The 72089-nt window shown below is 39.6% G+C and overlaps 1 protein-coding gene across 1 annotated transcript; it reads right to left on the reverse strand.

Moving 5' to 3' along the window:
* Positions 1-5916: 5916 nt before the first annotated feature.
* Positions 5917-11882, reverse strand: CCDC190 (coiled-coil domain containing 190). The gene is made up of 3 exons (XM_060077714.1): positions 11687-11882; positions 6777-6903; positions 5917-6496 (listed from the first exon to the last, which is right to left on the reverse strand). The coding sequence occupies exons 1-3, from the start codon at positions 11880-11882 to the stop codon at positions 5917-5919; spliced, it is 903 nt and encodes a 300-aa protein (XP_059933697.1).
* Positions 11883-72089: the final 60207 nt, after the last annotated feature.

A 72089-nucleotide genomic window follows, 5' to 3' on the forward strand; every position in this document is an offset into this window, starting at 1 on the left:
AAGTTGGGAATATTGAGGTATAGTTCATATTACAACTAATTAGGTAAAATCTTTCCTCCTATAAATCTCAAGGGGGCCATGTCTCAAGCCATATTTGAGGTGAGGACTGTATGATAAATACTTGCATTCCTTGTACAGATATACCTCATTTTATTGTTTCATTTTATTGTGCTTTGCAGATATTGCATCTTTACAAATTGAAAGTTTGTGGCAACTCTGCGTTGAGCAAGTCTATGGGTTCATTTGTTTACTTCCTATCTCTGTGTCACATTTTGGCAATTCTCGTAATATTTCAGACTTTTTCATTACTATTATATTTGTTATGGTGATCTGTTATCAATGATCTTTGATGTTACTATTACAATAGCCTTGACATTTTTTCTAGCAATAAAGTATTTTTAAATTAAGTTATGTGCATTGTTTTTTTTGAAGGTTAATAATATTTCTTTTATTTGCTTCAAGTATATATATATGTATATATTTAATGTCTTTATTGGAGTATAGTTGCTTTACAATGTTGTGTTAGTTTCTGCTGTATAACAAGATGAATCAGCTATATGTATACATATATCCCCATATCCCCTCCCTCTTATGTCTCCCTACTACCCTCCCTATCCCACCCCTCTAGGTGGTGACAAAGCACCGAGCTGATCTCCCTGTGATATGCAGCTGCTTCCCACTAGCTATCTATTTTACATTCGGTAGTGTATAAATGTCAATGCTACTCTCTCACTTTGTCCCAGCTACCCTTCCCCCACCCATGTCCTCAAGTCCTTTCTCTATGTCTGCGTCTTTATTCCTGTCCTGCTCCTAGGTTCATCAGAACCTTTTTTTTTTTTTTTTTTTTTTTTTTAGATTCCATGTGTATGTGTTAGCATACGGTATTTGTTTCTCTCTTTCTGACTTACTTCACGCTGTATGACAGACTCTAAGTCCATCCACCTCACTACAAATAACTCAATTTTGTTTCTTTTTATGGCAGAGTAATATTCCATTGTATATATGTGCCACATCTTTATCCATTCATCTGTCGATGGACACTTAGGTTGCTTCCATGTCCTGGCTATTGTAAATAGAGCTGCAATGAACATTGTGGTACATGTCTCTTTTTGATATATGGTTTTCTCAGGGTATATGCCCAGTAGTGGGATTGCTGGGTCATATGGTAGTTCTATTTTTAGTATTTTAAGGAACCTCCATACTGTTCTCCATAATGGCTGTATTAATTTACATTCCCACCAACAGTGTAAGAGGGTTCCCTTTTCTCCATGCCCTCTCCAGCATTCATTGCTTGTAGACCTTTTGATGATGGCCATTCTGACTGGTGTGAGGTGATATCTCACTGTAGTTTTTTTTTTTTTTTTTTACGGTACGCGGGCCTCTCTCTGTTGTGGCCTCTCCCGTTGTGGAGCACAGCTCTGGATGCGCAGGCTCAGTGGCCATGGCTCAAGGGCCCAGACGCTCCGCCGTATGCGGGATCTTCCCAGACCAGGGCACGAACCTGTGTCCCCTGCATCGGCAGGCAGATTCTCTACCACTGTGTCACCAGGGAAGCCCCTCACTGTAGTTTTGATTTGCATTTCTATAATGATTAGTAATGTTGAGCATCCTTGCATGTGTTCGTTGGCAATCTGTATATCTTCTCTGGAGAAAGGTCTATTTAGGTCTTCTGCCCATTTTTGGATTGGGTTGTTTGTTTTTTTGATATTGAGCTTCATGAGCTGCATGTATATTTTGGAGGTTAATCCTTTGTCAGTTCTTTCAGTTGCAAATATTTTCTCTCATTCCGAGGGCTGTCTTTTCGTCTTGTTCATGCTTTCCTTTGCTGTGCAAAAGGTTTTAAGTTTCATTAGGTCCCATTTGTTTATTTTTGTTTTTATTTCTATTCCTCTAGGAGGTGGGTCAAAAAGGATCTTGCTGTGGTTTACATCATAGAGTGTTCTGTCTATGTAACAGATCTGTATGCAGAAAACTATAAGACACTGATGAAAGAAATTAAAGATGATACAAACAGATGGAGAGATATGCCATGTTCTTGGATTAGAAGAATCAACATTGTGAAAATGACTGTACTACCCAAAGCAATGTACAGGTTCAATGCAATCCCTATCAAACTACCAATGGCATTTTTCACAGAACTAGAACAAAACAATTTCACAATTTGTATGGAAACACAAAAAAACTCAAATAGCCAAAGCAATCTTGAGAAAGAAAAATGGAGCTGGAGGAATCAGGCTCCCTGACTTCAGACTACACTACAAAGTTACAGTAATCAAGACAGTATGGTACTGGCACAAAAACAGAAAGATAGATCAATGGAACAGGATAGAAAGCCCAGAGGTAAATCCATGCAAATATGGTCACCTATCTTTGATAAAGGAGGCAAAAATATACAGTGGAGAAAAGACAACCTCTTCAATAAGTGGTGCTGGGAAAACTGGACAGCTACATGTAAAAGAATGAAATTAGAACATTGTTTTTTTAGACATAATGCTGTTGTACACTTAATAGACTACAGTATAGTGTAAATGAAACTTTTATATGCACTGGGAAACCAAAATATTCACGCGACTCACTTTATTTTGTTCTTTTATTTTAAACCTTTTTTTTTTAAATTTTTGGCCATGCCATGCAGCAGGTGGGATCTTCATTCCCAGACCAGGGATCGAGCTCACACCCCTTGCATTGGAAGCACATTAGCCTTAATCACTGGACTGCCAGGGAAGACCCGACTCACTTAATTTTGATATTTGATTTATTGTGGTTGCCTGGAACCAAACTGAAATATCTCCGAGGTGTGATTCTAGTTAATGTTTCCTAGCACAGTGCCTCTCCACATATATTAGATTGAGAAATCTCAGCTTGGTGAGGTATAAACCTGGGGTGGGTTTCATTTTTCTCCCAGTAACTGCTACTAACTTTGTTTAACACTATCTCAATCTGATCCAATAACTTCCAGTCATTTCCATTTTAAAAGTTTTATTTCTGGTTGATATTTTTTCAGCCACATTTAGGTATTATTATTTATGACCCTTGTCTGGTATAAAGTCCATCTTCCCCACCCCAGGGAGCTCCTGTTCTATTGTAGCTTGCCTCAGGCTCCTCTGTCTCACTCCTTCTGCCCTCAATGCCCCAGGGATGCAGATGGGGTGAGGGAAGGCAGTGGCTCAGGCAACATTTCACACCTCTTGGGCTTTCCTCTTTTGGGCAGTGGTTCCTTGCTATGCTGGCTGTTGTTGGTGATATGGTGCTCTTGACTTCTGTTTGAACTGGATCTAGGCTTCAACTGCCCTAGTGCTTTTGGTGTGGAGGCAAAATTCTCCCCCCAAGTACGATGCCTTGGGCTTTGCCTTCAGGGCTGTTTCACCCTCAGAAGGGCTGTTGCCTCCAGTGTTACTGGTAGCAACTTACCCAGTCTTACCCCAGACTGAGGACTGTGGGAACCTTCAGGGTCCCCCTCAGTTGTCTTCAGAATTTTGGGACTCTGGGTGAGAGGCTCTCACCACCTCAGAGTTCCCAGGTGCCTCTGCCTCCAGGTGAAAAGTGAATTCCCTCCCCATTGGATAGGTTCAGGTAACGAGGTGAAAACCTGCTTTTCCTCATGTAGGAGTAAATGGAGAAGACATTGTCTCTCCTCAATACATCTCTGAATAAATGAATGAGTGTAAAAAAAAAGTCACGTTCCCTCAAATTCAAAGTATGAAGTTTTCCTTTTTACCATTTCTTTCTAATTTTTATTGTTAAAGATTTTTATTTATAGGGTTGAAAAGTATTTCAAAGCTGAAAAGGAGGACATAAGCCATTGGACATTATGTTGTCCCCCCTTCTCACTGAGAGTAAAGGATAGTACAGGAAAGCAGAATTCTGGCCTTTGTTCCTCATTCACATTCTGGTATAGAGAGAGTCATTTTACTTATTGTGAGCCTCATGTTTTTTTTCCTATAAAATGGGAGAAATTATCTCACTGATTTTCCTACCTTAGAGGGTTTTGCAAAGTTTAATGCAATGGTCTATAGGTCAGGGTCTTTTTTATTTTATCTCTCTCTCTCTCTCTCTCTCTTTTATGTCTTTATTGGAAGATAATTGCTTTACAATGTTGTGTTAGTTTCTGCTGCATAACAACTTGAATCAGCTATATGTATACATATATCTCCATATCCCCTCCCTCTTGCATCTCCCTCCCACCCTCTTTATCCCACCCTTCTAGGTGGTCACACAGAACCAAGCCGATCTCCCTGTGCCATGCAGCTGTTTCCCAGTAGCTATCTATTTTACATTTGGTAGTGTATATATGTCAGTGTTACTGTCTCTAGGTCAGAGTCTTTTACCCCCCTCACCTGGGTTGTGACAACCAAACACATTATCAAATGTCTTTTGGGGAGCACATCTATCCCCAGGTGAGTCCTCTGGTATGAATGAATGACTTTAAGCTGATTGGGTGAGAGCTATCCTGGAGCTCAGTGTGGCGTGTGAAGATTAAGGATTTAAACTGTTCTATAGAATTTAATGGGTTAGAACAAGCAAGGACCCATGCAACAACTTCCCCGCTGGTTGTGTTGAGTTGTATCAATAAAAGTATTGTATCCATCATATTGAAGAAGGAAATGTATTAGACTAAATGATAAGAATAAAATCTATGGCGTTAGAAGATTTGTAAATGCACAATTTTGTTGCAGTTCATGAAATGTCATTTGAAATAGAATGTATAAAATTTTGGAGTTAGAGATACAGTCAGATCTGGGTCCATCAGATATATGAAGATACAAGCAGGATAACAAGAAGGAACATGCAGAATGCTTATTTCTCAACTTCATGAGACCGAGATGTACTTGGAACAGGGGCGATTAATCAAGTGGAGGAGAGGACTAGGATGCGGCCAGGTCCTTGCTGCCTTGGCAATGTCCCTGTCCTGAAGTTATGGCCAGCACAGAGAAAAGACCCATTTAGAAGTGGCATTTTGAGAACTCATCCTTGAGGAGTGATTGTAATGGAGATAGACAAGGAGAAAGAACACACAATAAAGGATTGGGAAGTTTGCAAAGGAGTTTCTCCACCCTGGGTGCTCATATTCCTGTCAGCACAGTCGTAGATGGTGTAAATAAATTAGGTATTCTTCAGTCAATTTTATTGCCCGTGGCCTGCTTTCCCCCACTGTTTTGCTTCTTGAAAGAAAATGTTAGAGGGGACACATTTCTTATAAACTGTTCATTATTCATTTTTTAGGATCCAAAAAGTTTGATAAAAGCAGGTTGAAAGTGGGAATGAGGGAGGGTGGGAGGGAGACACAAGAGGGAGGAGATATGGGGATACATGTATATGTATAGCTGATTCACTTTGTTATAAAGCAGAAACTAACACACCATTGTAAAGCAATTATACTCCAATAAAGATGTTAAAAAAAAAGAAAGTGGGAATGAGAAAACCAAAATGTAGCTATCTGGAAATAAAAGAAGAAAGGAAAGGGCTTCAAAAAAGAGCACAGAGCTGTGGTGGGAGAGGAGTTTTTATTTATAGACCATATTAGGTACATATTTTCAATTGAGTTTCTATTCTTACCTTTATATGTGAAACTAAAACAAACAGAAGAGCCATGACATTTTGCCAGCAGGTGGCACCATAAGAATCTCCTATAAGAAAAGGGTGGCAAATATAAGCAGGATCCTTAATATTTTACCTTTCAGGAAAACTCTAGACATCAATGTAGAGTCTTAATTTTGATGATATTAGCAACATGTGTACATTGCTTAAAATGGTTTTGGAAGAGTCATCTCTCCCTTCATTTTTCATGCTAACATTGCTCATTCAGTGAAAGGTTATATTCCCATATCCCATAAAAGGACAAAAAACTAGGTTTTATTTAGTGATTATAGCATATGTTATTGTAAGGATATGTTAGATGGTTAGAGAGGAAGTAACTTAGATGGTCACCCTGTTTTTACACCCCTTTCCTGCTCTGGACTGTGAGGATTCCTTGTGACCAAAGATTTCTCCAATGCTAAGCAATCTCTCAGACTCAGGGGGGACCTGGTGCCGGAGGTAGTGAGTGTTTCTGGCCTTTACATACAATTCTGAATAGGTTGATGTTTTGGGCTCGCCTTTGAAGTTCCCTCCACATTCTATGGGATTCAGGGGAATTTGTTTCCCAGTGGTGTGGTCTGGCCTTTTGTTGGCATCATTTGATCTGGTCTCATTGCCGTGTGCCATTCTGCTACCACCAGCTGGGCTGGAACTTGGGTCTTGGTCTAGGGTGTGAGTGGAGGCGTCTTGATCTTGACATAGAAGAGAGATGCTCTTGTTGGAGTCTTTGCCCTTCAGTGGGTTTATGGAATATTTCTTTTGGGCTTGTGGCTTCTCTTCTATAAAGTGGGAAGTTCTATTATTTTGACATAGTGACTGCCTTTTGCTTTTCATGGGGTCCTTGGGACCAGTGTGATGGAAATGAGGCATCTGGGACTTGGTTTTGTATATTTCTTGGATCGTATTTGTTGTCAGTGCTCTGGAAAAGGAGGTAAAAAGAAGAAAGATCTCTGAAAACAGATGAAGAGGCTCATATTTAGCATTTTCAAGTTATTAGACTATGACCCCTTTCTGTGTGGTATTAGGTGAGGTAATAAAGTGGGTGAGAAGAGCATGAAGGGTGAGAATGGGTGGTAACAATGTGGAGAAATGGCTCTTTCCTTAAGAAGAGAAAGGCAGCACTTTCTCAGGGAGAGGACGATTTAAAGAGGTCAGTTGGGAAGAAGCCATATCCATGAGTTTAGTAAGCATTTTCTTACCTAAATTTATTAGCTTGTAGAAGAACCCTGTGCTTCTGTCCTCCCTGTGATGAGAACATAAGAACATCTTCTGGTCTCTTCTGACTTCCATTCTCAAAGTAAGAGGAGAACTTTTTCTTGATGATATCTGTTTTGAGTTAATTAATAGTTGTTATGGGTTGAATTGTATCCTCCCCAAATGTCATATGTAGATGTCCTAATCCCCAGTACTTCAGAATGTGACCTTATTTGGAGACAGGGCCTTTACGGAGATAATCAAGTTAAGATGAGGTCATTAAGGTGAGCCCTAGTCCAATATGACTGGTGTCCTTATAATAAAGAGAAATTTGGACACAGAGACTCAGATAGAGGGAGGGTGATGGGAAGAGACACAGGAAGAAGATGGCCATCTAAAAGCCAAAGAGGGTGGCCTGGAACAGATCCTTCTTTCCCAGCCTTTAGAAGGAACCGACTCTTGATTTTGGACTTCAAGCCTCCAGAACTGTGAGAATACACTTCTGTTGCTTAAGCCACCCAGTTTGTGGTGCTTTGTTAGGGTATCCCTAAAAAACTAATACAGTAACAGAAGAAGGAAAAGAATGTTTGAAACTAGTTCTCTGGGCAGAGAAAGAGTATATGAATACCATTGGATCACATTACACAATAGGTTGATCTGGCATGATGAATGGAAACAGAAAAACCTAAAAGCAGTTCCCCAATGTTTACCTCAAATATGTGAAAGAGGATTTAGAAACACCAAGGTCAGAGGTTTAAACTGACTTGGCCCATGGAGGTTTTGTCTGAATGTTTTATTTGGCAAGCATGGTGTTTTCAAAAGAAAATGACTGGGTGTGAGTGATACACAGAGCTGGTGCCCTATTGTTTCATTCACCTCAATTATGTGACCTCCTACCCACCTGAGCCAAGAGTTGCAACTGCTGGCCATGAGTAAGTGGGTCTTTTACTCTTTGAGTTAACCTTTCAGCATCTTGTAGTCATAGCTGCTGTAGAAGACCCGGTTTGTTTTTAAGACATCTCATGAGTTGGTCACTTAGAGTTGAAAGTCTTGCACTAGTTTGCTCTAATGGGAGTGAGTTCCCTAAATCTACATGGGTTGGTAGGCACCAGGCAGAGGACTTATGACCAGATAAAGGGCCTAGAATTTACATTAAACTCCTAATATTCTTTCATCAAATAACTTCTTGGTGAGGTAGTCAAAGCAAGAGATAGTCCTTTTGGGGTCGCTCTTCTTCTGTTGTCTTCTTGAGTGTGTGTGTGTGTGTGTGTGTGTGTGTGTGTGTCCATCTAGTTATCCAATTTAACAAGGATGTTTGAGTGCCTACTTTGTGCCAGGCAGTATATTCTTGACTCTGGCTTTCTTTACCTTGAACATATAATTAATCATAAAGCTCTGACAATTCCCCATTTAAATATCTCGAAATGCTGGTCCACTTAAGATGCAATTTCGTGGGAAGTAGCCGCACAGCACAGGGAGATCAGCTCCATGCTTTGTGTCCACCTAGAGGGGTGGGATAGGGAGGGTGGGAGGGAGGAAGACGCAAGAGGGAGGAGATATGGGGATGTATATATATGTATAGCTGATTCACTTTGTTATAAACAGAAACTAACACATCATTGTAAAGCAATTATACTCCAATAAAGATGTTAAAAAAAAAGATGTAATTTCACTTTCTAAATATCTTAAGATACTCATTTTTTTTTTTTTCACCTGGCCAATGCCCTAGTTTAGGCCTTTAAACCCTGGCCTACACTCTGGAATTCTCCTATCTGGTCTACCTTAAACATTACAGCTGAGTAATCCTTCTCACACGTAGACATGTAATCTCCCTACTCCCAAACCCTGTAGGGTGAGATTTAAACTCTTTTTTGCAAGACCTATGAAGCTATACATGATTGGAGACACTGCCTACACTGCTTTGTCTGTAAACATTTCACCTACACCTTCTTGTCACCCCTTACACCTCTGCAGGTTGAACAACCTGTAGCAAATCATTCTCATGCATGCGCTTTTGTACATACTGTTCCTACTGCCAAGAGTGGCCTTGCCACGTGTCCTTGTGACAAACTGCCAACCCCCCTACTCCACCCATCTTCTTTCTCTTCCTCTTCTAAGATTCTGCTCATACACTGCCTCTTTTGGGACATCTCACCTGAGCCCCTTTGATAGACATAGGAAACTTTCCATGCTCTTGTTCTACTTTGAAAACAACTCTAATTTAGCAATTAGTATTTTCTGCGATAATTTTTTGCAAGCATGGATAACTTCCAATTTAAATGTGAGCATCTCGAGGACACAGACCATGTTTTTTCATATTTGCATTCCTGTGTCTATCTGAGATGCTGTAATGGGTTTTTTTTAAAGTCTGGCCCACACAACACCTGTCCCAGAACAATCTGCCTTAGTGTCAGCTCATTTAAAAATGTGGATTTTGAGCCTAATTCCTAAACTACTGATCCAAATCTCTACAGATGAAGACTGGGAATATGCATTTTAAACAATCCACCTGGTGACACAGTGGTTAAGAATCCACCTGCCAATGCAGGGGACATGGGTTCAAGCCCTGGTCCAGGAAGATCCCACATGCCACAGAGCAACTAAGCCCGTGCGCCACAACTACCGAGCCTGTGCTCTAGAACCTGCGAGCCACAACTACTGAAACCTGTGCACCTAGATCCTGTGCTCTGCAATGAAGAGTAGCCCCCACTCGCCGCAACTAGAGAAAACCCACTCACAGCAACGAAGACCCAACGCAGCCAAAAGTAAAATAAATAAAATAAATAACTTTATATAAAAAAATCCACCAATAGGCATATACCCTGTAGATGAATCTCAATAACAATTTCATTAAGTGAATCATGGGAATATATTGCCTAGTACAGTGACTGATAAATACTGACCCTTAATTCATATTGTTTCCTTCCTTCTTTCCTAGTTTTACTGTCAAGAAGTCTGAGGCTCAGAGAGGATGTGACTTTCTAAAGGAAATAGAGACAGAGGTCCCTGAATCAAAGTTTGCTGCCTCCTTGTCCAGACTCTTTTTATACCACCTGTCCCTGATGCAAACTCTCTAGTCATCAAGGACAGCCACCTCCCTTGGACCTGGTCTTTTGAACACCCCATAGAGAGCAGGTATCTGGTCTTCAGCATCCTTTTTGAGAACTGATGCGGGATTCAACCAAATGGCTTCTAAGATTCTTTTCCATTCTGTGAGCTCTCATTCTAGTTTGGTTTAACCATTTATTACAGACAAGGAAGTTCAGTTATTTGCTCAGTTTCTCCTTTTTAAAACCTAAAGCTGGAGGCTAGAAATAATTCTTAGGCCAGACACCTGGACATTAGGGTCTTGTGTCCACCTATTAGCTGTGGAGACCTAAATGATTTTATATTCAATTGTGATACTTGGCTTTCCTCTTGAACATGCTACATCATTTTCAGGGCTCCTGCACCTGCCTTAAGTAAGAAGGGACTGTAGTTTTGAAGAGCTGAGATAGATCCATTCTATGTTGAATATTAACATATGCTTATTTTATTATGGGAAAAATAGAACTAGTTTCTACAAACTGTATAACTATGGCAACTTTCAACAAAACAGTAGAAGAGTTTTAATCCTGTAACAATCTTTTACAGGATTGATTGACTGATAAGAGCAAACACTTATATAGCACTTCTTTTGCATTTAGGTACTGTTTCAAGTTCTCACTGCATCCTTATGACTTTATGAGGCAGGAAACATCATTTACATTTTACTTTGGAGAAAACTGAGGCAGAGACAGGTCCAGTAAGCTGCTCAAGGCCTCACAGCTGGTAAGTGATAGAGTCAGGATTTCAACCCTGGCAATCTGGGTCCAGAGTCTGTATCCTTAGCTACCATGGTTTAATGGACAAAGATGGAATCACTGAGCAGGAAGTTTTATTTCCTTCTTTTTTTACTGAATGGTGTAGACAGCTTTGGAAGGTCTGAGATTCTGGATAGCATTGTGTAACCCTTCCTTCTGTGATAATCAGTAGCTACTAACTAGAAATGAGTGTATGAAGTTAGTAGCATTATTCTTGTTATAACTACTTAACTATATAGTCTATGTTCATTGGATAGTCTTCTAAGTGATGTGCACATTTGGAAAGGATTATTCTTTGGCAACAGAAGGTTTTATGGGAGGGAATTATTACAAAGAATATGAGCTCACAGCTTCTGAGTAAAGAGGGCTCTTTGGGTAAATGACAGAAATATTTGCCTTTGGCTTAAGAAGACAAAGAAATCACAGTACCAATACACAATAATCGCTTGTGCAAAATTTTCTAATCTAAGCAAAATCTGTAAGCTCTCATGTGAATACAATTTGGAGTACAAGGAGGGTAGTTGACAAATTCACTTTCTGCAGAAGAAAGGAAGGGCCTGACTCTCATATTGGTGAGTGTTGAAAACAGCCACGTGTTCCTTGCTCAGTCCTATCAGAGATCAGCCATCATTACACAATTCTCTCTGGTTGCCAATCCCAGGGAAATTTTTTTTTACTTCCTTTTCATGAGATGACTTGCACATTAATAGTTACTCAATGAATGCTTGTTGACCAGGCATAGAAAAGAAATGAAACCAAATCAACCCAGAAATAAGAAAGTAGAATGTTAAGGCTTTAAGCCAGAGAGAGCTCATTTGAAAGACTGGGAGCCTGAGAAGTGTTAGCTCAAGAAGATTTGTTTGTGGGATGCTCCAGGAAGCTGTGTAATTGAGGGAGAGAGGGACATGGATGGGTGGGCAGCCTAAAATCCAAGTTGAGATCAGAAGTTCTCACTTTCTTTGTGTCCAGATCTCTGAAAGGGCCCTTGACATGAGGTAGGGGATGTTACTCTTGCCTTAGCCAGCTGATGGCTTGCTGCCCTGCTCTGCATTTCCCCATCCTGGAAGGCTTACCTTGTTGCAACCTCTGAAGTTCTTTTTGGAGCTGTCTCTGCTCCCTGGTCAGCAACTTCACATGGTATAGGCAGATAACCTCTAGTCTCTGCAGTCTTTGGCTGAGTCTGTCTTCAGCCTGCTTGGCATTCTTCCTCTCCAAATCAAAGCGTTTCTGTAGTGGTCCCCTGACCATGTGCCTCTCCGTCCTCTTCATGGCCTAGAGACAATCGAACAAGATTCTCCCAGGCACCATGACAGACCTGATAAAGCAAAATGGGGAACCTGACCCCTGGCTTTTAACTGGAAGATCAGTGTTTGAATCCTATGTTTTTCTGAATCCACAGCTGCCTAGTCAGATGAAGTCACACTATTAGAAAAATTTGCCCTGCTGACTAAAATATTATTCACAATCTAAAAGTTGAGAATTATGTTTTATTTGGCAGGAATTTTTAGGACTTCAAGCCCGGGAGACATCATCTCAAGTAACCCTGAGAAAACTGCTCTGAGGAGGTGAGGTGGGGAGCTAGGATATATAGAAGTTTGCAACAAAGGTCAGGTAGTAGGAGCAAAAGATTACTGCTAATAAAAGAAACCTAGATTTCCCAAGTTAAGGAACTTAGTTTTTTTCTAGGTATGGGAAGATGCAAGAGTCTGGGCTCACTGAAATCATTCCTTTGATATACACCCCAGCTTATCTGGGGCCAGTATCCTCAGGGCTCACCAGCTCACCACTGGCTGTGTCTGCAATCGCTGATGACTGTGACATCTTTTGTTTACTGATATGGCAGGCAATATTCCATTTATCAGCCCTATAGTAACATGATTTTCCAGAGTGACACAGAAGTATTGAGAACAAAGTCATTCCTCTGAGCCTCGGTCTCCTTTTCAATAAAATAGACGATAGGCTCCCTACAAAATCCTCAATCAGGTTGCTATAAAGATCAAGTGAAAACTACATGAATAACTTTTGGGGCAAAAATAATAAAAACACTTTACATATATAAGGCATTATTCGCCCTGTGAGATAAGTCTCTTCTACTATTCTTTAAAGTTTCCCCCCAAATTCTCTCCCCTGGAGAGGATTTGGGGACTTAGGACAGAGCCATTCTGGAGCCCCTTCAGTTCATTAATTCATGAATGTGAGGGTCCATGCAGCCTGCAATCCTACCATGTGGCAGGTGTTATGCTGATGGCTGAGGGTAGTGGTGAATGAGACACAGCTCCTGCTCTCAAGGAACTTTCAGATTTATGATGCTGGAGTCTAGTGGTGCATGCCAAATCTGAACAATCAGTATTTCAAAGAGTGGGAAGAGTGGGATCTGTTGGTCACAGAATAGCACAGGTATCCAGAACAAGTAGTCTGGGCAGCTCTGGTGAAACCACTTGGATTGGAAAGTGGTTCCTCTTCCCACCCTCGCCCACCTTCCTCCTCTGAACTCTGTTGCACTAACAGGCAGTGACACATCTTTCCTCCTCTTTGTGTCCCTCACAATATGCAGAGCTAAGAGCACAATATGTGTCCAGGATATAAATGGATTGCTATTAATAAAGCTTTGGCGATAATAACAGGAAAAAGTTTAGCATTAAAAGGGAGGATAACGTCAGGACTCAGGAAAGAAATTTTAAGACAGCTTTTAGTCTAAAGCGTAGACTAAAATTTTATTAAAGAACATGGTGAGTAGCACTTACCTACAAATCCAGGGTTTGCTGAGAATGCTGCCTGCTTCTTTTACTATGCCAGGTTGAGCCTGGATTAATGTGCTTGTTTTTCTTCAGTAAATTTTAGGAGCTCAGTGTTGGGGAGGTGGGAGATAGAGAGACTTTTGGAGAGGGTTGAGGGGGAGAATGTTGAATACACTCGAAAGCTCTCTTCAATGCCACCTTCCCCATCAGGAATGCTAACTCCCTGGGTGTGGGCACCAATCCCAGAGCTTGAAATAGCTCTGTGAGTTAAGGGAGGCTGCCAGCCTCCAGCCCTCCCCTCAAGGGGCCCACAGTGCCCCTTCTCAGCTGTGTCCATGAGAGCCAAGAATGAAAGCAAGGAGTGTCTTACTGTGTTCTCAGTCTCTCTCTATCCCTCTCTTTCCCCACCCACTTCTCCTCTTTTGCCATGTTACTCCCCACTCCCCTCACAATGCCCAGTCCTACTTCTTGGAAACCAGATCAGGTTCCAAAAGAAGGTACCCTGTTTTTTGTTTTTTGTTTTTTTTGGTCAGATTGTACACATTTTGTGCAGGAGAGTAATTTGTTTATTTTGTATTATTGCACACTGTACTGACTTTCCCCAGGCTTTTATCCATGTCTTGTGTACTTCAGCGCTTAGTTAAGATTTTCAAAAAGTTGTCACAACAGAGTGAAATTTAAATTGACTTTTGTGATCATATATTGGACTCCGCGGTAGAAGGCCAGTTGAACTTTTGGTTATGGAACAAGACATTAAGTGGGATTTTTACTGTTGCCTGGGCTTCCTCTGAAAACAAGAGGCATTAATGTGCCACAGTCTAAAAAGAACTGCCAATACTGGGGCCTATTAATTCCCCCAGAGCTTACTGAGAGGCAACTAAACAGACCCTATTACTCATAATCATCACCTAGCAAATAAGCTGTTATAAGGAGATTACTGGGGAGAGGGAGAGGGAAATCCATTATTCTCTCAGTGAGAGGTAATATCTTTCCCATCCTTTCTCATGAAGTAATTCTCTCACCTCCAGAATTTAAATGACTGGAATGGGGTTCCAGGAAAATCATCATAGAGAATGGGGTGCCTACACAATGAAAGACTTACACCTCACTCCCCAGCTGGAGACTTGATGAACTACAGCACCACAGATCAGCCCCCACTCCAACTGTTTGTTGCCACTAGAGCTGATCATAGTGAGGGCTTTCTTAGAAAATCTTGGTTACTCCATGTTATCTTAAGAGAGACCTGAGGAGGGCAGGCTTGCAGAAATAGTTCAAGGTTGAAGGGCAAGAACGGGCCTTAGAGTGTGAGCCTGGGAAAGGAATGGTGGCCAAACCCATCCTGGCTCCCATTAGCCATTCAAGTGTGCCAAAGAGGAACTTAGCAGTTTCCTGGTTCCATGTGAAGTAGCACAGGGGTTATATAAGGGGGCAGAAACCATAACACTGCCCTTGGAAGACTCTAGGTCAAATAAGGTAATACTTCACTCTGAGCAGGCATAGAACCACAGGCAGGGCCAGAGGGGAGTAGTGATAGAAGGGATCTGATTGAAGGTTAACTTTCTCATGAAAACAACACATTTTAAGAGCAGAGCACAGCAGGAGCACATGGAACATGACTGATCAGGGAAAGACCAGTAATGCCACAGCACCACAAAAGTACTAGTTATATAAGAACTATATAGTGCCCCTTCTCCAAGTCCCTGGGAGTCCACTGAGGAAAGGGTTTAAACTTTATTTAAGATTGGAATGTCAAAGTGGTATGGACTTTCTTACAACAAAAGTGGCCAGAAATGTGTAGAATCTGTCCATGAAATCATTAAGGGACAAGAAAAAAAAATTTAAAAGATAGTGATCTGATGAAATATAAAGCTCTAATTCCTATATCATGTCCCTGTTATCATCACTAGGGAAAAAGAAGTTTAAGCTACTCATTAAAATGATTATGATTAAAATGAATTTTATAGAATGGATGTAATTTATTCACATTCATATACTTTTCTCTATCTCTGTTTTATATGGAAGTACTATCCTTTTGTAGTCAAACACATCTGAGATCAAAAAATTATTCCATCATTTAGTAGAATGTATGACTTTATTCATTAATTCTGTCATATCCCCTAGTCTCCTCATCTATGAAAAGGCTTAATAGTATCTTCATCATAGTGATTCTGATAGAACTTAGTGAAAGAATGAATATAAAGTGTTTGGTACATAGTAGATATTCAATAAACATTAGTCCCAGTTTCTAGCAAAGATGGAGTAACAGGGAGTAGATTTACCCTTCCATATGAAACAATTAAAAAATCAGACAAAAATTATGAAATAATGTGGTTTATTTTTAACATTGGTCATGAGGCTGATAGGATGGTGTTCCCTGCGAGAGTAGAAACAAACCAGGGGAGCTCTATTATTCTCCCAGATTACTGCCTGGAAAGAGTTTCCAGGCCATATCATAGGGAAGGGACAGCCAAGCAATGATTCCCTGAGAAGACAGAGGTAAAAGTCCAGAAAGGCCAAGGCACCTAGGAATGACAACAATAGTACAAATTGTACAAAGTCCAACCAGTCCAAAGGCTGGTTCTGCTCCACTGGTGGGGACCTGCCCTGAAGGGCCTCCCAGAGAACTGGGTGGAGAACACTGAGAGCCTTCCTGGACCCACCTGCCCATACATAAAATAGATAAGCAATAAGGATTTACTGTATAACACAGGGAACTATATTCAATATCTTGTAATAACCTACAATGGAAAATAATCTGAAAAAATATATTTCACTGAATCACTTTTCTGTACACCTGAAACTAACACAATATTTTAAATCAATTACACTTCAATAAAATAAATCAATAACCCATAGATTAAAAAATTAAACAGAAAGTTAGAATATTTTGAAATGAATGAATTATGACACAACAGATGAAAAATTATGAGATGAACTAAAGCAGTACTTAGAAGGAAATTACAGCACAAAAATGCCTATATTCTAAAGAAGAAAGATCTCAGCTCAATTAGCTCAGTTTATACTTTATAAGATTAGAAAAAGAAAAGAAAATTAAACCCAAAATAGCAGAAGTAATGAAATAATAAAGAAAAGAACATAAAACAATGAAATTAAAAACAGAAAAACAATAGAGAAAATCAATGAAATCAAAAGCTGACTCTTTGAGAAGATCAATAAAACTTTAAATTTCTGTTCTAGTTCTGTGAAAAAGGCCATTGGTAATTTGATAGGGATTGCACTGAATCTGTAGATTGACTTGGGTAGTATAGTCGTTTTGACAATATTGATTCTTCCAATCCAAGAACATGGAGCATATATCAATGTGGGTCATCATATTAACAGACTAAAAAAGAAAAGTACATGATTAGCTTAATAGGTTTAAGAAAAGGATATAATAAAATCCAAAATACATTCTTGATAAAATCTCTGAGCAACTCAGGACTAGAAAGGAACTTCCTCAATCTCATAAAGTGTATCTAAGAAAAGCTGAAAGGTAACATCATGCTTAACGGTGAAAGACTGAATTCTTTCCCATAAGATGAAGGACAAGACAAGGATGTCTGCTTTCATCACTCCTGTTCAACATTGCACCAGAGGTCTAGCACGGGCAATCATACAAAATAAAAAAAGAAAAATGTATCCAGATTGAAAATGTAATCAATAATGAGTGAAACTGTCTTAAAAAAGTTAAAATTTTAATTTTGTTATGGTAAGAACATTTAACATGAGATCTACCCTCTGCGAATACTGCTGCAGTGAACATGGGAGTGCTAATATCATTTTGGGATCCTGATTTCAATTCTTTTGAATAAATACCCAGAAGTGGGATTCCAAGCAAAAGTCTGTGAGAATATATTGACAACACATATATCTGACAAAGAACCTGTATCCATACTATCTAAATGGCATTTACAACTTAGTAAGTACACAAACAACCCTGTTCAAAAAAAGGGCAGAAAACTAGAAGAGACAATCCAAAAGAATATACAAATGACCCATTAGCAAATGAATATATGTTTAATGTAGTCATCAGGAATCCCAAATGAAAACCACAACAAGATATCCCTTTCTACTCACTGGCATAAATTAAATTAAAAGGAGCGGCAAAACCACTCCTGGTGTTGGTGATAATGTGAAGCAATTGGAACTTTCAACATTACTGTTAGAAATGTAAAATGGTGCAATCACTTTGGAAAAGTGTTTGGAAATTTCTTATAAAATTCAACATATACTTACATATGACTAATTCCATTTCTAGATAGAAGAGAAGAGAAAACATGAAACCTATAAAAAGACTTGTATAGCAATGTTCATAGCAGCTTTATTCATAATAGTCCCAAACTGAATACTCTCCAAATGATCATCAACAAATGAATTGATAAACAAACTATAGTTCATCCATACAATTGAATACTACTCAGCAATAAAAAGAACAAAACATTGACACATGCAGTGGCATGAATGAATCTTATAGACATTATTCTGGTGAAAGAAGCCAGACACAAAACAAAAAGTGATTCCATATATTTGAAATATTAGAACAGATGCAATTAATCTATATTGACAGTAATCAGATAAGTAGTTGCCCAGATTGAGAGATGTGAATGAAGCCTGATTGCAAAAAGGATTAAGGAAACTTCCTGCGGGAGACAGAGGTGGTGATTATATGTTGCATACAGTTGTCAAAACGAACAAACTATAGACTTAAACTGTGAATTTTAAAGTATATAAATTATACTTCAGAAGGTTGATTGGAAAAATCCCCTCCAATTTTATCTTGTCAAAAAGATGCAGGAGACTTCTGCTTCCATCATGAAGGATTGACTTCTATGGGAGTTGCCCTCTTGCCTCAAAAAACTAGAACACTAAACAAAATATATTTTAAAAACATTTCTTTTCAGACACTGAAAAACAGGCAATGCAAGTTTGTGATCACTTTGAGATAAGAAACATAAAAGGTGAGCTCTATGATTGCCCGTAATTAGTACCTGGAAGCAGTTTTCAGGCTGCGGTGCAGGAAGGTGGAATCAAAACAGAGCCCATCTGTCTCTTTGGGTTGACCATATGGAGAATGGCGTTCTAGCAGGTGGAGGTGGCTGGAATTTGCAGAACAGAGTACCAGATAAGAGGTAAATACACACATAGAAAGAGAGAGGGAGGGGGGAATGGGCTCCAAAGTTCTGCAGAGGGGTCCCTTTGGCTAAGTACTGATCTACATTTCAGGCATGAAATGTCCAATAAAATTGTGGATGAATGAATAAAATGTGGTGCATTCAAATGATCGAAAACTACTCCACACTATAAAGAACCGCTGATACGTGAAACAATATGGATTAATCTCAAAAGCATTATGCTAAGAGAAAGATACCCATACAAAAGACTAAATCTGTATGATTTCATTTATAGGAAATTCTAAAGAAGATAACTTTAAAGTGATAGAAAGCAGATCAGCGCTTGATTGGGACTAGGGTGAGGAACATGAACTGACTTTAAGGGAGAGGAGAAAAGTTTTTTGGGGTCCTGGAGATGTCCTATATTTTGATCATGGTTATGTTTACATGAATGGTTTCATTTGTCAAAACTCTTCTAACTGTATAGTCAATATGGGTGAATTTTATTGGATGTAAATTGTATCTCAGTAATGCTGAATTTTTTTAAAAGGCACAAGAATCATTATGCAAAGTCTTCATGGGCCAACTGTTTTTGGAGGTGGCTTAAGCAACAGCTCACTATGCTAAAAATTAACCAAGGGAAAGAATCAAGCATCTATCCTGTCTTTCCTGTATAAACAGTATTTTCATGGTGATTAAAGAGTAGATGAGGGAAAGACTTTTATAAGACTTACAGCTAATTGAGGCAGAAGGAAGTATAGAAGTAGGGAAATCATCATTTTTCAACCTCTAATGCAATTGTGGATCTAGGCAACAGTCCTCAGTGCTATTAAAACCTTAGGTGGAAGGTTGAGGGAAATTTCATAATGGAGGCTGCAGCTGTCACCACCTGAACCTATCCATCAATCTTAGAGTCACTGAAGGGAGGAAAACCAAACATTTTATTCATCATTAATACACTGAAGAAGTATACTTGCCTAACATATTTTTAACCTGAATCTAATCAAACCTCTAGGTCTGACTGCCAATTCTTGAGAAAGTGGATCTTTCTAGAGAATTATCTGGTTTCTTTGATAAATCAATAGCAAGGGAAAAAGAAAATCAAGGCAGGGCCTCTTGTAATAAAATAGTCTTAGCAGAAGTAACAACCAAAGCAATGTGTGGGCTTGTCTAGATCCTGATTCCCTCAAACCAGCTACGAAAAGCACCTTTGGGACAAGTAGAAATTTGCACAGAGGATAGATATTAGGAGATACCAAGTTGTTAAATTCAATGGTTGTGGGACTTCCCTGGCGGTCCAGTGGTTAAGACTTCGCCTTCCAATGTAGGGGGTGCAGGTTCGATTCCTGGTCAGGGAGCTAAGATCCCACGTGTCTTGTGGCCAAAACCCCAAAAAACATAAGAAAACAGAAGCAATATTGTAGTAAATTCAATAAAGACTTTAAAAATGGTCCACATCAAAAAAAAAAATCTTTCCAAAAAAAGATTCACTGGTTGTGTTGGTGGCTTAGTGCTTATGTTAATATTAAGTCCTTATCAGTTAGAGAGAGAGATACATACCAAGGTGTTTACAGATGAATAGACGTAATATAGTATTTTTGTATCAACTCTAAAATACTCCTGCGAAAAATAAAATAAAATACTAAAATAGGTGTATAAGAGTCTGCGTATATGGGAATGGATGACACAAAAGTGGCAAAATGTTGATAATTGTTGAAGCTGGGATATGAACACAAGAGGGTTTATTAGATGATGCTTTCTAACTTTGAACATGCTTTAAATTCTCCATAATAAGAAGTTAAAAAAATGTTTGGAGGCAGTCAGATTGAAGGGAAAACTTATATTCAAAAGTGTGACAATTACACTTTTAGCTGACTTTTAAGCAGAAATAATAAAAACCAGAAAACAGTGGAATATCTTCAATACCCTGAAAGAAAATGTGTCAACCTCAAATTCTACACACAGGTAAACAAAGACATTTTCAGACAAATAAACAAAAAGTAGAGTTTGTTCTCCACTAAATAAAATTCAAAAGGGTGTACTTAAGGCAGAAAGAAAGGTTCTTAGATGTAGTACTGAGGTGCAAGAAGGAACAAAGAGCAAAGAAAGTAGCAAATAAGTGGGTACATCTAAATGAATGCTGGCTGTATAAAACTGGGATCTGGAAAATAAAATGTTTCATGCACAGTAATAAAGCACAGAGTCTTCAAAGGAATAGAACAGGTAAGTGTTCTAAGTTTCTTTTATTGCCCAAGAGAAGGGTAAATACATTAATTAACATTATACTTCCATAAATTAAGATTCATATTATCATTTCTGGGGTAACTACTAAAAGGATTAAATAAGAGGGTAGGATTTACAAACTAGCAGAGGATAAGAATTGAAATGGCAAAAAAATAATGAATCTGAAAACGGAGTGAGAAAGTTGGAGAAATCATAAATTACAAAATAAGATGGAAGTCCAAACACATCAGTAATTATGTATACAAATGACAATTCTCTAGTTAAAAGTTTAGAATTGTCAGATTGAATTTTTTAAAAAAGGAGTGCGACTTGACACCAAAATGGTTATAAATATAAATGCAAATGGAAACAGTGAAATCATGTGAAATTTCTCAATTAGTTACTGGGATGATCAAATCATGAACTTGAAATATATAACGTGAAAATTGAAATAACTATAAAAAAATACATCCAGAATCACAGTGGAAAATGTTAATTTGCCTATATCAGTAATTAAGAAAATCAGTTAAGAATCAGTAAGGACATGGGATATTTGAAAAACACAATGGCAAATTCAGCTTCATGGACATATATAGGAAATCACCTTGCTCTTAAGGAAGGTTTCCAGAAGCTGCCACAAGACTCTGCTTATAATTCATTGACTTGAACTTATTCACAAGGCCACAGCTAGCTTCAAGGGAAACTGGGCAATGTGGTATTTTTTTTTCCTGGACATCTATGCGCTCATTTAAGTCTTCGGGGTTTCATTACTTTGAAAGAAGGAGAAACATATATTAGGAGACAGCCAGTAATCTCTGCCACAGATACTCCTACACAGGGACAGGCAGCTCTGAGTTATTGAATGCTCTTTAATATGTGACAGGCTACCATCAAATAAGCACTAATCAGTACAAACGTTATAAATGCAAAAGCAAACTCTAAAGTCATGTGGCAGTACTTACAAGGCGGTCATCCAGGTATTAGAATATGTTAACATGAATTTTTTTAGGTTGTATTTGAAACCAAGCACATGCACATGCATGCGTACATTCTTACAGAGAAATTAAAACTCCCTCTCCTTCTATTTATGGACACCGTTTGAAAAGAGGCGGCACAGAGAATGATACTCACACAAAGGTTTACAAGATATGCCCCCCAAATCATCTCCTACAGTCTCCCACATCTCCCTTGCGCTCTTTGCATTTCTCCAAATACAGCATGAATTCTCAAGGCATGAGGTCTCGGCACAGACTTTTCTTTCTCTCCGTGGCCCATTCAGCCCACCTTGGCCTTTTATTCCCCTTGGAGGAATAGAGGGCAGGCAGGCAGGCAGGCATCCTTATCTCTCCAGAGGGAATTAGGCACACTTTTCTCGCTGTTCCCTTAATACATGTAAAATATAGTACACTCGAAATTATTATTACTAATATCATTATTATTACTAATATCATTATTATTATGTCTTCCAACAATAACCATTCTTAACACTGCACTTTTTAAAAACCGAAGTACTCTTTATTTGTCTATTTCTTCCACTGGTGTGCAAAATCCTTGAAAGAAAGGATCAAAAATAAAAATTCTCCTTGGTATCTTCAGCTTGTAGCACAGTGCATGGCTCATGATAAGGTTTCAACAGATGTTTGCTGAGAATGATAAATTAGAAAAAAGAAGTCAGCAAGTTAATCTCCCCTGAAAGCTTACACAACTCAAACTTTTAATTTTCCTATTAAATTAATAACCAAGAGCACTTTGGTTCTTCTCTTATCAAACTGAAAAGATGAATAATAAAATAAAATAATTCCAAATGTCTTATTAATATTTTGAGCTGGGAAATTCATAGCCTACAGGGTATACCCATGCTTGTAAATGTTATACCATCTTAGTTGTAAGTTGACTCATTTCCTCCTTACATGCTCCCTCAGCTGGCTCCTTTCAGATTTATAACTGAGCTTCTTGTCCTTTGTCTTTCCGTTTTATATCGAAATAAACATTTTGTGAGCTTGTCAGTTTTCTGAAAACCAGCAGCCTTTGCCTGAGAGGAAGAGGTGTAGTGAGGTGCCCAGAGGATGTGTTTCTCTAGTGGGGGTGGGATATGCCAGGAAAGCAGGCTGGACAACCTCTTTATTTCTGGTAATGAGGTTCAGTGTTCATCATACAGTGATCAGATCACAGCAGTGGCCACCTTTGTCAGGGAAAAAGTACACAGAGTTATTGAACCAACACACTTCTAATCTCTTCATCTGTTTAATGGGTAACTTTACACAGTAAGTGGATTTCCATAGTGACATAGTCGCGTAATATCTACCCCACCTACAAAACTAAACATCTACCTCTCCTCTCCTGCTCTGAATGCTGAAGACGGCTACCATATTCGTGTTCTAAGGCTACCACAACAAAGTATCACAAATTGTGTGGTTTAAAACAACAGAAATTTATCCTCTAGTGGTTCTGGAAGGTAGGAGTTTAAATTCAAGGTGTTGACAGAGCCAGCTCTCTCCTAAGCCTCTAGAGGAGGAATCTTCCTTGCCTCTGGTAGCTCCAAACATTCCTTGGCTTGTGGTAGCGTAATTCTAATCCCTGCCCCCATCTTCTCATGGCCATCTTCCCTCCGCGTCTGTTTTTGTGTCTCTTCTTGTCTATAAGGACACCGTCATATTGAATTAGGACCCCCTAATTCAGTATGAGCTGATCTTAAATTGATTACATCACTAAAGACTCTTTTTCTAAATACGGTCACATTCATAAGTACCAGGGGTTGTTAGGACTTAACACATTGTTTCAGGGACCATGATTCAACCCATGAGAGGAACTTTTTTTTTTTTTTTTTTTTTTTTTTTTTTTTGCGTTACGCGGGCCTCTCACTGTTGTGGTCTCTCCCGTTGTGGAGCACAGGCTCCGGACGTGCAGGCTCAGCGGCCATGGCTCACGGGCCCAGCCACTCCACGGCATGTGGGATCTTCTCGGACCGGGGCACGAACCCGTGTCCCCTGCATCAGCAGGCGGACTCAACCAGGGGAGCCCGAGAGGAACTTTTTAAAAAGCCCTATGGAGCCCTTTCTTTTGGGTTAGTGTTACCCAATTTTCATTTCCAGTTTTTACAAATACATAATTTGTATATTTTTTATATAACACATTGTTCTTATCTTTTTTTTTTTTTTTTTTTTTTTTTTTTTTTTTTTTGCTGTATGCGGGCCTCTCACTGTTGTGGCCTCTCCCGTCGCGGAGCACAGGCTCCGGACGCGCAGGCTCAGCGGCCATGGCTCACGGGCCCAGCCGCTCCGCGGCATATGGGATCCTCCCAGACCGGGGCACGAACCCGTATCCCCTGCATCGGCAGGCGGACTCTCAACCACTTGCGCCACCAGGGAGGCCCCTTATCTTAAAGTTTATTATATTCTCTATTGGGAGTTATACTATTTTAATGGACAAACATATCCTATTAGTCTATTGGAAAATTTCCAGTAACATATGTGTCTTACTGAACCATGGTCACCATTTGATTTACTTATTTCTGAGGCCAATATTCTAATTTTTCCATGTCCTTGGACTTGTCACATCACTGATTCCTCTTTTCCTGTAAACTGAATATCCATTACTAAATCCTCCTAACTCCTCCGTGAGAGTATCTCCTGCCCCTGTTTCTCCCTTACCACTCACTGTCATCATCCTTTTGACTCCTTATTCCTGAACCATGATAATCGACTCCTTATTCCTCTACTTTGGCCTCTCCTCACACTACCAGGCTGATATTCATGCCACCTCATTTTTAAAACCTTTCTATAATATGCCTTTGTTTGAGAAATAGACAAATGTTTTAACCTGAAAGAATTTAGATGCTTGATAGGGAAACATAACTCTATGGTGTGGGTGATAGAAGGGTTCACGTTCCATATCTCTTACAATTATATTTGCAACATGAAAAATTCCAGTTACAGCAATGTACATAATAATCTCCAACATGTCCAATCATCAAAGAAAAGTTAAATTTTGTCACCAGCTACGTACAAAGGTAGAAATTAGGGATACCAAGCAGGGCCCTGTGGAGCTCCTGGGCACAAAAGTCTTTCTGTGTCCTGCATTTCTTAGATTACAGGAAATAGGCTTCATTCAGCCTCCATGACCTTCCCTGAGTTCCAACAGGCAGATTCAAGCCGTTGCTAGTTAGGGAAGAGAGGGGATACCAGACCAGGGAGAAACAAACAGCCAAGAGAAACAATAGTGCAGCCTTGTGGCAAGGTCCTGGTTTCCCATCAGGGGATACACACAGCAATATCTTTGAGCTGTTTTGCAAGTACTGAAACCCCCTCCAGGTGGGAGAAATTAAGTTAAAGATAGTATGCTGCCCACAAGCACATGACCCTGGACCGGTTGGAATCAGAAAGTTGATGATGCTGACTCCCACTTACCTCACCACCAACCAGTCAGAAGAATGTCCACAAGCTGAACACCATTTTTGGTGATCAGCTTTGAATCATTACTATAAAACTTCTCACTCCCCCCTCCAGGTTGGGACACACAGTTTTGAGGACATTAGCTCACTGTGGCCCCCTTTGCCTGGCAAAGAAATAAAGCTATTCTTTTCTACTTAACCCAAAACTTTGTCTCTGAGATTTAATTTGGTGTCAGGGTATAGAGGCCCCATTCGGCTTCAGTAGGAATCAGTAAAACTTAGAAAGGTATTGAATAATTATTGATATAAAAGATTTTTATAGCAATATTTAATATTTGGCAAGTATGAAGAGACCTGCTTTGTGCAGAAAATTTGAAAAATGCAGAAAAATATAGGGAAAATAGTGGAAAAAAAATCTGTGACTTCATCAACCTATTAACATTTTGAAAGGCTTCTGTCTTGTCTTTAAGGAGAAAATGTTTCTAATGAAAGACATCTCTATCCAGGCCACCAGAAACTTCCCCACCCCTCTGTCTCAGCCTGTATTTTACTTAACCAATACATGCCCATTCCATGCCCTATATTTTTCACAAATTCTCTTCTTATATTTGAGAGCTGGGTTTCAGAGGCTTCCTCTTCCAAAACAAATCTTTAGAGGAATTGGGGTCTTGAAGATTTTCCAAACCATCTCGAATCTTATCACACCACCTGCTGGACAGAAAGGAAGTAGACAGGTTACCAATTAGCAGCACCTGTGAACCTTCTAGAAGAGATCTCCCAAGACTGGGATGTAATAGCATCAGAGAGGAGGGCCATGCCCACTTTCCATCAAGAACCACAGGCTTCCACAAACATCTTGCTTCAAGGGAGGCAAGTTCAACTTTGAACTCAACTACTCTGTGCAGAAAAGCTGATATCAGCCTCTTCTTTTAATGACTCCATCTAATCCAGTTCCTGAAACTGACAAATCAAAGATTTCCTTGTCTTCAAAGCTCCATCCAACATTCCCTCCATTAAGAAAAGAAGCCTGGGAATGGCTTTGGAGATGCAAACAGCCGATTTTGGAAGCTCCCAAAGGGAAGTGGAAGCAACCAGAGCAGAGTGCCTATCAGTGTCCCCCACCTTGTAGAAAATGGACATTTCTGTTTCAGGCTCTTCCCGGCCATGTCTCTCCTTTAAGCCCATCCCATCTTCATTTCCTCCATCTTTGCACATAAACAGCAGTTCAAAGGCTGCAAACACCTGGATTGTTTACCTTTTGAGAAGCTAGAGTCCTTTCTTAAGATTCTTCACTTATTGCCTTCATGTCTCCTTACTTCTTAAGGAGTCTCATAGTCAGGGGTTCTGCTCTTGCCTTTGGTCATTTATTTTGGAATTCTGTCACCACCATGGTCAAGAATTGTCCTCCACATCAACTGTTATTCTCTCTAGGTTAATTTGACATACACACATTGAGCATTACACTGTGCCATCAGGAGAGACATTGAGAAAGATAAAAATAAGTCTTTCCTTAAGGAAGTGAAAATCAAGTAGGGAGAAGTAGCAAGAAGAAGTAGAAAGATGAAGAGACTCCAAAATTAAGTTTGCTTACCACTTTAAAATATTCTATAAACAAGGAACATGAAATAAAAGAAGTCACATGTTTAAGAAAATTATGACCAGAAAGAAATAACTTGAACCTAAGTGCCATATGTTCTGGAATCAGCAGGAGCATCTCAGTTAATGTGGGGACCATTTGTAATTAAAACCCAGGAAAGAAGAAATTAAATTTACTTTTAACACAATAAGGTCAGGGTTATTATTTTGCAGGTAAAGTTAAAGACATTTTTTTTGTTTTTACAAGGAATATACAGGTTAGTCTATATGGTCATTGGAAGAAATGAATTTATGAGGCAGTAAATCGTGTTAACATTTTAGGTGAATTAGGAGGGAAATATGGTGGACAGGTGCCTTGAAGTTGAAGCATCTGCTTCTCTCTCTGTTCTCCACCCCATTTCACCATGCTCCCCATTTCAACAACAACACTCCCTAAGCCATCTTCTACCTCCTTTCTCCATCCCTAGGACTAAAGCTCATCCCTTCATGATTCTAAATTCATCAAAATTTGTACCAAGGGCTTCCCTGGTGGCGCAGTGGTTGAGAGTCCGCCTGCCGATGCAGGGGACATGGGTTCGTGCCCCGGTCCGGGAAGATCCCACATGCCATGGAGCGGCTGGGCCCGTGAGCCATGGCCACTGAGCCTGCGCATACCGAACCTGTGCTCTGCAACGGGAGAGGCTGCAAAAGTGAGAGGCCCACGTACCACCAAAAAAAAAAAAAAAAAAAAATAGTACCAAAAAGAATGTCTTGGATATTCAATTGATGTCTGAGGGGGCAGAGCTTTCAAGACATAAAAAGTGTTTGACAGTGAGGTTTCTTATTCTTTGAGGTGTAGGACATAAAGATGGGGATAGGGAGGGTTCAAAGATGAAGATTAAGGACACTGAATTGTCAGTGAATGAAAGGGCTTCCACTTTGAAACACCTGAATCTTTAGGCCACTTGTGGGATCAAGGGAGTACTTACTATCACTTGATGATGGTGATGTCCAGTTCCATGACTTTATTTTGCTTTCAGACAGTTTTAAAAACCATACAATACAGAACTATTAAATCTGTGTTGACATTAAGTTGCATGGGCTACAGAAATAACCATAGGCCTGAAATTAGGTTATGGTTGGAATTTCGGTTGGATGCATCTAGTTAAATCTATTCCAGTGAAAACTTGTAGTTTCTGAATCTAACACAGGGTGGCGCTCCTAAACTACTCATTCTGCACTAAGGCCTACTGAACTGGGACTGAGTGGAATGGGAATGCCTGGCCCTTGAGCAAGAGCTCCAGTGAGTGAGTGAGAACTCAGAACGAGCCCCTGTTTGGCCCAACAAGTGGACCCTCTCTTTTTCCCTGCATCTTTGTTTTACATTTAACATTTGCTTGTCCTAGAGTCCCCCAAATCCTGTTTAGTTTAGTTTTCATTTTTTTAATGTGACTTATGCTGAAACCAATTTTTCATGAGAGGAGTTAGAACACATTTAAAAATATTTTTTAAAGGATAACACTAAGCTGCATGATTTAATTCTCTCTTCTTTGATGTTAAAGTGAAATAAAGACGAATTTTCTGTATCAACTTAAAAAATGATTTCTTCAGGGTCCTGCCCAAAGGCTCATTCTGAACTAGCAAAGCCATTTTGAAGTTAAATATGTAAAATAATAGAGTGAAAGGACTTTTTAAAAATCACAAAATGCCAAACAAATGTAACTTGTGATGATTGCCATTATAAAATTTGCCTGGGCAAGAGGTTTAAATTGTTCTTTTAACTTGTTAAGGAATTTCTTACTATCATTTCACTTACTGTGGTCACCAGTTCCCTCTTGATAATGTTTGTTTCCCACTTCCTAATTCACCGATGCTTATTATCCTCAATGGAGAGGAAGAAAGCAAACAAGATCTCAGTCATCTGTCGAGATGACACCCCATCTTAAACTGTGGTAATCTCTCTCCTGTTTATCCAAACACTAGACAATCACCTCTTCCCCCCACCACCACCTCCCCGCCCCGAGAAAAAGAGCCTCCTTTGTTCTCGTTAGTGTTTTCCCTCTGCCTTGGCTTGCTCCAGGATTTTGCTTTTTTAATATCTGTCCTCACAGTCCCAGGTCATATTGGATTCAGACTGAGCTTCTTTCATTTTTTTGCTACATATATATGTGTGTATATATATATATATATATATATATATGTATGTATGTGTATGTATATATGTACACACACATATATATACATATACATGCATATACACATATACATATATGTGTACATTTATGTGTACATATACACACCCAGAGAGAAATATATGTATATATATCTATATCTCTCTATATCTTTATCTATTTATCTATCTATCCATATCTATATGATATAGAGAGCAGCCCATACACCCACTTTGGTTTGTTTCGTGCTGATCCCCTTATTACTTATTTTTCCATTATTTTGAAGAAATTCCCACTCCTTTTAGATGCACCTCTGAGTTGTTTACTTCTTTTTTCTGGATTTAAGTTTGCCTTCCTAAAGGCTTAGTTGGCCACACAGGATCACCTTTCTTTGTGCTAATAGACTCCAAGATGATAATCTTGTACATCTCTCTCTCTATAGAGGACCAATATTTGCCTTTATTTCCTCTTCTCCAGTTGGTTGTTTTTCTTTGCTTTAAGTCCTTGAATTTTAGTTTATAATAGCAATTTTCCTTTATGCTTCTGGAAGCCAAACTTGTGAGCTATGAAGAGAACATAGATGAAATTTAAAGAAACTGCTTATGAATATGAATAAATTTCTTAGCAACATGCCTAGCCCATAGTTATCACCCATTAGATGAAAGGTATTATTATTAGTTTCTCATCCAACTTATTCAATACACATTTTTTTCAAATACTTTTTTTTTTTTTTTTTTTGCGGTACATGGGCCTCTCACTGCTGTGGCCTCTCCCGCTACGGAGCACAGGCTCCGGACACGCAGGCTCAGCGGCCATGGCTCACGGGCCCAGCCACTCCGCGGCATGTGGGATCTTCCCAGACTGGGGCACGAACCCGTGTCCCCTGCATCGGCAGGCTGACCCCCAACCACTGCGCCACCAGGGAAGCCCTCAAATACCTTTTTACGACAAACATTTTGTACTGGAGATGTGAAAATGAATAAGTCACAATTTCTTTCCATGAGAAACTCAAAGACCAGGGCAGGAGACAGGTATCCAAACTATTGAAAACAACGTAATCACTTTAATCAGGAATTGTTGGGAAGAATGGTGAGAGAAGATGAGAGAAGAATCAGGGGGGTCTTCTGCATTTAATATCAACTAGGCACTGTTTTCAATCCTTTACAGATATTAACTTATTTAATTCTTGTAACAGCTGTGTGAAATAACCACTATATCATCATCATCCTTACATTACAGGAAAAGAAGGTGAGGGAAGAGAAGTTATGAAGCATCTGGCTAAGGGTGGCAAAGCTGGGATTTGGACCCAGGAGTTCTGGTGCTCAGAGGTTGTGTTCTGGACCACTCTACTGCTTCAGGCAGGGCTTAAAAGGTAGGGTAGAGCAGGAGGGCATTCCAGGAAGGAGGGGACAGGCTGTGCTCACCAAGGAAGCAAGAAAACATGTGGGGTCTTCACAAAAGCCCAGGTAGGTGTGGTGGGGCATAACCAGTCATGCGAGGAATGGGGTGACATTCAGGACTTCTCAGGACAGTTGTTGTCCTAATCTTCAATTTTGGATGCAAGGCTGCCTTGAGTTGAGGGCGGAACCCTGACCCATCCTGGGGAAGGGATGTACATTTGGGCATTGTACCCTCCGGAGCACAGGAGGATGGAATTTGCTCCTGTGCATCCCATCCCGAGTGGCCCTCACCCTTTTTGCTGCCATGTACGGCCTTCTACAGGGTCACAGAAAAAGGGCTGTGAGGGTATGAACAGTGTTTTCTCCATGACCCCAGCCTGAGATCTTCAGACCAGCCTCCTCTCATCTAAGGCTTGGGCAATCTGGAGCTGTGATTATTACCAGTGCAGACAGCTTTTTGCTCTTGGATGTTTTGGTATCTCTCATCTGTTCCTGCTTTAAACCAAACCACATTTCTAACAATACCCCTGAAAGAACGAGTCCAGGGATGTGTGTGTGTGTGTGTGTGTGTGTGTGTGTGTGTGTACGTGCTTCTTAAAGCAAGGCAGGGAAGATAACAGAGCAGAGGCAGGATGAAAAGAAGGAGCCTCTGAACCTTGCCCAGAACCTGCCTCTGCCAGCAGCCTGTGTGCCTGTGTTCCCACATTCTTCTCCTCCCTTTGTCCCCAAGGGAGGGGCGCCTTGCGTCCCAAGCGGATGTTTCCTAAGTGTGCGATTTCAAGCCTGAGACAGCCAGGCTGGGAAAGGCTGTCGTCTGTAACTAGATTCAGCTGCCTGGTATGGCTATAATGGGCTTTCAGAGTCCAGATGGCTGCCCCTTGGGGCAACTTGCATCTGGCTGAGGATGCAGTGAAGCACGTAGCTGTCTGGGGTGCAGGCTTGGTCCTCTGGGGAATTTGAAAAAGGGCAGGATTTAAGGGAGTGTTTATGTCACACTCTCCATGTGTCTGGGATGCTTTTCTCCACAACCCTACTCCCCCGACTCCCACCGCTGGCTCCACTGCGCAAAGAACAAAGCTAAAATGAAACTGACTCCACAGCCTCTGATTTCTGCTTCCCTATCTGTGATGGTAGAATACAGGGGCTTTCCTTAGGGAAAACTTGCAAAACTTCTAGTTAAATTTAGCCAACAAATGCGCCCTAAGTCTGACCTCAGTGTACCCATAGGGTTGTGCTTTGGTCCCACCGACAACCTAAAAGATCAGATTTACTTCCCATTGACTGCAGAGGTCTTGAAAATGTCTGGGAAATCACCAACCACAGGAAGCTAGTGATAGGCAGGTGCCCATATAATGACATGACAAATCAATTTTTGATACGGATTTTCAGGAACATACCTGTTGTGGGGAGCCAACGATTTTTAGAGTTGAGCATACTTTAGAGATCATCTAGTATTTCTGTCTTGCTTACCTCATTTTCAAGGTGAGGACCTAAGAGGCAGAGGTAATAATAGAACTTACCCAAAGTTACAAAGGTAGTTAGAAGCAGAGCTAGGAACCAAATCCACATTTTCCAGCTCATGGTGTAGTGTTTTTTACCCAAAGCACACCTAAACTTACATTCTACCCTCCAGCTGCTATGATAGATTCATTTCTAACAGGGCATGATGGCCTGCTGTAGCAGACACACAGTGGTCACTGGTAGAAAAAAATACACAATTAAAACCAGAAATAATTTTGAATGTCTGTTCACTCAACAAACCCATATTGAATATCTGTTATGTGCAGTACACCCTACACTGGTCACAGCCTCGGTTCTGTTACTTGGTTCTCTGTGGTCTCCTTGTCCTGGTGTGAGCCAAGGTCTGGTTTCAAACAGAATCTGAATCATGGACCTTTTTTTTTTTTTTTTACTGAAAACACCTATGTCTTATTATCATACAGTATTGGATTTGACCCATTTCTAAGTTCTTGACTCCTGTTATTGGGTCTGCCAATGTCTATGATCTCATCATTGTTGGATTTTCTATAACATTGCATATAGTCTAGACTCCTGGTCTGTACCCCTGATTGGTACTGTTGTTTTACTTTCTCTGGTGTTTCCTTTCTGCCTTTCATTTCCAGACCAGGCATTTGACCTCCACACTCATCCCATGACCTTTTGTTGCACAGATACTTACACCTGTGATACTCCTCTGGGATCTCCTCACTCCCAGGCCCAGCATCTCTTAGAATGTTCCATCTTGCTGCTACCCAAGGCAAAGTAGTATATCCCTTTATTTCTTTAAATTGAAGTGTAATTAATTTACAACGTTGTGTCATTTTCAAGTGTACAGCAAAGTGATTCAGTTATATATATTCTTTTTCAGATTCTTTTCCATTATAGTATATCCCTTTCTTGAGGAATAAAAACCATGGACTTGATTGCCTCTGACAGACAGAGTTTTGAGGTATGCTTAGAAATAAGCAACCAAGAATCATTTTCAGTCTGAGCTACCTGCAAGTTGAAGTTAAATGAGAAAGTTTTTGGTTCTAAAACAATTAAATAGGATAAGTCGATGGAAGAAGAGTTAAATATGAGAAAGTCACTGAATCATACCAAAGACTTTTAAACTTTGCTCCAAAATATCACTTTAAAAATGTTAAAATGTCGCTTTAATAATATCATGTTTAAAATATTTGTTGATATTTACATTGTTCGTTAAATATATTTTTATTTTTTAAAAAGGAGTAGCCAATTTGTGGTAAAATATCTTTTGTGCTTGAGCACAGGTTTCCCCATGGACTCAGTTAATGAGAATATATCATTTAACACCTGGTCACAGCACGCTGCTCTTATCTGGTGGCAGCCCTTCCACCTATATGTTTGTATGAACTTTTTTTTTTTTTCTATTTTTTTTATTAGTTTCTGCTTTATAACAAAGTGAATCAGTCATACATATACATCTGTTCCCACATCCCCTCCCTCATGCATCTCCCTCCCTCCCACCCTCCCCATCCCTCCCCTCCAGGCAGTCACAAAGCACCGAGCTGATCTCCCTGTGCTCTGCGGCTGCTTCCCACTATCTATCTACCCTACGTTTGGTAGTGTATATATGTCCATGCCTCTCTTTCGCTTTGTCACAGCTTACCCTTCCCCCTCCCCGTATCCTCAAGTCCATTCTCAAGTACCAAAATGTTCATTGCAGCTCTATTCACAATAGCCCGGAGCTGGAAACAACCTAAGTGTCCATCATCGGATGAATGGATAAAGAAGATGTGGCACATATATACAATGGAATATTACTCAGCCATAAAAAGAAACGAAACTGAGTTATTTGTAATGAGGTGGATAGACCTAGAGTCTGTCATACAGAGTGAAGTAAGTCAGAAAGAGAAAGACAAATACTGTATGAACTTTTTGAAAGGCGAGTGACTCCTTGAAAGTTTACTCTTCAAAACTGAAGTGGCTGCAAATGCCAGGTACAAGAAATGATGAGAGACCTACGTGGGGATCAATTCTTTAGTCTTATCCCAGTGGTTCCCAAACTTCGCTGCACATTAGAGTCACCTGGAGAGCTTATAGACATCCCAGTCACACCCCATACCAATTAAATCAGAATATCCCTGGGGGTGGGAGGCAGGCATCCATATTACTATTATTATTAATACTTTAGCATGCATCATAATCACCTAGAGGTCTTGTTAAAACACAGATTGCTGGGTCTTACTCTCAGAATTTTTAATTCAGTAGGCTTGGGGTGAGGCCCAGAAATGTACATTTCTGACAAGTTTCCAGATGATATTGATGCTGATCTGGGGACCACATTTTGAGGACCATTGGGCCACTCTACATCAAAAGCAATGGCCTTTATTATTTATAACCTTGTTGTTATCAGAAGCTGATGAATGAGCCCTGTCTTGAATTGATATCATCCTTACACCCTTTCTATGCTGAATCTTTCTGCAAAAAAAAAAATGATTAGTCATACCTCTTACCTATTTTTCTCTCTGTAAGGCAGTAAAAAATATACATGACCCTTAAAGGAAAAAAAAAAAAAAAAACCTTCCAAAACTCAGAATTGAGCCTTCCTATCTCATGTGTATTTTCCCCCAGACATGAGAGATCTGTCAAGCAATGGTATCACAGACTGGTGTTTCTAACATCCAGTTTATTGCCCCATAGATAACAATGATGCATTTGTGTTGAGGAAAATGCTCCTATTTTCTAAATCTAAATGTCTTGCTGTGTTTTCAGGAATCTTGACAGAGCTCTTTCTTCAGAGGGTTTACAGCTGGGTTGTCCCTTGGTGGGATTTGTTTTCCTCTCTCAGTGTTTGTGGTTGGAAGGGGACATGCATCAGGGTCTGATGGAAGTCTATCGACAACAATTACATTCTGGTGCCTGAGCAGGTGGGGGAAGGATTCCAGTTCAACTGGACCTGCTCCTTCTTGTTTCTATTTTGATATTTCTTGTAAATAGACTAGATGGAATTGATGGTATCCACCTTCTAATCATGGCCTGTTGGAGAAAGAAATAATCCAAAAATGTGTGTCCTTTCTCCAACAGGCCAGAGCTAAATCTACTGGGCAATTGCCCTCCACATGTCCAAGTCAGGAGAGTTTCTGAAACTGATCAGCAGCTTGGGCAAGTTAACTGTTTTGATGAATTTAGTCTCTACTGATTAGGAATTTGCAGAGTTGAGGTGTTGCCGGGCTTCCTTCATGCTTTATGGAGCACATCATTATGGTGTTTAACCTTCTTAGATCTTATCTTTCAGACCCCAAAGGAAACAGTGAGTGGGAAAGTAAGTGGTTGAGGGAGATGGTTGAGCTCTCTGGCCACTGCTCCAGGCAGGTTAATCCTGTCTGGTTTGTCAGCACCTCTTGCTCTCATCCAGCTAGGAAGAAGGTAGGGGTCTACAAGGTGCACCAATTTGCAAAGCATTATGGAATTCTTGACAAAGCAGGCAAAGGGGGCTCACTAGTACAGATTTTACTCTGAGGTTAATGAAGGCTCTGGGATTTGGTCCTCGTCCTGCTTCCAAAATCAAAATCATGGACAAACAAGGAGGTCCAGTTATGCTAAAGAGGGGCTGGTGACTTGACCTGACTCAGTGCAGTCAGAGGAAGTGACACATTTTCATTTCACAAGTAATCATTGACTGCTGACTTCTACGCATCCACGTTACACTCAGCAGTGAAATTACAAATGTTTGGTGCTTGACCTCAAGAGGCTCACAGCCTCCAATTAGTACCATGTTTATCTCTGTGATAAAAACAAATTTCAGAAAAATTCCTTAAAACTAATGGAGGAGATCTTTATTTGGAGACAAAAACCCATCATGTTATTTACTTTGTTGTAATGGCTGGTGTATTTGTCCTTTCCTTCCACAAGCATTTATTCTGCACCTAATATATTTCAGCACTGTGCTAAATGCTGGAGACTGAGATGAACAAGATGCATTTTCTACTGTTGTGCAGGTACACAGTCCCACCCACAGGTAAAATGTATAACCACAACCTCTTTTGGACTATTGGGATGTTAACTTCTTCATAGGTGGAATTTGGGAACTTTCTTTTTGCAGTGGGGACCACTGTCTAAAGGGAAGAGTAATTATTTAGTTCTATTTTAACCAATGTCCCTTCTGTTCCTCCCAGCAACTAGCAGTGTTTCCATTCCTTCAACCAATACTTTCTGCCTGAGTCACACGGCTGGTCTGTGGGAAATAGAAGTGGCCAAAAGCTACAGAAAAAGTAGACTGTGCACATTTCCTCTTTACCTCATCAAAAACCTTCAGTACAATTATGTAAAAGGAATAACATGTAAACATTGACATAGTGACATTAAAGACCATTCAAAGCATGATGAGGAACTGTTTGCCTCTGAATAATCAGTAATAGTATTTACTTCTTGGCATGAACGGGAACAAGAGAAATGAGATAGTTTTGTTTGAGTTACAATTCTTTTAGAAAAACACAAGATTCCTCTCCATAGGTCCCATCCTACAGGGAGAGCTGCCTTTATTCACAAACATTTTTTTTTTTTTGCGGTACGCGGGCCTCTCACTGTTGTGGCCTCTCTTGTTGCGGAGCACAGGCTCCGGACGCGCAAGCTCAGCAGCCATGGCTCACGGGCCCAGATGCTCCGTGGCATGTGGGATCCTCCCGAACCGGGGCACGAACCCGTGTCTCCTGCATCGGCAGGCAGACTCTCAACTACTGCGCCACCAGGGAAGCCCCACAAACATTTTTAAGTGGAGATGTCCTGTGTAAATAAGCATGACAAGAGCCTAAACACATACGAGAGAACCCCGGGGAATCAAAGGAGACGAGATATTGTCTTAAGTTTATTTTTTAGAATAGGAGGTGATGCTTCCATGGCTTTACAGACTGCCTCCTAGATAGTATGGCCAAAGAAATTACCTCCCAAAGCTCACTTTGATTAAATTCTTTTATTAAATTCTTTTTCTGTTTAGAAAACTATTCCCCTGCTCAAAATGTTTCTAAGCCTTTATGTGGCTTATTGACTTAATATGTCTTACTCTGGTATTCTTAGCCTTCTCTTTCATCAAAACCTTCCTGAACGGGCTTGCCTGGAGATGCAGTGGTTAAGAGTCAGCCTACTAATGAAGGGGACACAGGTTCGAGCCCCAGTCCGAGAAGACCCCACATGCTGAGGAACAACTAAGCCCGTGTGCCACAACTACTGAGCCTGTGCTCTAGAGCCCACAAGCCACAACTACTGAAGCCCGTTCGCCTAGAGACTGTACTCCTCAACAAGAGAAGCCACCGCAATGAGAAACCTGCACACCACGATGAAAAGTAGCCCCCGCTCGCCATGACTAGAGAAAGCCTGCATGCAGGAACGAAGACCCAGCACATCCAAAAATAAATAAATTAATTAATTAAACAACAACAACAACAACAACAACAAATCCTTCCTGAACAATGTTTTCTCTCATGGTTTCCAATTGTACAACAAAACTAGACCATCTGTGTTTCTCTGGTCTACTTACCATTATTATTTTCATAATGGAGCCTTGAAGCAATGGGATCCTGAAGGGCCACTTTTTGGAATTTAGTAATATATAAAACCCTGTGTTGTAATCATGGTTTCATATGTGCACAGTATCTGTTATACAGTAATCACAGATAAAATTTAAGGACCTTGACAGAGCTGCATGAGAGGAGAGCTCAAGACTGTGGTTTGTTTAAACTGTGACTCCTTGGAAAGTTAAGAAATGGAATTCATTGCAGCAGCTGGGAGAACATCACCAAAAAATTCACCATTAAATGTTTTGCTGTTGTTGCTAAAAAAAAAAAAAAAAAAAAATTAAGGACCTTGACATGTTGGGGTCATGGAATCTGAACATATTCCTGTGAAGGAAATGGGGTTTTCCCTATAGGAAATTGGTATTACCATGGTCAGTCATCCTGAGAAAGGTTTGGGGCCTGCTACATAATCTGCAGACCCAGTGCAAAATGAAAATGTGGACCGTAGCCAGGGCTGGGGAAATCATTATCCCCTTTCCATGGCCCATTGCCCCAGACGCTTGTGGACAGGCAGATGTCAAGGGATTGCAAACTCTGTGCAGAGACATGGCAAGAGCTCCATCCCCAGCCCCCTGCCAGTCACCCCCAGTCATCCCTCAAAGGCTGTTTGATGCTACCAGTTCAGGTGTGGATGTATGGCTGCTGCCTTGCCCCAGCTCAGACAACCATCCCTACTATCCTTTAATCCATGCCTAGGACCTCCTGGGGGCAAAACTCAACTGCAGAATGGGGGCCTCCATTTGCCTATATGACCTGATCACCCTGGCACAGGATGGTGGCAGTACAGGGCCAGGGTGAGAAGAGGGTGGCCGAGAATCTGTCCCAGTGAGATGGGGAAGTGAGGGGATAATCAGGTGGCCCAAAGTCCCAAACCCAGCTCACGCTCCACTGTCCTGTCACAATTCACTTACAAAACATAAATTCAAAGATAATATTCTTAGGAATTTCAAGATGGTCAACACAGACCATTAAGACACAAATGTGGGACCCTTATGAGCCTAGGGTCCTGTGTGACTACACCAATCACATTCCCATGGAGACAGCCCTGGCAGGGGTTGATCCTGGTACAGAACTAGCCAGGCTGGGCATCCTCCTAGCTGTGAGCCGGAACCATGTAAGATTTGAACCCTAAGATACTGGGAAGCTTATGATGGCTCTCATTGTGTGATAGGCTGACAAGGAGAGAGACAGGCTGATGTCTGTTGAGACCCTCAAGCAGGTCTAAGCATATGCTATAGTACTATAGTTAGGTGAGGCCAGGCTATGCTTGGGATGGTGTGGTACCCATCCCACTTGTGGAGTGGAGTGGGTGAGGGTGGGCAGTGCTGATCCAAAGAGGCTACCAGCAAGGGGTAGCATAGTGTCTCCACATTTTGGCAGTTGCACTTGCAACAATGGCAGTGCAGAGATGGCTTGTTTTGGCATCTGAGACAGCTATTGTAGCCTCTTACAGTCCCCAAGGATGAGTATGTTGGTTCTATACTTGAGCTGGGAGAGGAGCTAGGAATGATCTTGTTATATATGCCACGAAGCACACAGGGAGATTTGGGAGCATATCAAGGAACGGAGCTCTGGGAGAAAGACTGGGCTTCTTGTGAATCTTGGCATAACTCTTAGGAGTACTCATTATGTGCCAGACCCTGTTTGAAGAACATTTTATGCATTCATTCAATCCTACGGACTATTGTTCTCCACATTTTACAGATGGGCCAGCTGAGCTATAGAGAGGTAACTTTCCCAAAGGCACACAGCTGGTAAGTGGTGGAGTCAGGAACTTGTTCCAGCATTCTGGCTCCAAAGCCTGCACTCTTAACTGCTCTCCTGTACTGCCCTGTAACTGCCAAGCACTGGGCTAGGTGCTTTACATATACATTAGGAATTGTACTGTGATGTATGGATTTGGGATGCCATTGTTTCATCCCAAGAAGGTAAAATCGGATCTATTGATTATACACTTTATAGTTTACAAGGATTTTCACATACCTGATCTCACTTCATCCTTCCAATTATCTATGAGAAAGGTAAGGTAGGATTACAATAAAATCTTGACTCTGCCAGGTACTTCTCTGTGACACTAGACAAGTTACTTGACCTCTCTGAGAAGCTATTTCCTTAATTTTGCCTCCTTTTTGCAGGGCCACATGCTATTTCTATTTGCATTCCTGAAATGCAGAAAAAACAAGTTTAGGAAGCTTCATTCTTATCTTATAGGACCCCTTAAGCTTTGGCGATCCAGAGTGGGGATAATTGCTCTGTTCCAAACTGTTGTAGCAATTCCATAATATTTCCAAAGGTGTTCCGTATTGTTCTTGTCTTACCTCTTGGGGGATACCGTAGAGCTACTACTGCTCCCATTGTCAATTAATTGTCTTGAAGTTTCTGGATTGTAATGGTAAAACCAGGGAGTGGAGGGCACAATAATAAGCTTTTTTATGTGGTTTAAGTGTTGCATGATAGAAGACAGGAAGTCATTGAATATACCCTTAAGAATGGGTTTACCGACCATATCAAATGTATTTCTGCTTTCTCCAAGTCCAAAATTCAGGCTGTTTTTCTTCTTCATGATTAATTACAAGTGTTTTTAACTAGATGAATTCCATTAATGGCCAATTAAGTTTCAATTTAGAGGTCACATACAAACATTGGCAGCCCCAGCACAGCTTGGACTCTCTGCAAAGTGACCCGGGTCTGGGCTTCCATGTGCTTAATGTTGCTTTGCCCATTAAGGGAAGTTAATGCTTCCCTAATTGTTTGCTTTGGGAGAGAAGCCAAGTTCTGCCCTTCCATCAGCAGCCTGTACTTTCACAGCTGTGACTGGAGTTGCTGGGTAGGGGAAGAAAGAGAATGAGGTGTAAGGAGAGAAGGGTCTGGGGTGCTACCAAGAGAAGAAGGAACCCAGAGAAATGAGTGCTCAGAAAGATTTAGGGTGGCTATGGTTGAGAGCTGTCAGGGACTCAAGTTAACGACAATGTGTCATGAAGAGGGTGAAGATTTGGGTTTCTTAGGTCAGTACCTGGCAGATGCTTATTTCTTCCTAAGTGGTTTTAACATATGCTGTGGGTCAGCCAAGAGGCCTGGGCACTGTTGGTGCCATTCTGCTGCCTTATTATTCTCGAATTGCTGCAATAGGAGGAAGAAAATTTGAGATTGATTCTTCACAGTTAGCATGTACTTACTATGTGATAGACACTCATAAGCACTTTACTTGAGTTATCTCATTTAATTGTCACAATGTTATATGGTAGGTAATATTATTATTATTTCTAGTTTATAGAAGAAGAGAAACTGAAGTCTAGAGAGGTTAAGTACTTATCAGAAGAGAAGAAATGGGATATAACACTGCACTGCCATCTCCTACCACCTCTGCTGGTTTATTTGTTTTTCCTCTCCCTTCAGACTACAACTCCATGAGACTTGGGACCATGATAAGGGCATCCTAATACACTGCCTGACTGATTGAAAGAATAACTGAGCCTTTTTGTCTAAGATGTCTATATTTGCCTGGTAGAATCAAAAAAACAAATGTGACTTTTATTTCAAGCAGTAAATTCACATGGCTACCACCCAATTTCTATACAAAGGTAATGTTCTCATCTTAGATAATGGGAAAAAAAGGGATAAAAGGACACAAAGGATCAGGAACATTGTATAAAATCCTCTGTGATGTGTAAAAGATTAATAAAATATATATCAACATTAAATAACAGTGGGGTATTTATTGAAAAAAAGAATAAAAAGTCTCATGGAATATCTTCTCCCTGTGTCACCATCATTACTTCTTAACTCCCCTTGTGTAGGTTTTGCAGTCTGCACATAATTTTGCATACAAGAGCTCATTTAGTCCCCCAGTAATCCTGTGAGATGTGAGGCCCTATCATATTCAGTGTCCCAATGCTTTGTTTCATGTCAAGCAACTGGCAAGAGGAACAATTCTTCTCATTTTACTGCCCAGTGAAGAGAGGAGGGCACTTGTGAGAAGAAGGTGAAAGGGAATCTATGGGCAAAAGGAGGTGTCCCAGGTTGTGGTGGAAATTACATGTACTGATAGGATGGAGTTTGGGTGAAAAATCAATGATAATTTAATTTCAGCATAAAAGGACTTATTCTATGTACCAAAAAAGGAAAGTATGTTTTTGGAGCTTGGGGATGAATATATTCTTCTTGTTGTATAAACCTACTTATTTATAAATTATAAACATAATAGTCATTAATCCACATGCTGTGATATCAAGGATGCTCAAATATTAGAATCATAGAAAATCAAAGTCTGAATGTCCTTAGAAATTGTTACTTCAGCCTTCTAGATCTTCAGTTGAAGAAATGGAGTTCCAAAAAGGAAGAGTGATTTGCCTGAAGTGTGAAACTAGAGAGTGACAGAGTGAGAACTAAATCCTAGGTCTTAGGACTTGAAGACTAGTGTTTCTTCCATTTCATCACGTTGTCTTCGGCCCACATTCTTGAATAATGCCTGTCGTATTTCTATAGACAGAAAAGAAAAGCTTATGCCTCTCTCTCTTGCTCTTTATCTTTCTCAGCTATTGGTGGTTGATTTAACAATAATACCACGATCAGCATAAAGGACAAAGCCCAGTTTCCTCTCCCTCCTCCATCGTTTCCTCTCCTCTGCTCCTGTACCTCCTGCAGCAAAGAGATCAATAATTTAAATATCCAGTAGCACACTGTTTAAAATTTATCCTAAATTGTAGATACCTGATGCTAGGCCTCTTGAGAACAAGTTTTGGTGGGCAAAGGAAAAGAGATAGAGAAGTGCAGTGAGATAGAGAAGTGCAGTGATAGAAGGGCACAGAGAGCAAAGACTGGGACACCACCGGCTTCCTTCTCCTATGTGAGAGTTTTGCTGTAGGTCTGACTCTGGTTATTGGATCAGACTTGCATTGTTTTTAACTGAATAGTTGAATAGTTGATCACTGATGGAAACACAAGCATATTTAGTAGTTATTTAAATTTAAATTTATGAACTTTTAAAATAAGATTTTATTATCCTCTATTTATAGAGCATGTTGATTTCCTGTGCTATAAATAAGTTATATAGAAAAAACATCAAATGTTGAGTCTCATGTTATGACTCTGCAAACATATAAGCATCACAGTGATCAAATTTATAAATTACTTTATATATTTTGGTCGCTAAAGGATATCCCTGCCTCTGATAATTCTGCATGATTACTTTTGTTTTTTCTGCATTAAAAAATGGGATAGTCAAGTCTTCAGAAGTTCAATGCTTTGCTCATGATAGAATCAGAATTTTGTGGACTGAGCATGAACTTTAGAATCAGACATCTGCATTTAAATTGTGGCTCTGCTATTTACTTCCTAGATGTGTGCCCATGTTGTTTCTTAACTTCTGTGAGCCTCAGTGTTTCATCTGTAAAATGGGAATAATGAGTTGTTGTGAAGATCAAATAAGATAATATCTGATATATACAGTGACTGACATAGAACACCTTTAATAAATGCTGTTTTTGTTACCTTCACCTTTCTCTCTTCTTCCCTTTGGTTTATAAATGAAAAATATGAGAGTAGGTGATGCTGCATGACTTTTTTAGTAGCTTGGAGCAAGAATCCACTCACTAGAAAGACCTTGAGACAGTGTTTGCTTAATTACTCTTAACCATCCCACCTGGCTTAGTTTCATGGCTGTTCCATTGCTATTTTTAAATGTGAAGAAAACATGCCATCCTGGTAAACAACTACTCCCTTCATGAGACTCAAATCTTAAGATTTCAACTGGAGCTTGAGCTTCAGCCATTGGGTTTCTTCAAATACATTGGGACAAATGATAGTTAGAGGTGAGACCCAACATTTTCTTATTTTTCTTCCTCTCTTCTAGCCTTTTCTCTCCTCTGCTCTTTACCTCCTGATTAACTCTGCAGTTCTCATATTTTAGGACCAGGGAATATACGACTTCTCTGAGTCACAATAACTTGTTCCTCTATATCTTACAAACTTTTCCTGATTTTTATGTTTACCATCTGTACTTAGGGAGATGGTGAGGTGTAGCAGAATACACGTGAAGCTTGTTCAAGTCCTGGCTCTGTCAATAATTGGTGTGATTGTGGACAATTACTTAATAACAGTGAAAACAATTTATCTAAGGGCAAGTATAAACCAGACACTGGCCATACATATCTCTTTCTCAAAATTGTTCATTTGAAATCTGGAAAAACAGGGATTTGGAAGGGGTTTAAAAAATATGCCCAGGGGGCTTCCCTGGTGGCGCAGTGGTTGAGAGCCCGCCTGCTGATGCAGGGGACACGGGTTCATGCCCCGGTCTGGGAACATCCCAAATGCTGCGGAGCGGCTGGGCCCGTGAGCCATGGCCGCTGGGCCTGCGCGTCCGGAGCCTGTGCTCCACAACGGGAGAGGCCCCAACAGTGAGAGGCCCGTGTACCACAAAAAAAAAAAAAAAAAAAAAAAAAAATGCCCAGGGCTTCCCTGGTGGCGCAGTGGTTGAGAGTCCGCCTTCCAGTGCAGGGTACATGGGTTCGTGCCCTGGTCCGGGAAGATCCCACGTGCCGTGGAGCGGCTGGGCCCGTGAGCCATGGCCACTGAGCCTGTGCGTCCAGAGCCTGTGCTCTGCAACGGGAGAGGCCACAACAGTGAGAGGCCCACATACCACCAAAAAAAAAAAAAAAAAAAAAAATGCCCAAAGTTACATAGCTAGAAGGTGGTAGAGTAGGGATTCCAACCCAGATCCACCTCAGTCCCAAACCTACCCTATATTGTCTAATTAAAACATCTGGGTTTCAGACTCTCCAATTGTAAAATGTAAATAAAAACATTACCCTCATAGAATGGAGGGAAGATGGAATGAAATATGTGAAAGTGCTTTGTAATTTACAGTGCACTGTGGCAATCACAGTAGCTAATATTTATTGAGTACATATTATACACAAAACAGTATTAGCTCATTTCATCCTATGAAGTATGACTATTATTATATCTGTTTCACAGTTGAGGGAATTGAGGTACTGAAGGTTGAGCAATGTTCTGTGGCTTCTTAGCTTCTAGGTGATGGATCCAGGTTCTATCTGTAGGCAGTGTGGTTCTTAGGCAGAGAGCCTGAGGTTCCTGCCATGATATCTCACAGCCAATGTAAGGTATTATTCCTTATTCATTAAGCTGTGGACTCGTATTAGTTTGCTAGGGCTGCAGTAACAAAGGATGTAAGTAGCTTAAACAACAGAAATGTATTGTCTCACAGTGCTGGAGTTTGGAAGTCCAAGATCAAGGTGTTATCAGCATTGGTTCCTTCTGAGAGCTGTGAAGAAGAATCGGTTCCATGCTTCTTCTCTAGCTTTTAGTGGTCTGCTGACAATCTTTGGTGTTCCTTGGTTTGTAGCAGCATTTCCCAAATCCCTGCCTTTATCTTCATATAGCATCATGTGTAAGAGTGTGTGTGTGTGTGTGTGTGTGCGCATGTGCAAATTCCCCCTTTTTTGTAAGTACAGAAGGTCCCCGATTTATGATGGTTCCACTTACCATTTTTCTACTTTACAATGGTGTGAAAGTGATATGCGTTCAGTAGAAACCGTATTTCAAATTTTGAATTTTGATCTTTTCCCAGGCTAGTGATATGTGGTACGATTCTTTCTCATGATGCAGGGCAGCAGCAGTGAGCCGCAGCTCCCAGTCAGCCAGTGATCACAAGGGTAAACAACAGATACACTTACAACCATTCTGTATCCATTCTGTTTTTCACTTTTAGTATGGTATTCAATAAATTACATGAGATAGTCCATACTTTATTATAAAATAGGCTTTGTGTTGGATGATTTTGTCCAACAGTATGCTAATGTAAGTGTTCTGAGCACGTTTAAGATAGGCTAGGCTGAGCTCTGGTATTTGGTAGGTTACGTGTATTAAATAAATTTTCAACTTATGATAGTTTCAAGTTAACATGGGTTTATCGGAATATAACTCCATTGTAAGTAGAGGAAGATCTGTACACTATTAATATTGGCTTAGGGACCTCCCCGCAACTCCAGTGCAGCCTCATCTTCACTAATTACATCTGCAAAAACTGTATTTCCAGAGAAGGTCATATTCTGATGTACTGGGGGCTAGAACTTCAGTATATGAGTTTGTGGGGCATGGAGGAGGGACATACAATTCAATCCATAGCAGGTCTCCTCAGAAAAAATTTCAGGATAACCTTTTGCTGTTGTGATTGTTCTTCCGTTACCTGCAAAATGAGCAGATTTTTTGCAGGTAGTGGTGAAAGAAGTGCCTCTCTTATTGTACTTTCAGAAACACAAGGGTTGCTTAGGCCTTTACTGTTGGATTTTTTTCAACACCAGGAGGCCAGGTGAGCAGATCTGGTGGCTGGAGAAACACAGCTGATTGGGAGACTGTGTAAACATCGTACGCTCTGAGGGATAAATGTGATTGACATGTTTTTAATCATTTCTGCTTTATTGCTGTTTGTTCTGGTCAACTCCATCACCTAAATTAAGTTCAGTCTTTACATAATGTCTCACTATGTTAAGTCAGAGAAAGCTCTTTAGATGGGTCTTTCTGCCTTTTAGCCCGGCCCAGGGGAAAGGAATGGACTGAATGTCATGAGACTTGATTTGGGCAGGACTTGCTTTTCTTTGAGCTTCATATTCCTCATCCTGTCACTTTCCTGGGGTACATATATGCTCCTTTCATCTTTCTAATTCATCCTGCTTCCTGCTGTTGCCTGCATGTCACAATTAATTACCTGCTTCCAGTTTTCTCCCCCTCTTCAGTCAATCTGGCCAATTTTCATAAATAATAACCGCTACCTTTCTTTGGACCTCACATGCAGAGGGTTGAATACACTTTAATTTATGGCAAACTGTCATTACTGATCTGTGCAAGGGCCTCCATGTGCTTTGTTTCTTTACTTCCTTTTAGATTAATTTCCCTTTCCCTCCACTTTCCCTTGAAACAATCCCTCTGATGTGTTTGTTACTGCACTGAATTTTTGTGTGTTTCTATATATTTGATTTACAAAGAGCATTTTGCTTGACACTCTCTTGAAACACTTTGTAGTGGTTACTTTTTGGCTCATTAATCTAAAATGAATTTTTGTTCTCTACTAAATTCAGAAATTCTAGATTTTAGTGACCTCACTTCAGGTTTCAGAGGAGAATGAAGTGACTTGTTCAGTGCAGCCCATGAGGGCAGAGGAGGAACTGGAGCCCAGTTTTTCTGTCACCTTCCATCAGAGCTCTCTCCATTGACTCTTGATAACCTTACATCTTTGAACTTTTCAGTTCAAAGAATTTGTACTTTGGAGCTTCCTCAAAGTACAAGATATCTTTGTAAGGGAAGGTACTGGAACTGAGTTAGGGGGAAGGAGAAGGAGAAGGAGAAGGAATAGAATTGCAGAATATTCCCAGAAAGACTGCACTAACTCTCAATTCAGTTTCATTGTTTAACAAATATAAGTCAGGACAGGAGCTAGTAATACAGTAAGACACATTCCTGTCTTCAACCAGCTCACTGTTTTGGCAGAGGCCAACTTGAAACGAAGAGCCAAATATTGTATTAGAGGCTATAATGAAGGGAGATCTGAAGAGACTGTGGAGACCAAAAAGACAGAGGAATTAGAGCTCCCTGCAGGTCAGGGTAGGTGGTCAAGCCCAAGAAGGGTATTTTAGGCACGTACAAAGCCATGGAAGAATGAAGTGGCCACAGCCTGGTGTGTTTGGGAAACATTAAGTGTTTCTTTGTGGCCGTTAGTAACAAGATGATAATCATCCCCTTTTCTCCAGCCTGAGCTTATCTTAATGCAAGCCACACATCTAAAGTTTCTAAATTTTCTAGTAGCTACATTATAAGAAGTGAGATAAAACAATAAAAATTAATTTTAATAACATTGTCATTTTAACATGTAATCAATATAAAAATTATTGAAATTTTCCATTTCTCTTTTCACACAAGGTCTTTGAAAACTGGTGTGTGTTTACATTTATAGCACATCTCAGTTGGGATTAGCCACATTTCAGGTGCTCCTTAGTCAGACATGTTGTTAGTGGCTACTATACAGGACAGTACAGAGCAATATATATATATATATATTTTTTTAATTTTTATTTTATATTGGAGTATAGCTGATTTACAATGTTGTGTTAGTTTCAGGTGTACAGCAGAGTGATTCAGTTATACATATACATGTATCTATTCTTTTTCAAATTCTTTTTCCATTTAGGTTTTCACAGAGTATTGAGCAGAGTTCCCTCAGCACAGAGCAATATTAATGAAACTAATGAATGAGCCCCAGGTAGACTAGACTAAGTATTAGGTATTCAAATTCCAAAACCACTTTGGATCAAGCCATACAATAACACTTGACATATCTCATGTAGGCAAAGGGTGCCTTTGTGTAACTAGCCTTTAATGTGTGCACCTTCTGAAAGTGGGAGTAAGTGAGACCTAGTGGAAAAAATTCAATTTGGACAAAACTTACATTAATTATGTGACCTGGATCAAGTTACTTAATCTCCTGAACCAGTTTTCTTCATCCATGAAAGATGGAATGAAAAAAAATCTCTTGCAGAGTTGAAATATATTTACATGCCCAGTACAAAATAGGCACTCAATAAGTATTAGCACCCATTAAATATCTTATTTTGTGATATCAGACACATTATTCATTTTCTGGAATAAAAGATCTGACAAATGAGATCCTTAGAAGATATTAGTCATCCAACAAATATTAATATGGCACCTACCATGTACTCAATCCTGTTCCAGGCACTTAGGACACATTAGTGAACAAAACAGGTGAGCAAGATGTGCCGTCTCCCAAATAATCAGCACAAGGCCCTGTGGGAGTGCCCCATAACACTGTCACTAACCCTGGCATTGCCCTATCCCCAGACTTCTAAAAAGGGGTACAATGCTCTGCATGTGTGGGGCAGGGGCTGCAGCTATTTCATATATGGTGATTCTCCTTGAAATATTATTTTTTGAAGATATACAATTTAAAATACTTTAACATGAAAACCATGAGGCAAAATGCAAAATTCACATAAAGTTTTACAATAAAATATAAGATTCCAAAGAAATTGCTAGTTTATGGTGAGCATTTTGGGTTACATGCCATAGATATTATATGATTTACTTTAATAGGGACACCTTAATGGGAAATTCTGGGAAGGGCATGTAAGAGTATTTATTTATTTTAAATTCTTTCTCCAATATACAGAAACTATTTTAGACTCTGATATTGCCATGAGGTTGTTTTTTAACCCCTCTGTGAATAGAGCTATGTGGATGCCAGATTTGGAAAAAAGGAGTGTTTTATGTCTGGTTTACATAAATCAGATGGCATGGGTTCAAGACAAGAGTGTGCAGGTGCTCTAATCTCTGCTTGTACTTATAAATCAATAGGCTCAGGACTTATATTAATTCAATTTCATGTCAGTTGAATTCCCTGCCTCTCTTTCATGCAAAGTCAAATTACCTGAAAGCTTTTAGAAGAATCAGAAATCATGACAATGTTCAATAAAAACAAGGTCATAAGAGAGAAAGAACATCTAACATTTTAACATCTATTAAAATTGTCCAGTGTTTGACAATACCCACAACTTTAACTGTTATAAATTGACTCCCTGCTCCCAGGAAGCCAGTGACCAGAGGACCTGGGTTTCAGGGAAACTTTTTGGCAGCAAAGCCTATTCTCTAATCTACTTTGTGGAGAAACACTCTTCTGTGCTTGTGCTGAGAGTTTGAAATCTTGGAGAGTAAATGTTGAATTCAAGAAAACAACTCTTTCAGCCTTGGAGATGGCTGGTATCCCTGCCAACCTGACCAGTTGAGCAATAACAATGAGTCACCTTGTATAATGGTTTATGAACGACCAAAGTCTTGCTCAGATATTATTGTATCTGGTTCCAACAACAACCTTATATAGCAGAAATTAATACATGTCCCCCAATATCTATCCTCTTTCCCTCCCCCCATAATATAATCTGCAATTTTTAGATGATCTTTCAGAATAAACACACCTCCAAGTCTCACATGATTTGTAATTTCATTCTATTGTGGTCAGAGAATATACTTTGCATAGTTTCAATACTTTTAAATTTATTGAGACTTGTTTTATGGCCTAAAGATGGTCTATCCTGAATAATGTGCCATGTACCCTTGAGAAGAATGTGTATTCTGCTGTCATTGGGTGGAGTGCTCTATAAATATCTATTAGGTTTGGTAGGCTTATATTGTTATTGAGTCTTTTGTTTGCTTGTTGGCCTTACATCTACTTGTTCTATCCCTTATTGACAGTAGGGCATTCAAATCTCCAACTATTATTGTTGAATTGTCTATTTCTCTCTTTAATTCTGTCAGTTTTTGCTTCATGTATTTTGAGTTCTGTTGTCAGGTGCATGTATATTTACAATTGTTATCTCTTGATAAATTGAGTTTTTTTTTAAAATCAGTATAAAGGGTCATTTGTCTGTAGTAACAATTTTTGTCTTAAAGCCTATTTTGTCTGATATTAGTTTAGCCACTCCAGCTCTCTTTTGATTATTGTTAGCCATGAATATCTCATGTAATTTATTAAATGATTTTTGCAGAAAGTGTAAAAGAGAATGGTTGTATGGGTACAGAATGGTTGTAAGTGTACTGGTTTTTTACGCTCGTGATCACAAGATTGACTGGGAGCTGTGATTCTTTGCCCTGCCCAGCCTCATGAGAGAGTATTGTACTGCACATTGTGAGCTGAGGTAAAGATCAGAACTCAAAATTCAAATTATGGTTTCTACTGAAAACACATCGTTTTCACACCATCATAAAATTGAGAGATCATAAGTCAAACCATCGTAAGTCTGAATACAGTTCTGTCCTCACCAATAAAGAGCTAATTTTGAAAATGTCACATTGTCTCCATTATAGTCAGCAGGCACCAGAGAGGCCAGAGCAGGTGTAGTTTTAAAATTCTCCTCACAACTTTGTGAACTAGGTATTATTATCAGTCTTTGCAGATAAAGAAATGTAAGTTCAGAGAAGTTAAGTAGCTTGCTGGTGATCCCAGAACTAGGACATGGTGACTTTAAGATGTGAATCTAGATTCATCTGGCTATAAAGTCCATGTCCCTTTTACAATGTCACAAGTTCTCCCAATGGAGTTAAGGACAGATGCCAGCTGAGTGATACATGTGGTGTAACAGTTCACTGAAAGACAAAATCTCTTCTAAGTACAAGAGACAGAAATGATTTCAGGAAGATTTTGACAGGCAGAGAGCAAAGGTAAGAGAATTCTGGGAAAATGGAACAAAATAAACAAGGTTGTGGTATTAGGAATCTGTACAGGATTATTGGAGAGATATCGAGTAAACCAATTATTCTGAGGCCGAGGATCCCCTACCACATTCTATCAAAGTATCAACTCTCTCAACTGGACATAGCTGGGCTTTGGACCTCAGGGGCCCAAGCCAGAGAGAAGTGTGGATCAGAACTTGAAGTCTTGCTCATAAGAACAGCCCCAAAGAGCAAATCAGGGAAGCAGGGCATTGGGTCCCTGCAGAGAAGATGGCTACAGGAAGACCTGCAACATATGCCAGAGGAATCTATACACCAAGGAGCAGAAAAATTTAATGCTAATTTTAGAGGAACTGGACAGATAGCCATCTGCAAATATGCACAGAGTGGTCAGTATGGAAATGGGGGCCATGTAAGGTGTGAAGGGGGAAGAGAGCAGCTTCTTCATGTCTCTCCTAGACTCCTGGCTCTGACCAGTATTCCTTTTTATGTATGGTCCAGGTCTCACCCTAAAAGGCTAGCTTATGCTGAATTAAAAGACCAGTAGGCAGTGTAGACTTTTGGATCAAACAGTAATGAGGAAATCAAGCAATTGATAACACATATTGGCAGACAGATAAGATTTTTTTTGTGGTACGTGGGCCTCTCACTGTTGTGGCCTCTCCCGTTGTGGAGCACAGGCTCCGGAAGCGCAGACTCAGCGGCCATGGCTCACGGGCCCAACCGCTCCGTGGCATGTGGGATCCTCCCAGACCAGGGCTCGAACCCATGTCCCCTGCATCGGCAGGCGGACTCTCAACCACTGCGCCACCAGGGAAGCCCAAGACAGATAAGATTTTTCAGAGCAAAGTGTCTACTTCATAGAGAGAGGAGACTTCCGAGGAATTCCTGGTAATAAGATTTGGAAACAAATTATGAATTAATGATCTCTAAGATCTTTCCCACTTTAACATTCTATACATTTCTTTTCTCATCCATACCTTGTTCCTTATTAGAAATTCTGGTAAGCATTAAATAACATTTATCCATTAAAATGAATATGATTATTGTATTGTAGTAATAAGTAATATAGTGGAATAATATTCTGAAATGTTGTGTTTTTTCTCCTAGTATTTCCAGTTATCTTGTAATTCTTTTTTTTAATTGAAGTATAATTGACTTACAATATTATATTCATTTTAAGTGTACCACATAGTGATTTGATATTTTTATACATTATGAAATGATCACCATAATAAGTCTAATTACTATTGGTCACCATACAAAATTATTAAAATATTATTGACTATATTCCCTGTGTTGCACATTACATCCTCGTGACTTATTTTATGATAGAAGTTTGTAACTTTTAATTCTCTTCTCCTATTTCACCTATTCCCCTACCTCCTTGCCTCTGGCAACCACCAGATTATCCTCTGTACCTATGAGTCTATTTCTGTTTTCTTATGTTTGTTCATTTGTTTTGTTTTTCAGAACCTGCATGTAAGTGAAATCATACGATATTTGTTTTTCTCTGACTTATTTCACTTATAATACCCTCTAGGTCCATTCATGTTGTTGAAAATGGAAAGATTTCATTCTTTTTTTATGGCTGAATGATATTCCATTGTATATATATTCCACATCTTCTTTATTCATTCATTTACTGATGGACACAGGTTGCTTCCATATGTTAGCTATTGTAAATAATGCTGCAGTGAATGTTGGGGTGCCTATATCTTTTCCAATTAGTGTTTTTGTTTTCTTTGGATAAATACACATAAGTAGAATTGCTGGGGCATATGGTAGTCCTTTTTTTAAGTTTTTGGGGAAAATCCATACCCACAGTAGTTGTACCAATTTACATTCACACCAACAGTGCATGAGGGTTCCCTTTTCTCCACATCTTCATCAACACATCAGCCCAGGAGGACCAGGCACAAGGGCCCCCGTTCCAGGTACAGCAAAAGGCAGTGACAAAATGACTGCCTAAACAGTTAGCATTATTATTGGTTTGTTTACTTGCGGTGGTTGTTGAAGGCCTAATGGAAGGTGAGGAGGTGCTCTTAGTTCATTTCACAGACCTTAGGGCAATGGATGGAAATAGCCTCCTTTACTTCAAAAAGCATCCTAAATGGGTATTTATGTTGTAATGGGTAAGCCAGACTATCTCAACAAGTGAATGGGAGGAGTGAAGAAAAGACACTCAAAACTTAGTAGCACCTGCTTTAAGTACTGTTTTACTAGCTTGATACTGTTGTGTATGTGCATATACAGAACAATTAAAAAGTAAAACTACACAAAAACTTTGCCTTGGTTCATGGTTCAGAAAGATACTAATATTTTTACTTAGGCCCTCTCAAAATAGTAAGACTTACTTTAGAGTTTACTGTGTGGTTGTTTTTGGTTCAAATCATTGCCTTTCATAACCTTTTCCCCTATTTAATGTTCTTGCCTTCTCTACAAGTCTAGGACATACAGGACATCCCTCATGTTTGCAAGCAACACCTTCCATGGTGCTGTATTTTCTGGTTGCCAGATGGAGCTTTGCTTTCACACTAAATCAATTTCTGTGAAAAGTCTTTGTCACTTGCAATGTGATGTTGCTTCTGAATCTATGCACCATCCTAACAGAAGCTTCCCCAGGCGGACCATATGCCATCTTCCTGTGAGCCCCACTGTGACCACCCTCACAGTGTTGCCCCTTTCTTTTGATTTTTCTGATCATTACCTCTGAAACTCCAGTTGTAACAGCTCCATCTTACATAAACTTCAACCTCTGGAAGTAAGTCTTGGGTTTTCTTCTTGTTCCTTTTGAGAACTGCTTCTACCTTCTGATTTCTTTCTGGTATGTGTATGTATGTGTGTAGTCCTCATCTACTAATGTGCTCTCAAAACGTTCTAAACTATTTTTGATTAGATTCTGGTTAATGGTAATAATAGTAATAGTAATAAACTCTTTACAGTTTACAAAGCATTTTAATACACAGATGAGTGGGCTTAAAGGGGGTAGCAAAAGTTCTGGGCTACTATATACAAAGGGGTTGTTAGGTTTAAAATTCCTATTCAGGGGAAATTTACTCAGGTAGCTCTCAGTTCAAATTTGTTTTTATAATCATTCCCAAGTAATCAAAAGCAGAAACCAACCAGCCAACCAACCAACACATAGACAGACTAAAAAATTGTAGCAGACAGTTTTTGAGATTGTCCTTTGTGGAAAGGTCATCCTACAAGATTTCTGGATTTGCACAATACTGTTGCTCAGAATTAATTAAGCATAGCCGTCTCAGATTTCTTCACTTCTGGTCACTAGTGCTGTGTTGCACTTGTCCAGGTATATTGTTTACATTGTTTCTGCCACTTACATAGATATTCATATGAATGATGTTCTCTGAATTTGTACAACCCACCAGTTCTGCATCTGATTTACCTTACTGCGATACTGTGCCCTATAAGGAATATATTTGGTCTTTGACCTCATTCTAGGCACAGAGCTCCTAAAACCCTTGGATTTTCCTTTGATAAAAGCAACAAAGGTGACTTTGGTTGTGTTAATGGGGTGACTTGGGAAACCCTTGGGTGGCCCAAGGATGGGGGCTGGTTGCCAGGGGAACAAACCAGTGACTAGATGTTTGGAACTTTCAGTACTCACTCCCTCTTCAACCTCCAGCCCCAAACCTCTTTGGAGAGGAGAGGGTCTGGAGGTTGAATCAATCACCAATGGCCAATGATTTTTATCACTCATGACTATGTAATGAAGTCTCCATAAAAGAACTGGGTCTGAGAGCTTCTGGGTTGGTGAACACATGGAGGTTTACCAAGAGTGGTACTTAGAGAGGTCATAGAGCTCCGTGCCCTTTCCCCATACCTTGCCCTGTAAATCTCTTATATTTGGCTGTTCCTGAGTTATATCCTGTTATAAGAAATCAGTAATCTAGTAAGCAAAATGTTTCTCTGAATTCTGTGAATTGCTCTAGCAAATTAGTTGAACTAATCGAACCTAACAGGAGAAAAAAAATTTAATTTCATACATACGGGAATCCTCAAGATATGAGGTTCCCAGACAGTCAGGCAATTGAGACCCATATGCCATCCTGAGCTAAAGAGAAGGAAGTAGGGGTCTGGGGCTTCAAAGGGAGGAAGACAATTCACAGGAAGATGATAAGAGCAAATGTTTGGTAAACAAATGTTTGCCATGTCTTGCAGGTAAGTCTTTCTGATGTAGAAAGTTAACTCTGATAAGCTCTCTTCCTGATACAAGTCCCCTGTCTAAAGTCTTTTAGGCAGTTAAGGGAGAGGTAAAAAGCTTTTAAGTCTGTTGGGCCTTGATTGTCTTCAGCTTGCAATAATCCACATGCCAAAGTGGCACATTCTGGGGAAGCCTTCCCTGAACCCCATCACTAGTGTCTGAAGTGGGGGAAACAGCCTAGTAGGACTGGACCCTTAACCTGTAGAATCTGATGGTATCTCTGGATGGATGGTGTTAGAACTGACTTGAATTGAGTTGAACTGTAGGACACCATGCTTGTGTCCAGAGAATTATTTGTTGATTGTGTGGGAAATCTTCCCCTGCACAAACACACATTTGAAATTGGGTTTCAGAACACAAAAGGCTTATGATTTAATCTAACCTTGTGCAGTCTCATAACAAATGTAGTTTGACAATTAAATCTGAGCTCCATGCACTTTCTGGTGTCGAATCTCCAACCTCTTGCTTTTTCTTACATGGATGAATCAGTTGTTTTCTCAAAATAAGGTTAGTTATTTATGTATAATTCTAAATTTTCTGCTTGCCTGTTCCTAGGATTGCCATTTCCTGAATTATCCAGCAGCATTTCCAGGTTAATTTCTATAAAGGTGTGTTTTCATGATTTAATTGCATAATTCAAATTCAATATTGGAAGATTTGATCAGTCTCCCATTTCAATTAGCATCTTGCTGCATAAGCTGGGTAGATTTTCAGTATCAGACCTGTACACAGGGATTGATAATTTTTCTATCCATTAAAAAACAGGTTAGTGGGACTTCCCTGACAGTCCAGTGGTTAAGACTTTGCCTTCCAATGCAGAGGGTGCGGGTTCAATCCCTTTTCAGGGAGCTAAGATCCCGCCTGCCTCGTGGCTAAAGAAGCAAAACATAAAACAGAAGCAATACTATAACAACTTCAATAAAGACTTTAAAAATGGTCCACATCAAAAACAAACAAACAAAACCTTAAAGCAAAAAAAAAAAAAACAGGTTAGTCATTTTCTGTCTCTCTCCTCTCAAGTCCCTCCACATTGTCACTAATTTGCACCTCTCTTCTGGTACACATGGATGTATATATCTTGATTTATTTTCATCTGTTTCTCCCTAGAGTCTGTGCCCCCTTGATGATAGAAGCTGTGTCTTTTACATTTTGTATTTTTGTGTGGTTAGCAAAGGCCCTTGAACAATATTTCTTACTAATTTTTGCCTCCTTTGTTCATTGCTGTATCTCCAGAAACTTGGAAAAATGTCTGGCACAAATATTTGTTGAATGAATACATTGATGGTGTTTGTAACTGGAACTTCAGTGAGAAATTCTGATGAATAAAAAAATGTATGTAATAGAGTCAGAATGTACGCTGGTAGATGCCAGGGGTTAGTGGGGTGGGGTAGGGTGGGGAGGGGGAATGGGGAGTTAGTATTTAAAGGGGACAGAGTTTTAGTTTAGAAAGGTGAAAAATTTGGGAGATGGATGATGGTGAGAGTTGCACAACAATGTGAATGTACTTAGTGCCACTGAACTGTACAGTTAAATATGGTTAAAATAGCATGTTTTATATTATGTGACTTTTATTACAATTAAAAAAACATTAAAAAATGACTAGACAGGTAGAAAACACTCATGCACTCTGTTTGAATTAGAATCCCTGAGTTATACTGAATGTGATGAATTATGTAGAAAATGCAACATTAATAATTCATATTTAGTCCAGGATGAATACTTGGTGTCCTTCTGCATATTTTCCATTACAGAAGCCCATTTACCTGAATGTGCTTAAGTCATGGAAGAAAGGGATTGTGAGAACTTTGTGTAATTACCCCCACCTCAACCCACACACATCAAATCGTTTTCAGGAGGGCATGGGGAAAGCCAGAGGTTATGTGTGGCATTTTTCAGAAGACATGAAAGTTTTAGCTCCGTGAGGACCACCTACATCATTGGCTGAGTCTAGTGCAAAATAAAAATGCAGAGTGCCTTGTTTAAAAACAATCAAGCATTTTAGGATGGCAACAGCAGAGCATTAAACCAAGCACAGGGCCCTCCTGAGCATGGGCACAAGCTTCAGGCCCGTGAAGCTAGCCTTCATTCCATATGGGCTTAGATCCTGTGCTGTGGGCTTAGATTCCATGCTGCTATAGATCCTGTGGGCTTAATTTGAATTAGTCTGTGGAGGAAGCAATAACTTTGGAAGAAAGAAACTGCTTTTGGTCTTCCTGTAGATTCTAACATTGGGAGTAATCATGGGATTCTTCACATTGGAGCTGGTATCTGCTGAGGCAGGGCACTAGCTGCTGAGAAGAGATATGGAATTATTGGCATTATTAGAGTGCTGGAAGGAGGCCCTTAAGGCCCTTTAGGATTACAAAATACCTAGAAAAGACACGGGTCCATATGAGCCTTCCTCTCAGAGGAGGTAGACATGGACTCTCATCTGAAAGCTCGGAAGTGACCTTGCTGACATCAGGTTCTCTCAGAATTGGATTCCCAAATATCTGTATAGGGGCCTGAATGCACTGTAATTTTTATTTCAACATGGGTCCTTAGTTTAATAGAAAAAGGTGTCACCTGGAAACTATGAGCTACACATAAGCAATACCTAGAGGTTATGTGCATCATGGGAAGCCTGACCAGATGGTCTAGGCTGCAGCCCTGGCTTGGTCATAGACAACTGTGACCCTTTGGGCAACTCTCCTCTTGGAGTCTCAGCTTCCTAAAATGAGATTGTTGACCAGATGATTCCCCAAGTTACTTTTCAGTATCAAGAGTCAAAAATAAGTCATGGTTCTTCCTGGTGGTGGTACTTTTACAGTGCAGAAAACACTTTCATCCATCAGACCACATTCTTTTTTTTTTTTTAATTAGGGTATAGTTGTTTTACAATGTTGTGTTAGTTTCCACTGTACAGCGAAGCAGAGTTCCCTGTGCTATATAGCAGGTTCTCATTAGTTATGTATTTTATACATATTAGTGTATATATGTCAGTCCCAGTCTCCCAATTCATCTCACCCACCCCTCCGCCCTTTGTGTCCATACGTTTGTTCTCTACATCTCTGTCTCTATTTCTGCCTTACAAACCAGTTCATCTGTACCATTTTTCTAGATTCCACATATATGCATTAATATATGATATTTGTTTTTCTCTTCCTGACTTACTTCACTCTGTATGACAGTCTCTAGGTCCATCCACATCTCTACAAATGACCCCAATTTGTTCCTTTTTATGGTGAGTAATATTCCATTTGTATATGTACCACATCTTCTTTATCCATTCGTCTGTTGATGGACATTTATGTTGCTTCCATGTCCTGGCTATTGTAAGTTGAGCTGCAATGAACATTTTGGTACATGACTCTTTATGAATTATGGTTTTCTCAGGGTATATGCCCAGGAGTGGGATTGCTGGGTCATATTGTAGTTCTACTTTTAGGTTTTTAAGGAACCTCCATACTGTTCTCCATAGTGGCTGTATGAATTTACATTCCCACCAACAGTGAAAGAGGGTTCCCTTTTCTCCACACCCTCTCCAGCATTTACTATTTGTAGATTTTTTGATGATGGCCATTCTGACTGGTGTGAGGTGATATCTCATTGTAGGTTTGACTTGCATTTCTCTAATGATTAGTGATGTTGAGCATCCTTTCACCTGTTTGTTGGCAATCTGTATATCTTCTTTGGAGAAATGTCTCTTTAGATCTTCTGCCCACTTTTGGATTGTGTTGTTTGTTATTTTGATATTGAGCTGCATGAGCTACTTGTAAATTTTGGGGATTAAACCTTTGTCAGTTGCTTCATTTGCAAATATTTTCTCCCATTCTGAGGGTTGTCTTTTTGTCTTGTTTATGGTTTCCTTTGCTGTGCAAAAGATTTTAAGTTTCATTTGGTCACATTTGTTTATTTTTGTTTCTATTTCCATTTCTCTAGGAGGTGGGTCAAAAAGTATCTTGCTATAATTTATGTCATAGAGTGTTCTGCCTATGTTTTCCTCTAAGGGTTTTATAATGTCTGGCCTTACATTTAGGTCTTTGATCCATTTTGAGTTTGAGTCATTTTTCTTTTCTTTTTGCCAGTAGATAAGTAAATAGAAGGAAAAAAATAGCAAGAGAAAAAAATAGGAGAAAATAAATGCCGTTTGCTTAAAGTAAACCAGCTTTTATGATGGCCCTGTGAGATAAAGAAAGAGCATTTTCAGAAGGTTGCTCTGGTGATAAATCATGCATAGGAGATTAGAGTTTACAAGAGATAGGTTTGGTGCAAGGTACAGGGATTTTTCTCAGGGAGGAAACAGATTCATTTCTAACCTTGGTAGGTTGCATGCAGCTTCTTCAGCAAATGTTATTCAACAAATTCCAACCAACACTTTTTGAGTACTTATAAATGTTCTGAGCCTTGTGCCAGGAATTGGGGTTATAGGAGTAAAAGAGGTACATTTCTTATCTTTAGGAGCTCACAGTCTAGTGGGAAAGACAGCAGTAAATAAGCATTACAGTATGGTGTGAGTGCTATGATAAATGTGACCCTTGAATATTATTAGATGCAGAGGAAGAGCATGTTCCCAGCATTGGAGATCTGGAAAGGTTTCCTGGAGGAAGAGATAACTGTGAGATGTAGGGCCACAGGGAGGACAGGAAAATATTTGAGGAAGGAAAGTGTTCCAGACAGAAGAACAACATGTGCAAAGGCATGGAGGCATAGAGGCTTCTGCTCATTCTGCCTCTGTAGCTTGAAAAACTCAATGTGTTTCACATCCACTTCTTTCCTGTGATAAAACAAAGTGATTCCCCACTCCCTCCTGATTCTGTAAATTTTAAAGGATTCAGTAGAGTATATTAGAAGACTGCACTATTGAAAATATAGAGTCACAGAAAAATGCAAGACCAGGAATGAAGAGATCTGGTTTATAGACCTGACTTCATCCCTCATCATTTATGCGATCTTGGACAAGTCGCTAATCTCTCAAGTCTTAGTTTTCTTATCTGTTAAATGGAGATAATAATGCCTGCCTACATCACAGACTCCTTGTGCTAGTCAGTGCTAACAAGCTACAAAGTACTATATAACATAACAAATTTTACATACACACGTACATGTGCATGTGTGTGCACACACATAATTATATAGTCCATTAAACAGTAAAAAGACTATAATAATTCTTATGACCCAAATGTTTTTCTCATGAATTGAGAGTAGATGTCCTCCACTTTGCAACTCACACAATCAACAAAAAACATAAATCCGATCTATCTCCCTACTTAAAACCCTTTCCATGACTCCCCTTTGCCTATCAATGTCCAAACCTCTGAACGTGCTATGTTGGTTTCCTTGTTCCTTTTTAATCTTCTACAATTTACTTAGTACTGTAGGAACACCAAGAGACCAGGTACCTCTTTCTCCTCCCTCCTTTCCTCCCCGTTCTTCTTCCCTTTATGGCTCCAGTTAAACTTCTGCCTAGGATATATTTCATCTTTTGTCTGCACTAGGGACCAATTTGAAGTACCCATACTATCTACAACAACATCTGAAATTCCTATTGATTATCAAGGAGTCTTTATCTCATGAATTCCTCCATATCTGTAAAAGCCTGGATAATGCTTTGTGACTAGCTAGTAAAAATGGGTCCAAATGCAAAATCTCTCTGCTCCTTCCTTTTCCCCTGCATAAAAAATATCTTTCTGTATTTCACTGGTGGTGAAAGTTTTAGATCTGTTTCTGAGGCTGACCTTATCATTATAAAATATGAAGTTAATTTTACATTTTTAAAACTTCATTTGTCTAAATAGTTGATGCTAAATATCTATGTCTGAAAGTAGTGCTCAAAAAGTTCAATAAAAAACCAAGCCGTTTATAATAAACAGTACTTGCCAGACTTCATCCATATTGTGAAGTTACATTTCTAGTAAAACTCATATGTCTAAATGGCCTTTTTGGGTTATTCTCTTAGGCAAAGGAACAGAGTGCTGATAAGAGGTGAATTCAACTCCCAGCTTTATGGAGGCAGAAATGTTTACAACTTTTCTGCAGATGCTGTTTTCTCTCTGCTGCCAAACTTTGCTCATGTACTTCCTCCTACCTCTCTCCCAACTCTCATCTTTTCATCTATCTGGTCATAGGAGCTCAGTGGTGGCTTCTGTGGTTCTACTGGGGCAAGTGAAGGGGTTTGCAAAGGCCCCTAATTGTTCCCATGAACTTGGCAATCCATGCCTGTCTTCCTTTTGACTCTGTGGGGAGAAGGACCTAAGAGAGAGAAGGTTGATTGACTTTGCCCCAGGACTTTCAGAAAAGGATCAAAGGTAAGTCCTCAAAGGCATACACAGAAGCCTCTGGTTCTTAAACTTTATCGAATTGAGTCATTTGGGGGACTTTTTACTAGTACACGTTCTCCACGTTTTCCCCAGGAATTCTCATTCTAGGCTACCATGGAGAGCATTTGTGCCATGGAGGGTAAAACACAGAAATAATTGCACAAGCTAAGAAAAGACCTGCTCTATTTTCCTGAATGTCTCAGGATTTGAAAATCTTTCCATAATGGGGGTGGAAGGCAGGGGATGGAGAAGGAATAAATTCATTAGCTTAAAACTTTGCTGAACTCTTGTTTGTTTTAAATCTTCAGTAGCAAGGGAACTCTAAGCTTCCACATAAACTTGGCTCAAACCCATGCACTTGCTCTGCCAAAGTCAGCATGAATTGTGTGTGTGTGTGTGTGTGTGAGCTCGGGCTCACATGAGCACGTGTACCTATCCTTTGTTGTTTGAGAAACACAACACATCAATACAACACGTCTGTATTACTGTTCTTTGAATGGAGCAGCCAGCACATGCATGAGTGTCACTAAGACCTCTGTCACAGGGATGGCTGATTCAACAAGTGCTGTGTGCATGACTGGAGTGTAATAGTTAATAGACGCTCTTCTTTTTATCCTTAGCCCCCAGTTTAGCAGCATCCCCTACCGCCACCTCATTCAGAAAGAATCTTTAATCAAGCTTTATTCAACCACATTTGTCTCCTTTCTGCCTCTACCACCAGCTTTAGCCAGCCTTCCCTAACCCCTGCCTTTCACTAGCTTCTCAGTGACCTGTCTCTCTACAGACAGCTCTTGACTTACAAATTATCATATGACCCTCCAGCCTACTAGAGTGAATATTATATATTTCCTGAACCTTTGCTGCTGCCCTCATGTGCTACTTGTGTACTGAAATCGGGGCATGGGGACTAACATGAAATATTTATAAACTCTCTATATTGCTATATAGCTAAGCCAATTTGGCTGTAAATGGTAGGCATTAATGGTGAGAAGGGGTTGCGATTAACTATGTCTTGATAATCATGTTACAGTATGATAGGAAAGCTAAAAAGTAGACCAAATTCTGCTTGAATTGTCCACATTTACAGTATTAAATAAACATCTATTAGCAAGAAGGCACAACAGTTCATAAAGCCTGTTCTGTAAGCTCATTCAGGATCCAGCCTCTCTTCTTTTAGATGATGTGTCTGCACCAGCAATATTAGAAGCAGGATTATAGTCAGCATTAGGTAACCAGAATTTTTCAGACAAATGGCTCAACATAGGCTTGTTTAGGGAGCAAGCCTCACTAGGCCTAAGGTCTCATTTGATTCTTATACCTCATTTCATACAAGTGAGGGGAGTATTTCTAGAATATTATAGACAATCCAGAGGCTTTGAGCACAAATTTTCATCAATAGCAACTCATTTCTAATATCTGTTAAGCAAACTAAAATGTCAGTATTTTCACCAATTAAATCTTATTTTTATCATTCATTATGCTGATTAGCAAAGCCTCTTATGTTAATAAGAAATAATGAGCTGAACTATTGGTAGTAGTTTCCTACAAAGGTTGGCCTTTTAAATTAAATATTAGCTGATTGCTGTCAGGTAAATAGATAACTAATGTAACTGATAGCTCCTAAAGCATAACTTAAACTAACCAACACCTAAACCTTATGGTAAAGTAAATTACAAACATCATAGTAGTCTGGGTTCAGAAGATAAAGCAAAACATGACTTAGCAGAACTCTGGGGTTAGAATTCTAAATAGAGCTAAACTGCTTAGATGATGGTTTCCTTCCCCAAAAAACTTTCTATGCATTATCAGAGAAGTTGTTATATTTTCTAAGATCCCACTAATTGTACAGATTGTCTCTTTAAAAGTATCAATATATGTGGAAGAGTTAAAGGGCCATCAATGCTTATTAATTCAATTAAATTTAGATAAATTGGCTTAGTGAAAATTAATTGGTGAAAATCAAATGGTTTTCCTCTTACTGCTGAAGCTGGGTTGAGTAGGTGAGGCAAGGAGTAAGCCAGAAATAGAGGTTGGGTCCCTGGGGCCATGTAGAGCCCTGTCTGAGTAACCTATCTGAAGTTATCAGGGTGAAAAAAGCAGAATTGTCAATGTGAGCCAAGTTCTTAAAGATCTGTAGCAAGATCTTAGAAGGCTGCTTTGATAAGGAATGGCTAAAACAGTTTGTTCTGTGGAGACTGGGACCTTCCAAACAGATGTTACTTCATAATATTTTTATTCATCAGGTTATCCTCAAAATATACTTATAAAACTTGATTATAATAGGAGCATTTGAATTTAGAAGATAATTCTATGTTTGAAAAGTGATGGCACTCTTGACTTTAAGTCATATATTTTAAAAGGATTGATAGATTGCTTACACTTGAGTAGCCTAAAATCTGAAGGATGGTAGCTCTCAATGAGAGTCAGGACTATATCCATTTGACCTTATGAAGTGAAGGGTCCAATGATCATCTCCCTGGGCCAGATTAAAGCAACAGAAAATGCCAAGAGGACTTGTTAAGGCTATATAATTAGTAAAGGGAAGCTGTGTCCTAGGCTGATTATCTCTACCTCAAAGCCTGTGTTCTTCCATACTGGCTGATGTATGGAGGATAGACAACAGAGGAAAAAATGGTCATGAAAAGTAGTTAAGAGGCTTTCCCAATGGTCTACATGAGAGACGATGGTATTTGTGTTGGTAACAGTGACTTTGAAGAAAAGTAGCCATATTAAGAACAGATTTTTAAAGGTAGAATGGACAAAACTTTATCATGCTTTGGTTGTGAAGAGTGGATGATGAAGGAAAAGAGCAATTAATTCTGAACTCTAGATTTCTGGCTTGAGCAACCCAAGTAGATAATGTATCATTTTGTGAAAATGGGGAAGATTTTGGAAAGAAAGATTTTTGGCTGGGGTTGGGAGGGGACTAAGGAGAAAATGTGTTTTGGCCTTGATACGTTTTTAGATGCCTATCAGATATACCTGTGAAATGGCCAGTTGTCAGAAAGATAATCATCAATCGATGTAACATTCTTACCAAACTTCCAAGCCAAATTTTTTGCAAAATGCAATCCTAAATAATGAAATATTTATATGTAATATTGAACTTTGGGATAGGGCCAGCACATTTTGGAGAATGTCTATTAAAAATTATGATTTGGGTCTTAGAGAAGTCAGTGGTAAGTCCTTCCTTCTAACAGTAGTTTGTTACAGGATGTTGAGTCTTTATTCTAGTTCTCTGGACAGGACAAGGTAAGAGAATTTCAAATATCTTCTTTAAGGCTTTTTCCAGGTCTATTCCCTCACTTAGGAAACTTTATTCCAACTTCCAGGAGCCTGAATAAAGGCTTGTATTGAAATTTGTTTTTCCTGTTGTATGAGATTATCTCCAGTGGTCTAACCTGGAAACCTATCTATTCCTTGTAATAGTGTTTTTTTAAAATAAAAAAAAAATTTAAATAAAAAAGTATATTCTAAATTCCAGACAACCCATTTAAATAACCTTTGGGAAAATAGCTAGTTAATCAGACTGCTTGTAGTTTTTGTTTGTTACTTCTCAACCCAATTTTCAGTTAGGAGGAAGTTTCAGGGAAGAGAATACCCTGAAAGGACTCAGCTATGTATCTAGACAGAATTTTAATTGGAATGTGAGTCATATTTCGATAGCAGAGCAGAACTTGATATGACCCAGATTCTCAGGAACAGAGATAACACCTGTGTTGGAGCTTTTAAAAGTGAGAGGCCTAAGGTTCCAGCACTGCACATCTGCAGGGACACCATTCACAGTGTATTCAATGAGAATTGTATCTCCTGGAGTTTTGCAGTAGAGAGGCCATGGAGATGCCCAAAATGCCATTATACAAATGGGACATATGTGAAGTACCATGGAAAGGATATGGAATTTAGAATTAGACAAGCTTGGGTTTCAGTTGTGTTTTGCTATTGACTAGTAATTTGCCTTACCCTATATAAGAAAGTCACTTAACCTTTATGAGTTTCAGTTTCCTTAACTATAAGGTGAAGGTGGTAAAATATATCTCATTAGATTAGTTTATTTTGTTGTTGATTTGTGCATTTATTCATTTGAAAGTGTTTTTTGAGCATCTATGATGTCCCAGGCATTTGCTATCTTTAGGCATACAATGGTAAGTAAAGCAGGTATGCTTTCTCCTCTCATAGATCTAGATGAGAGATAATTACATAAGCGGTTGTCATAAAGTAAAATAATTTCTCCATTGAAGGGAAAAGGTATACAAGTACATGGCAGGAAGACCTTACATAGGCTTGGGGGATGGGGTTCTGGAAAGGCCACCTAGAGATGTGAAAGGGTTGGCCAGATAAGAAATAGACACAGGTAGAATATAACCCTGTTCTCTGTCCTTTCTATTTAATCACTGATGCCCTGTTGCTTCTCTCTTTCTAACATTTCTTCCTTCTGCAGATAGAATAATCTTAAGCTATCAGGCAATAAATCTCATGGCATGGTCTTTGAGTAATATAGAGTGCATCTTGTAGAGCTGGTTCTTCTTAAGAATTCCCCAAGGTTAAGTATGCTTCCCTTTCCTCTTCTGCCCGCCAATGAACAAAACTGACTCCCACTTTTAACAGTGACCTCCATATTGGTGACCCATAAATCTATATAGCAGTGGTTCTCAGCTGGGGGTGATTTTGCCTCCTGAGGGACAGTTTGCAACACTTGGAGGCATTTTTGATTGTTATACTTGGGGCAATGGCTACTGTAGCTAGCGAGTAGAGGCCAGAGATGCTGCTAAACATCATACAATGCACAGAACAGCTCCCAACAACAGAGTTATCCAGCCAAAAAGGTCAATAGCGCCTAGGTTGAAAAACCTGCTCTATGGGCCTCCTCACTTAAACTCCAGTTTTTCAATTTCACCTGTGTCTAAAATGCTTCTGTTTGGATTTTACATCACATTACTTCGGAACCAAATCCAACCTACTTTTCTTGTTTTGATCAATGATAATAACAGGAACTTACACTTATAGAGTGACTCAGAGGTCTGCTGGGAAGACCGGTTCTGAGAGATCCAGAAGGTGTTCTTGCTTTTATCCATACACTGTGGGATACGTAGCCCTTTCACCCAGATTTCTGTTAACACCTAGGGGTTTATATTCTCATATTTCTCTCTGCTTCCTGCCTTGCCCCCCACCACAAAGTTTCCGTCTGCTTCAATTTACATCAGTCTAGACTTGACACTCAGTCTCTGAATAGGTCTATCCTCCAAAAGGCACTCATATCAGACATTCTCAGAATAATCACCCTTTCTGAGAAATCATAGAGAGGGCATCACATTGCACAATGCTGACTTTATAATTCTTTTATCCCTCCTATCTTTGTTCCCAACCTATCCCTCTTGAATTAGCCTCCAAGAACTCCAGATTCTTTTCTCTCTGTTAAAAAAGCAACTTCCTCCTTATCTGAAGCTTTGGCATTCACTGATCCCTGAAAAGCTGGTGTATGTGTGTGGGGGTGGTGGTGAGGATTTTGAGGCTTACCAACTAATACTAACACTTTTCAAGACTTCTTTCAAAATAAGATAATGGTATCTCTGGGATAATTCCGATGTATAAAATCTCCTTGTTTTTACAATATCTGTTATTTTTAAATTAATTTAAAAGCTTTTGAAATGTTTCATGCCTGTGAGATAGAAAAGTGTGTTAGTTAGGATACAGATTCAGAAACACTAAACAGAGATGTAAAATTACAGTGACTGAAACAAAATTAGATTTCTCACTCTTAGAGCTAGTATGGAGGCTCCATTCTGGGAAAAACAGGGGCCAGCGTTCCTCTTTTGTTAATCTTCATTCCTGGGGTGTAGCTCTTGTCTCCACAGTCCACGGCGGCCCTCTGTCACATCCCATTGCACAGGAGGAAGGGGAGAAGAAACAGAGGGCACTATCCTTCTCTTAGGGGCAGGACCTAGAAGTTGTTCCCTCACTTACACTTCCATTCCATGGGCCAAAACTTCATCATATGGCCACTCCTAGGGACTATGAGGGTTGGAGAATGTAATCTATACTCTAACAGGTCATGTGTGTAGCTAAAAATCAAGAGCCCTCTTCATTGGAAGAAGACAAGAATGGCTTATATATAATGTGACAATTGGCAGCAGCTGCCTCAGAGGGGACTTAAAGTACCAGGCTGAAAACAGTGGAGAGATCTGTGTTTTGCTCCTTTTTCTGTTCCTCCTGTTTTCTTTCTTTTTTTTTTTTTTTTTCCGGTACGCAGGCCTCTCACTGTTGTGGCCTCCCCCGTTATGGAGCACAGGCTCTGGACGCGCAGGTCCGGTGGCCACGGCTCACGGGCCCAGCCGCTCCGTGGCACGTGGGATCTTCCTGGACCGGGACACGAACCCGTGTCCCCTGCATCGGTAGGCGGACTCTCAACCACTGCACCACCAGGGAAACCCCCTCCTGTTTTCTTGATTACTTATAACATATCTCCCCTGTGCTCCTGCTACAATCCTAATTCAGGCCTTCCTTATGACAGGACAGTATTAATGCAGTCAGTTTCTATCAGTCTCCTAAATGTAATTGAACTATATTGCTCCTTGGGTCAAACACTTATCCTGAGTCAAACATTTATCCTAACAATAAAGGCCTTTCCACTTCTCACCTCTACCCTCCAGACTTAACTCTCTTTTCTAACATGTTTCTTTTTTTCTTTGTAAACATCTTTATTGGAGTATAATTGCTTTACAATGATGTGTTAGTTTCTGCTGTATAAAAAAGTGAATCAGCTATACGTATACCTATATCTCCATATCCCCTCCCTCTTGCGTCTCCCTCCCACCCTCCCTATCCCACCCCTCTAGGTGGTCACAAAGCACCAAGCTGATCTCCCTGTGCTATGCAGCTGCTTCCCACTAGTTATCTATTTTACATTTGGTAGTGTATATATGTCAATGCCACTCTCTCACTTCGTCCCAGCTTACACTTCCCCCTCCCTGTGTCCTCAAGTCCATTCTCTATGTCTGTGTCTTTATTCCTGTCCTGCCCCTAGGTTCTTCAGAACCATTTTTTTTAAGATTCCATATGTATGTGTTACCATATGGTACTTTTCTCTTTCTGACTTACTTCACTCTGTCCATCCACCTCACTAAAAATAATTCAATTTTGTTTCTTTTTATGGCTGAGTAATATTCCATTGTATATTTGTGCCACATCTTCTTTATCCATGCATCTGTAGATGGACGATTAGGTTGCTTCCATATCCTGGCTATTGTAAATAGAGCTTCAATGAACATTGTGGTACATGACTCTGAGTTATGGTTTTCTCAGGGTAAATGCCCAGTAGTAGGATTGTTGGGTGGTATGGTAGTTCTATTTATAGTTTTTAAGGAACCTCCATACTTTTTTCTATAGTGGCTGTATCAATTTACATTCCCACCAACAGTGGAAGAGGGTTCCCTTTACTCCACACCCTCTCCAGCGTTTATTGTTTGTAGATTTTTTGATGATGGCCATTCTGACTGGTGTGAGGTGATACCTCACTGTAGTTTTGATTTGCATTTCTCTAATGATTAGTGATGTTGAGCATCCTTTCATGTGTTTGTTGGAAATCTGTATATCTTCTTTGGAGAAATGTCCATTTAGGCCTTCTGAGCATTTTTGGATTGGGTTGTTTGTTTCTTTGATATTGAGCTGCATGAGCTGCTTGTATATTTTGGAAATTAATCCTTTGTCAGTTTCTTCATTTGCAAATATTTTCTCCAATTCTGAGGGTTGTCTTTTCATCTTGATAATGGTTTCCTTTGCTGTACAAGCTTTTAAGTTTCATTAGGTCCCATTTGTTTATTTTTGTTTTTATTTCCATTTCTCTAGGAGGTGGGTCAAAAAGGATCTTGCTATGATTTATGTCATAGAGTGTTCTGCCTATGTTTTCCTCTAGGAGTTGTATAGTGTCTGGCTTTACATTTAGGTCTTTAATGCACTTTGAGTTTATTTTTATTTATGTGTTAGGAAGTGTTCTAATTTCATTCTTTTACATGTAGCTGTCCACTTTTCCCAGCACCACTTATTGAAGAGGCTGTCTTTTCTCCACTGTAGATTCTTACCTCCTTTATCAAAGATAAAGTGACCATATGCACATGGGTTTATCTCTGGGTTTTCTATCCTGTTCCATTGATTTATATTTCTGTTTTTGTGTCAGTACCATAGTGTCTTGTTTACTGTAGCTTTGGATTATAGTCTGAAGTCAGGGAGCCTGATTCCTCCAGCTCCGTTTTTTTTTTTTTTTTCAAGATTGCTTTGGCTATTCGGGGTCTTCTGTGTTTCCATATAAATTGTGAAATTTTTTGTTAAAGTTCTGTGAAAAATGCCATTGGTAGTCTGATAGGGATTGCAGTGAATCGGTAGGTTGCTTTGGGTAGCATAGTCATTATCACAATGTTGATTCTTCCAATCCAAGGACATGGTATATCTCTCCATCTGTTTGTATTGGCTTTAATTTCTTTCATCAGTGTCTTATAGTTTTTTTGCATACAAGTCTTTTGTCTCCTTAGGTAGGTTTATTCCTAGGTATTTTATTCTTTTTGTTGCAGTGGTAAATGGGAGTGTTTCCTTAATTTCTCTTTCTGATTTTTTGTTGTTAGTGTATAGGACTGAAAGAGATTTCTGTGCATTAATTTTGTATCCTGCAACTTTACCAAATTCATTGATGAGCTCTAGTAGTTTTCTGGTAGCATCTTTAGGATTCTCTATGTATCATGTCATCTGCAGACAGTGACAGTTCTACTTCTTCTTTTCTGATTTGGATTCCTTTCATTTCTTTTTGTCTCTGATTGCTGTGGCTAAAACTTCCAAAATTATGTTGAATAATAGTGGTGAGAGTGAGCAGCCTTGTGTGGTTCCTGATCTTAGAGGAAATGGTTTTAGTTTTTCACCATTGATAATGATGTTGGCTGTGGGTTTGTCATATATGGCCTTTATTATGTTGAGGTAGGTTCCCTCTATGCCTACTTTCTGGGTAGTTTTTATCATAAATGGGTGTTGAATTTTGTCAAAAATTTTTTCTGCATCTATCGAGATTATCATATGGTTTTTATCCTTCAGTTTGTTAATATGGTGTATCACATTGATTGATTTGTGTATATCAAAGAATCCTTGCGTTCCTGGGATAATCCCCACTTTATCATGCTGTATGATCCTTTTAATGTGCTGTTGGATTCTGTTTGCTAATACTCTGTTGAGGATTTTTTCATCTATGTTCATCAGTGATATTGGCCTGTATTTTTCTTTCTTTGTGACATCTTTGGTTTTGGTATCAGGGTGATGGTGGTCTCATAGAATCAGTTTGGGAGTGTTCCTCCCTCGGCTAAATTTTGGAAGAGTTTGAGAAGGATAGGTGTTAGCTCTTCTCTAAATGTTTCATAGAATTCACCTGTGAAACCAGCTGGTCCTGGGCTTTTGTTTGCTGGAAGATTTTTAATCACAGTTTCAATTTCAGTGCTTGTGATTGGTCTGCTTACATTTTCGATTTCTTCCTGGTTCAGTCTCAGAAGGTTGTGCTTTTCTAAGAATTTCTCCATTTCTTCCAGGTTGCCCATTTTATTGTCATATAATTGCTTGTAGTAATCTCTCATGATCCTTTGTATTTCTGCAGTGTCAGTTGTTTCTTCTGCTTTTTCATTTCTAATTCTGTTGATTTGAGTCTTCTCTCTTTTTTCTTGATGAGTCTGGCTAATGGTTTATCAATTTGGTTTATCTTCTCAAAGAACCAGCTTCTAGTTTTACTGATCTTTGCAATTGTTTCCTTCATTTCTTTTTCATTTATTTCTGATCTGATCTTTATGATTTCTTTCCTTCTGCTAACTTTGGGTTTTTTTTTTTTTTTGTTCTTCTCTCTCTAATTGGTTTAAGTGTAATGTTCAGTAGTGTATTTGAGATTTTTCTTGTTTCTTGAGGTAGGATTTTATTGCTCTAAAGTTCCCTCTTAGAACTTCTTTTGCTGCATCCCATAGGTTTGGGCCATCGTGTTTTCATTGTCATTTGTTTCTAGGTATTTTTTGAATTCCTCTTTGATTTCTTCAGTGATCTCTTCATTATTTAGTAGCAAATTGTTTAGCCTCCATGTGTTTGTATTTTTTACAGTTTTTTTCCTGTAATTGATATCTAGTCTCATAACGTTGTGGTCAAAAAAGATACTTGATATGATTTCAATTTTCTTAAATTTACCAAGGCTTGATTTGTGACCAAGATATGATCTATCCTGGAGAATGTTCCATGAGCACTTGAGAAGAAAGTGTATTCTATTGTTTTTGAATGGAATGTCCTATAAATATCAGTTAAGTCCATCTGGTCTAACGTGTCATTTAAAGCTTGTGTTTCCTTATTTATTTTCATTCTGGATGATCTGTCCATTGGTGAAAATGGGGTGTTAAAATCCCCTACTATTATTGTGTTACTGTCGATTTCCCCTTTTATGGCTGTTAGCATTTGCCTTATGTGTTAAGGTGCTCCTATGTTGGGTGCATAAATATTTACAATTGTTATATCTTCTTCTTGGATTGATCCCTTAATCATTATGTAGTGTCCTTCTTTGTCCTTGCAGCAGTCTTTATTTTAAGGTCTATTTTCTCTGACATGAGTATTGTTACTCCACCTTTCTTTTGATTTCCATTTGCATGGAATATCTTTCTACATCCCCTCACTTTCAGTCAGTATGTGTTCCTAGGTCTGAAGTGGGTCTCTTGTAGACAGCATATATATGGGTCTTGTTTTTTTTTTTTTTTTTTTTTTGTGGTATGCGGGCCTCTCACTGCTGTGGCCTCTCCCGTTGTGGAGCACAGGCTCCCGACGTGCAGGCTCAACGACCATGGCTCACGGGCCTAGCAGCTCCGCAGCATGTGGGATCTTCCTGGACCAGGGCACGAACCCGTGTCCCCTGCATTGGCAGGTGGACTCTCAACCACTGTGCCACCAGGGAAGTCCTATGGGTCTTGTTTTTGTATCCATTATGCCAGTCCATGTCTTTTGGTTGGAGCATTTAATCCATTTACATTTAAGGCAATTATTTATATGTATGTTC

This window comes from Mesoplodon densirostris, chromosome 2, assembly GCF_025265405.1.
Source record: "Mesoplodon densirostris isolate mMesDen1 chromosome 2, mMesDen1 primary haplotype, whole genome shotgun sequence".
Lineage (NCBI taxonomy): Eukaryota > Metazoa > Chordata > Mammalia > Artiodactyla > Ziphiidae > Mesoplodon > Mesoplodon densirostris.

What these genes read in the sequence shown, in the direction of transcription:
- CCDC190 (XM_060077714.1), bottom strand. Translation starts at nt 11,882, where the DNA reads ATGAAGAGGACGGAGAGGCACATGGTCAGGGGACCACTACAGAAACGC. An exon ending in ACTTCAGAGGTTGCAACAAG is followed by an intron (nt 6,904 to 11,686) that starts GTAAGCCTTCCA and finishes AACTCAAAACAG; the next exon opens with ATATCATCAAGAAAAAGTTC. An exon ending in CTACAAGCTAATAAATTTAG is followed by an intron (nt 6,497 to 6,776) that starts GTAAGAAAATGC and finishes CTCCTTTTCCAG; the next exon opens with AGCACTGACAACAAATACGA.